Below are 60,948 nucleotides of genomic sequence, written 5' to 3'. Positions count from 1 at the left end.
ATATCCAGATGCAAGTATCACTGTTTGTTAAGTGAGCTGTAAATGCATTTCATAGTTCATTCCAAAGCTTCCACACAGGAGCAGAGTAAAGCTAAAAGCCCCAGCTGGAGTTTTCTCTGCTGTAGAAAGATGAACAGAGCAGGATCACTCAGCCATCTTATCTGCAGTGACAGCAGCCTCCTCCTTTGCCAGAGACCAAAAGTGAGGTGTCAGACCGGACTTCAGGGTGAAGGGCGAAGCCTGTCACATACAGACAGAAGGCATCTGGGCTGCTTCCTGAGGAAAGTTTAGCAACTAGGCAGATGAATGGCAAGCCCTTCTTGCCCTCCAGGGCTTGACATGGCAATTGAATAACAGACTGCCGAAAAAGGAAACAAAGTGGAGAGACACGATGAAGCTCGGACACAAAAGATCATATCCCTTTAAACCCTGGAAGCTGCAAACCAGAATTTCTCAAGACTTGTATCTCTACATCTGCTTCTATAAATGTGGTAACAGTTTTCCAAGTGGTACACAGGACCTTTTAGAGATATATGTAGGACTTAAGAAAATGAAATAGACATAAAGTATCACCGTTTCTAGATTCTACACCAAACTCTCTTAACAGAGATTGTTAAAACACTCTGTGGCGTGCAAGAGATTTGGCATGGTTCAACACATAATACTTTAAAATGTCTAAATATACTCTATTGTACCTTTTGTGACCTCCCAGAATCAAGTTGCCTAATTACAACAACAACAACAACAAAAAAAAAAAAAAAGGGAAAGGACATGATTGATTTCTACTTAGTTTACCTAGAGCTCTGATAGAGGGTATTTATTTATTTATATCAGCTGTCCTTTGCCTGTCTTGGCTCAAGAAGAGCTTATGAACCCGTGGCATGAAAAGGACTTGCATCTCACACAAGAAAGCGAGAAGTGTTCCTGAAAGAGACGGGAAAGTCAAGTTACATTTGAAGTCAATACAAAAGAACAGCTCTTGACCGTCAGTGACTTCATTCTAAGCCTCCGCTCCCCCTCAGCGGCGGCGCAGGGCCCCACGCCGGCAGCCCTGGCGGGCGGCGCCCCCTGCCGCCCGCGCAGCCCCGCCGCTCCCGAGCCGGCCCGACCAGCGCCGCCGGGCCGGGCGGGCCAAGGCCTCCGGCGGCCGGGACGGGCAGCTGCGCGCGGGCGGGCTCCGCCCCGCAGAGGAGGCGCCGCCCGCGCGGGAAGCGGGCGGGGCGGTGCCCACGCCCCAGTGCCCGCCCGGCCCCCGGGCGGAGGGACGCGACCTCCAGCTCCCTGCCCCGGCACGCAGGTGCCGGCTGTCGTCAGCCCTCCCCAGCGGACAGCGTCAAAGGCAACTGGCAAAAGGAAACACTCGTGACCACCGCGCACCGCGTCAGCGGGTCCGGGCTGGTGTCAGAGCGGTCTGTGTGGTGAGCGCACACGCCCTGGTGCAGTGACTCAAGGACCCACAGCACAAGAAGAGGGGACCCCAAATGACCACTGCGAAGTGTCATTCTTCCCAGTGGAAAACCAGTCAAGACCTTTTAAGCCCTTACACCCGGGACAGCGTTTTGGCTGGAGCTGACGGGTACCTACGGAGCAGGTGTGCCCGCCCCCAGCACAGCGCCTCTGGAGCCAGAGACCAGCACGGAATTCGTTTGTACAGCAGCTCCTGCTGACATGAACTATACCCGCTTTTTATACGTTTTTTTTTTAACTAATGAAGGTTGAGAAGGAAAATAATCCTTTTCTCTGCTTTGCTCCTTCCCTCCATTTCATACGGAACTTAGTGAAGAGAGCAGTTCCCTGGCCAGATCCCAGATCCAATCTCAGTCACCCAGAGCCCTCATGAGATGGACACAACAAATTTAGTTTAGCTACGTGTTAAATGGGTGTAATGATTACGAGGTTAAAACTACTGCAAGGTCCAATTGCCTACAGAAAGAAATACTGAATATAAATAAGTATGTTATTTGTATAAATACTTCTTCAAAAGGCTGAAGTTAGAGATACCAGATGGAGATCCGGTGCAATACTCCAGAAAGGCAGTAACATTTTCCTGTGCATGCTGCATTAAAATGGTAAACACGACTGAATCGATGACTCAGGTTACTTGAAACACTTCTAGGAAGGGTCGCAATTATGTTTTGTCTGAATATCACCGAATATGTTATCTATGGTTAAATGCATTTATTACAACTAAACCATGAACTTTGTTCCTGCATTAAAGCATATTTAATAGCATTGACATCATTATCTGGTATTTAGCGCTCCACCTCCAGCTGGAGAGAGCACATGAGAGAAAACGCTACTGTACCAAATCTCTTGCTGCTTCCATTAGGCACCATCCTCTTCCTCTTATCTAACGTATTTCTAGTTCCACATTACCTCAAGAACTTCCACAGAGGGACGGGTGCTGACAAAACCACCATTGGCTTTGCAGTGTTGAATGGTTTTGTCTCCTCAGTTCTACAGAGCCAAACGTCACAGAAATCCCCATTAGTCACACTTGCACCAAAGTTCAAAGAATTAAAATCACTAACAATGATGTGTGAAATTGCATAATGATATAAACTAATCGGCTCTACGACTTCTACCACAGTCAGTCAGTAACCTGTCACTTGCTAGGCTGGCGACACTGCAACTCTAAAAAAGCAGGAAGGACAGCGCAGGCCATAGTTGACTGTACGGCCCACCTGAAGGGGCGTGGGTGCAGCCACAGCTGTGGACACACGCAGACGCTGTTCCACAGCACGGCACGTTAGCCTTTAAGGGGTCTCCCATCCCCACAGAGCACATCACTAACAGCAAACAAGCCAGGTAGCTGGATACTAACTGGGCATTTTTGTACCTGTATACTGGACTTGCAGCAAATTCTGGATATACACAAGAAACATCTATGGATACTGTGGGAACCAGCCCAGTTTTCTATATACAATAAAAGAAAAAAAAAAAAGAAGAGTATTCAGGGGCAAAGAGCAACAGCATGTACTGACTGTACGGAAAATCTGCATTCATGAGTGAGTTGCAACCAGCCTGAAAGCTCACTGCTTGAGTCAGATGGATCCTGTACTGACACAGCTATAACTAAGCAATTACATGTCCCTTTTCCCGCCTGTCTTAAGGGAAAACTCAGCTTTCAGCCAGTTAGAATGTGCAGATTTATGTTAAAGAGAGTGGAACCAACAATTAGCAACTTATTTTTCATATTACAGAGTCAAATACACTATTATAATGTATCTAATGGTACAAAATGCTTTAGAACATATCTTCCGTTTCCAAGGTGCTAAACGTGGGCTGTTTTCTTTCCCAAAAAATGTTTTTAATGAACTCTAGAAACTATCACAGATCACCAACTTTGCTGCTTTTTTCCTGCTCTTGGCCTTCTTTGCAACAGCTGTAGAGTAATTCTCTCCCTTTGAAAAATCCACACAAAATACCAAAGATTGTGCTCAACAGGTTTACTCAGACTGGACTCGTAAATGCTCAAGAAAAAGGCACAGATTAAAAGAGACTCCGATGACTCTTTCAAACACAGCAAATGGGATTTTGTTTATAAGAAAAAAAACACTGCTATGAATTGTATGAGCTGAAAAATTCAAATATTTTCCCTGTTCCTAATTCTTGGCCTTCATTAAAATGGAATTTAAATTAAATTGTATAAACATATGAAATAAAGTCTCATTATTAGGAAGTTTTTCTTTTGTTTCCTCTATGTACAAATCTTAGTATACAATTTTTACTTTTCATTATACATTTATTACATACTCTTTTCCAAACTGTGTGAGAGCAACTGCAAAGTACGTGTTTCAAGAAAACGCTTTGCATTTGGAAAGAATCCACCTGCTTTCTCGGCCAGCAGTGCCAATCAAATTTAGGAAGAGATGACAGGTTAGGGAGAGTATCCACTCAAATGTAATCATCCTCTACCGGTTCACCGTTGACATCGCAGTAGTGGATGAAGATAGCCACCACACGCTGGAATACACCCTTTTTCATCTGGCGCAGTTCAGAGATCTCTTCTCCTATTGTTTCCATACAGATGTCTGCAGACAACTGTCCTTTCCGTCGGGGCGCATAAATAGTAGCTGTGGAAGGCACATAAGAATAAAAACTAGAACCTTTCCTATAAAATTCACAAGCGAATCTATTTTCACATTAAGTGAAGTAAGTCTTGCTCAATCTTCCACTGATCAACCACGTTTAGGGCATATTATTCAGGCAGAAACAGTATTCTGCCTTCCCCATATTTAAACCTTTCGATAGCTCCAACACTCATTTAATGTACTCAAAGTCCCCATGTCTGCGAGTGAAGGGAACCCCAGTGCATAACAAAGCCTTCCCCTTGAGACTTATCTGACATGCTTTCAGGTTATCCGTTTCAGCGATCACTTAAATGTTTTGTAAACAAGAGCAATTAAGGATAAAGCAGCAGTCTTGTCTATTTTTTATAGCTTTAACACCATGTTTCATCTAATTACTCTTTTAAATCAAATATGTATCAATCTTTTGTATTTCAGACTTCATCCTGCACTACAAGCACTAACTCTATGAATCAGTTTCAAAGAAAATTAAAAAAATAAAAAGCAGAGAAGATTTCTTCCTCAACCTCTTGAGCTTCATCTCCTTGAACTAGAGCTAGGTAAGAATATCCAAAACTATGTCAATTAAAAACACCTCTAACGAAGCAGATTCCGAGATTTTCCTAATTAGGTAGTGGAAGTACATATTTTTCTCTGTTACTAAGCAAGGTTCTTAATTGAGCCCTAGGAACTGCCTACTGTAAGACAAGCTCCTAAACAGAAAGAGGCGTATCTACCTAAACTCTAACCCACATGATCTCTGTTCCAGAGTTTCCAAGTCCAGTTCTTTCCTCTTTTCTGCCAAGTCTGAGTGAGCCTTACCTCTCTTCGCTGGACTCTCTTCAGCCTACCTCAACAACCCTTCAGAAAGCAAAGCCAGAGACAGCAGCCCAGCTGAGCTTTCAGCAGTAATGCCAGCAAACTCCACAGACCATGAATTGCTGGGACTACACATTAGTTTTGTGTGTGTTTTAAATGCACTCATTACTCTGGATACATCAAACCCATCACATTTTTAGGCTAAGCACTGGATTGGCTCTCTGATTGTGTATTATGGGTCTCCAGCTGGTCAGCACACTGTTGTAGTACTACGGCCCTCTCCTCTGCTGACCGCCTCCTTGTCCAGCTCCCAACACTGTACAAGTAGCTATTTATAGTCCAGCAAAAATAGCACAAGAATTAGAAAACGGCAATATAAAGGAATGCATTGTCAGCTTGAGACCAAGACACAAGTTCAAGTTCTTGGAACACATCAAAAAAGATACTCACTTCTCTCATCATCCTCAAAGTCATATCTAGCGTAGCTGTTTGGCTCTGCTGTTCTCAGCGATCTCAACCATGGGAAGTCAGTAATCATGGAGTAAGGGGCACCATCCACAATGCCTAGAAGACAGACAGAATGAGGATACAAAGAGGACCACGTCGTTCCTGCAGCATCAGCACTCTTCATCAAGTAAACTTCACTGATATCACATAGATTGGTCACTAATGCAGGAAAAGCACCTCCTCACTTCAACTCCCCCACTTGGTGCCAAAAGTCCTCCACTTTCCTCACAAGACTCCCTGCTCGTGTCTCTTGTAACTTCATGCAAAGTTACTTATCTTAGCAAAAGACTGATGATGGCATTTCAGCTCTCTATAAACACTCACCCTCTAGAGTGTAAATATCTCGTCCCCAAGGGTACTTAGTGTATTTCTTCAGGTCTTCATCAGTTCGTGTAGCTTCAGGGAAGAACTCATATTTAATAAGCTCTCTAGAGAGAAAGAGGAAGAGCTTACAGCCAGTAGTGACAGGAAATGCGAAGGCAGGAGGGATAAAAACCAAATGGGAAAACCTATACACAACCTTTCTTTTAATGAGCCTGACTCCATAGAAACACTCCTTTAAGACCCTCACACAAACTCAGTATGCAATCCCTTTGCTTTTGAGAGTGATCACAGAGAATATGTACCGTTTAGATGGGAAACACATTAACCTAACTTTTAAGCATAGTTTTCTATCTCTTTTCTATCCAACATAGCTGCAAGTAAACAAAACTTCAAAAGTAAAATTTGTTCTTTTAGTCATTTTAGAGAAAAAACAGGACAACAAAAACACTGGTTTAAAACAGTTGGATGAGAGCCACTGTATACAGTTCCCTGCTGCTGGGAATTTTTACTCCTCAGTAAGGATCTGATATTGATTACACATAATCTTCCCCAGAAACTAACATTACTTCTTGGAGTAAATCAGTATCTCTTTTTTTCGATAAAAGAAACTTGTTTTCAGATTTTAAGATATTCCTCAGCCATCCTGACTATTTCAATGTTCAACTGTATTACTGCTGAATAGAATAGAATTGAAGAATTCTACAGCTTTTTCATACGCTTAGGTTCATTTAATCTATGTTTTGTATTAGATACACCTTGACATTGCAATTCGACATTGCACCATCTAGAATCCAACCTCTGCTAGTCAACAAGCCATTTTTTTTTAATTTGGCTAAGAAACTACAGCAAACCTACAGCTTGATTGAAGCTACAGCTGATGAATCAGAACCTTTTCTGTAAAGTTACTGAAGGGCAAGTACTCACTGGTTGATATTTGCTATTGTGTCCATCCAGCTCCGAACCCGCACCTTATTGCGGACATTAGGTGGGTTACTGAATTCATGAATTATGCAGATGTGGTATGGGTAAGGGCCACTAAATATCTTTTGCTCGAGCGTCAATGTGTCAACCTGTGAGAGGCAGTAAAAAAGACTTGTAACCAAGAGAAACAAACAGGGATGCGATTTTAGAGTCAAGAGCAGGCATCTACCACAGCCCCCAAATTCTGGGGGAACATGTCCAGTGAACGGAAATTTTAACAGCATACGTAATAAAATTACATGATTAAGTGGAGTAAGACTTTCCTAGGGCAGCTTTGTCAATGAATCTTCTCAAGTAGTGGAATTTGATGGGAAATGTCTATTTGCTGATGTAAGTGAACTTCAACATGTAAGTCAACTTTCATAAAATTACATAATAGTCTAAACTACATTCACTTTCTCAAAATTTGTCTCTGGCTTAGGGGGAGTGGTTGTTTTTTGGTTGTTGGCTGTTGTGTGTCGTGTCCATCGTCCCTCGTTCACCCCCCCCCCCCCGTTTTTTTTTTAACCTTAGTAGTCTTACTGCTGTCCTCTAAGAACTAAAGCAAGAAATCTGGTTTGAAAGAAAAGGTGGCTTTTATATCAAATCAGCCTTCCCTCACTGGTCTGGCAAACACAGCCACAAAAAGCATTACTCTGCATGAGATAAGCAGTGTCACAGTATAATACAGAATGCTCTGGTTAGAGTAATAAAGTCAAAAAACCCATCCCAGATCTTAAATTAAGCTCTCTCAATTACTTGTCAAATGACCTCAACAATTCACTAAATGTCAGTGCTTACAACTCCGACACATAATCTGGGTGAGGAAAGGGTGGCTCCCAGTGTCACAACTGTCTTGCAACACTGTTTAGCATCAAAAGAGGATGCAGCTTTCCGCAAAGTAGTATTCAAAACACTAACTGCTGTTACTAAATCTAACAGGACATAGGTTAAAAATTTCAGATACCTATGGCTCTATGTTGTGCTGCTTATACATAACGACAAGCTGACTTAGTAGCATCTGGGTTCTTACAGTTACTTTTAGTCAGTTTGGAATTAATTAAATGTATCATGATTTTTTACAGTATCTTCTAATCCAATGAATATTGACATGCTAGCATTAAATCTTAAAATTCAGTATCATCCAAGTTCCAGATTCTACAATAAAAGCCTTGATGGGCTAAAGTTTTAATAAACAAGTTTTTCAGAGCTGTGTTGTTGTAACATTTACATTCCTTGTGTAACTGAGAAACCACCAAAAGTGGTAAAAGAATACAGGCAGAACTTCAGATCTGTTCATGATTAAATGAAATTTCGTTGTGTACCTGCTGCATTGGACGAAGATAAATGATCCGGTTTCTTTCTGGTGGCATCCTGAGAATCTGATCCAGAACCTGGTCCATGTTTAACTTCTTGCACTGCGCATAGTCAAACCGATTGACAACTGGGGCATTTTCTACTTTTAAGTGTTTCAATACCCGGCACCTTGTAGCTATAAATCAGCAAACAAAATTATCAAAAGAAAAGAATTATAATACTGAAAAGACCTCAGGAGCGTCCTGTCAGAGATTTTCAAAGCTTACTGTTTCAAAAGAAGGCAAACAAGTAATGCAAGTAAGAAACAATTACTGAAGTAGTTTGGATAGCTGGCACCTTAAGTGTATTGAAGAAATAGACCAGCTGTTCATTTCTTCCACATTATGATCAAACTTTTAATTTGTGAACTTGTAAGAAGGTCCTTTTAAAAGGCCATGTCAAATTCGATCTAACAATAACCTTTTTCTCCCTTTGTTTCCTTTCACAAAGCCCCCCAAAATGGTCTGTGCACTACCACAATTGAAACCCACCAACTTCAAAATCAGATCAGAGTATTGTGAAGACACACAATGTAAAATAAAGCTATTTCCCTTCTAGCAACACTGCTCATGTAATGAAAATTTAGTTCAAAAGTATTCTGGAATAAAGAAATAATTTCTTCATTCTCTGCTAAGTAGAGACACCTAATTTCAGAAGACAGACTGTTCTTCAGTGAGATGTTGCAGAAAACCATAAATCATAGAGTCATAAGGCTGGAATACACCTCTGAGATCATCAAGTACAACCGTTGACCTAACACCACCATGCCCACTAAACTATGTCCCGAAGTGCCATATCTACATGTTCTACATGTTTTTTGAACACCTCCAGGGGTGGTGACTCCACCACTTCCCTGGGCAGCCTGTGCCAATGCTCGACAATGTTTTTGGTGAAGAAATTTTTCCTAATGTCCAATCTAAACCTCCCCTGGCATAACTTGAGGCCATTTCCTCTCATCCTATCCCTTGTTACCTGGGAAAAGAGACCAACACCCACCTCGCTACAACCTCCTTTCAGGTAGTGGTAGGGAGCAGGAAGGTCTCCCCTGAGTCTCCTTATCACCAGACTAAACAGCCCCTGTTCCCTCAGCCGCTCCTCTTAAGGCTTGTGCTCCAGATCCTTCACCAGCTTCGCTGCCCTTCTCTGGACACACTCCAGCACCTCAAGGTCTGTCTCGTAGTGAGGGGCCCAAGACTGCACCCAGCATTTGAGGTGTGGCCTCACCAGAGCCAAGCACAGGGGGACGATCACTCCCCTACTCCTGCTGGCCACACGATTTCTGCTACAGGCCAGGATGCTGTTGGCCTGCTTGGCCACCTGGGCACACTGCTGGCTCACGTTCAGACGGCTGTCAACCAGCACCCCCAGGTCCTTTTCCGCCAGGCAGCTTTTCCAGCCACTCCTCCCCAAGCCTGTAGCACTGCAGGGGGTTGTCGTGACCCAAGTGCAGGACCTGGCACTTGGTCTTGTTAAACCTCATAGCATTGGCCTCAGCCTGTCGATCCAATGCTTCAACACGGGACTAGTCACACACCCTGGCAGGCAAATCTAATGCAGCCTAAGCACCATAATTTAAAACAGATTTTTATCATGTTAAGGAGGAAAGTATCATCATGTCAACTACATAATCTATGGAACCAGGAAGAAATGAGAGAAAAAACAAGGTACTCCGAAACTCATTTCATCAACTTCCAATTATTGTATTATCACTCTTCAATAAACATCTCCTCTTCCTAACCGTCATATAATTTCATCTGTTGATTTTCAGACATTAATCTTTATTAAACCTGTTATGACTTACAAGCAAAGAGGCATTCCAACTGAGAAGCAGTAATATTTAGTGTTACAAGCATCAGTCTGACATGTAGTAAAGCGGACGATGAATACAAAATAAGCAGTGGACTGACTTTTAATTCTTTCAGAAATTTCTAATAATACCAGATGGAGGAGATATGCATGATATTAACTACATACCATGTATGAACATCATTTTGGGACAGTCTTTCAGTACCAAATCTGTTATTCCACAATTGGTCAAGGTGATTCCAACAAGGTTTTTGGATTTCAAAGTCAGCACCTGGTGAAAATTAAAACAAAACAAAACAAAACAATCTCTGAATTTTAAAAGATACTGCCAGACAGAGAAGGATATTAACTGGATACTAATCAATACAATATAGCTTCTGTTCGCAACAGGTATTTAAGATGACTAGGCTGCTGATGGCAATGAGAAAAAAAAACCAACTTCCTGCTCATCAGCAACATGACAAAACACAGAACAACTTCACAAGGTTAAAAGAGGAGTCATACCAGAAAGCACCATTTCTGTCAGAAAACCTGAGTGTTATCTGTCAGGAACTTCAAATTCTCTACCATTCAATTTCTATTTTTCAACTGTGATGACAAAAGTGGCAATTCTGGACAGTAACGCTTGTTTAAACACAGAAAAAAGGTATGGCGGAGAATCACAGTTTGAACTTCCCATACCAATGTATTTTACCAGTGCTATCTCAGAGGAAAACCTCACATGGAGAGCTGAAAATTATAACTTATTTAACCCTCTATGTCCACTATCTGTTAGAAAAATAAAGCACGCATCAAGCTGAAGCAGAATCATTTCCAACAGCATGAGCACATGGAGAATGTAATAAGAAAGTATCTTTTGGGAGTTTTATCTGAATTTTTCAAAGTTCTATCACTAAAAGGTCTAGCAAAATTTAGTAGCCCAAGGATGAAGCTGACCAATTATACAAAGACGACTAAACAGAGTTCTATTAAAGCTAAGTAAACACGTGTAAAGAGAAAAAGAAGCATTCTGCAATGGGTTCTTTCAGTTCGAGCAATTTAAGCTCTTGTAACCACGGATAATTTAAAAAAAATTTAAAACTCACAATACTGTTCTTTCAAAATAGCGTATTTTAAGAAGAAAAATCATGTACCCAAAAATATCTTCTATGCTAATTACAAAAGCTGTAAAGCATCCTAGTAACCAGAAAAATATTATGGAACACATTCACAAAAGTGATCTTAAATCAGTGAGGCTAAGTTCTTCACTGGACAGAGAGGGGAAAATAAACACAGGCAGGTTCCTCTACAGCAGAAGTCAGAAGAGAAGCTTAGGTTAGATGTTCAGAGTCACCCTCTGAAGCAATCTCACGCTTGGCTAGAATATGAGCCTTGGGTAAACAGCTTCAATACAGTGAAGCCAGATCTTGCAATTTCTCCTCCCATGACTGATTTTCACTGCAGAAGAATTAACTCGTGTTACTTACAGACTAAGAGAACTTCTAGCCTGCAAACTAACAGCTGAGTTGCTATGTCCAGAGGTAATTACATATCCCACGTTTCTTTAACAGCAGTAGCCCACGCTGTCATTTAAAAAATAAATGCCAGAAAATATTTTTTTCCCCTGCAGATCAAGAAGGACCTTGTGGGAAGGCAGGACTTCATGCAACACTATAGCCACGAGCATCTGACAAACTTCAAGTGTAGTTTTAGCTTATACTTTGCTCTTCTCAGGCCATTCAGAGCATCACTGCACCTAACAGAGGAACTTCCTGCATATTGTTGAGACCAAAGAGAGCAGCAACATCAGTTATAACTCATCAGGCTCTACAGGGAAGACAAGTTGTATAATTACATCATTGTTCTTGAGTATCCCCAGCTGATAAACCTGTAGCAAGTGAAGGAAAAAAACCTTACTTGAACATGATCATCTTCAATAACCGGATCACTTGTACTTGTGGACTTGTCAGCTGTCCTTTTCCGCTTTGTGGTTTGCCTTGGCTTTGGCTTAGCCACCTCTGGAAACAGAAAACCAGAAAAATCTTTCTTCCATTTACATTACGGGATAACAAAAGAGGCATTTGTTAGCTGAAAACGTCGAATAAGAACACACATTTCTTACATAAGCAAATCAAAATACCTGTCTGGCTTAGAAACAACTATATCTCTTTTCCTTGCACAAAAACCACTTTCAGGTTTGTTGCTCAGAATCATTCATGCCAAATAACTTGGGGCAGGGGGGTGGACTGTTTATAGGTGAAAACACAGCAATGCTGAACCTACAAGTTCAACATTCCAGAAAGATGCAGAGCCAAGAAAAGAACAGAAGATGAATTGTTAGGTTACACTTGGTTCTCTGCAGCAAACAGAACATTCTTGACAAATACAAGAACCAAAATAGCTTTAATGTTTTAAATAGTAGAGATTATCTCAAAGTCTGCTTCTCTGTAACTGCACAAAGTTTTTCCTAATATTGCAAAGGAAGTCCAGGTATAAAATACTTTGATGTTCCCAATCTGCTTCTTACTGCATTTCATGCACCAATGACATAAATTCCTGCTTGATTTAAAAGATGAGGCTTTGAAAAGAAACTATGATAGATGACCACCCTTACTTCCTACAGTAAGAGAAAATATATGCCCTAAAATTAATTTTCTGTGATTAACAGGTCAAAATGAGAAATTATTTTACTAAAATTAAGCTTCCTTTGACTTTTTTGTTATGGCATGTTCACAAAGATTCACAATCAAGATAGAAGTGCAAAGTATTAGAGACTATATATGAACTACTCCATGCTATACTACCATTAACATTTAAAAAAAATATCTTTTTTTGTACTTAACATCATCAAATTCCACCAATATATGTAAACTATTAATTACCATGTGATATTCAGTGGACCTGTGAGCTCCAGAATTCCAGCTACCACTTTAGGGGATCCACAGGTTGAAAGATGTAATATTAGCACTCGACTTGTGACAGCCATGCATCATCATCCCCAGTGAATTTTTTTGACAGTTCCTAGAGTATCTACAGAGAGTGAAATACTTCCTAGCTACATTATAGGAAAAACTTTCCAATTTTGTGTTGAATTGTTCCAGGTGCAGCCCAAGGACAAGAAAGCTCTACAGAAGGTTTAATGTAACGATGCATTTTAAAATGTGAAAAGCTTGCTTCACTACAAATGCAAACTAAAACAAGCCTAAAAAAAAAAATATTAAAAGAATGTGTGGCTTACATTTTTATTAAAGTAAAATTCAAAATTACACACTTGAGTTGTCCTTAGCCAGCTAGTTTGTGGTGATACTGCTTTTAAAATTTCACTATCTTTAATATTTGACTTGTTCTACACTTTAGTATGAATAAATAATCTAAAAGAAAACATGTACTTCTACTATCAAACACAGGTTTGTTACAGAAGCCAAAACCCACAATGTCATTTATGCTAGAATAATAGAAAGTAGTCATATTCATGGCACATTTTTAGACTATTTATGGAAAAACATTTCAAACCCAGTAACAGGTTATTTTTCAGGTTATACTTTAATGAGCTGTATACCCTATCCTAGTGAAGAAAAACACTACACCAGCCAGGCAGAAAAAGCCTCACTATCCTATGTATTAAACACAGACTTAAAGGATTAAAATGACACATCAAGTCTCAATATCTGATGCTTCAAAGAGGAAAATAAGTGCATGAAGATATACACAGAACTGTATGGAGCTGAGAAAACAGTTCTGACTTGTGCAGGCTAAACATAGGAAATACTGAGACATTTTTCTCCACGAGCAGAACAGATCTTTTTCCTGACTAACAACATGGAAACAGATATTTTCAGAAAGATATCCTAATTTAATGCTTAGATCTGACTGACTTCATTTCATGTTTTGGTAACGGATGAGGATAGAGAGGAAATACTTTCTTTTGATTTTTGCAGACTAATTACATAATGGACCAAGGTGGAAACCAGACATTTTAAATTTCATAGCAATTTGAGATGCCTCTAGCTACAGAACAATATCCTAGGTGATTCAGATTTCATTAACACTTGGGAACATTAAGATAAACTGGAAAGACACTAGGACATACTGTGTTTGAATCAGAGAGATGAATTTGCTATCAATCTTTTCTACCTCCAACGCACACAGTTCTGTAACTATCACGGTTTGTTTTTCAGTTTCATTTTAATTGCCAGATATTCTCAGCAAAGAATCCTGGATATACGAGGTAATTACAAGTGTGCTATGCCAGACTAAGATGATTATTTTGGGAAGCAAGTATATTTGGAAGAAACAGCAAGTTCCCCTCTCACATCTATTCTTTCCACCCAACATCTCTGGCTTCATTCCAGCCCTTCAGGATTTTGGTTTTATTTTACTGTTTTGTTTGTTCTACATGATGTGAAGCATGAACCTATTTAATAAAGAGACCATTTTCAACAAGTTTGATCACCACGCCTTATACACTTGGAAGTAGAATCCAATATGCAGGTGCACAAGCTTGGCTCAATTATAATTATGTCTTGCTTTATTGGCTGATAAAGTATTAGTTACTAACTTTTGCCTTCTTGCTAAGATCTGAGCGTACCTGCTGTCTTCTTCCTTTTAAAGGGAGAATTTTAATGGGGGAGACAGTCTTATGTTTCAATGAATAACAGCCTTCACAGGAAGAGAGAAGCTGTCAAAAGAAGTTGGATTTGGTTTTCAAACGAGTAAATCAAACACTGTTTAGTATGTATGGATAACACATACAGAAATACTTGCACGGAGAAAAAAGTCACTGGCAGTCTGTCAGAGAGATCTGTTATTTTACTTAGCTACGGCACTGAGGTTGGCCATTTCTGTTCCATCAATACTCTGATCCTTTGACAAACCACTTAGTTTTAAATTTTTAACCAATAAACTTTATGTTTAACTTCAGTCTAATCTGTGGGTGTTGTGATTATTCAGTACTGTCTCATACCAGCACAGTAGTTTACTCAGAAATTAACATATGCATATAGGTCGTACCTGACTCCGACACCAGAGGGACGTGGGACAGCTTGCTTCTAGCTCTTGTTAGTGGTCGTCGAGGATACTCTTCTTGATACTCCCTCTCACAACTCCTTCGCTGTGAGCTCATGCTCTCCTCCTCACCGGCAGGCCCACTGGTACTCCCACTAGTCCTCTCGTCACGTGTCTCTCCTGAAGACCCACTGTTTGGCAGAGTCCTAAGTGCAAAATCTGACCCGGAGCTGTTTGGTCCATTCCTGCAGGCTCCACTCGTGGATGGGCATTCCCCATCGCAACACCCACTAGTCCTCTGCTGTGCATCCTGGGGCTTGTAGTAGGAACACCTGGAACAAACCGAGCTCTCCTCAGTCTCTCTCTCGCTGGAACCTTCACTCTTACAAGGCGAGCAGACACACTGCCTGGATTCATCTCCAGTTGCTGGACTGGTGCCAGCAGAGTGGCTATTAGCTGTCTGTGTGCAGTCAGGGCCAGGAGAAACAGCATTGCAGGAGCCGGACGTTCCCGCTGATCCTGCAGCACTACTGCAACTCGGGTAAGAATCTTTGCTTTTGTTCCTTTCAGGCATGTCACTTGCTGCTTTCATGTCTGCTTTAATTTGCTCACTTGTTACTTGACAACCTTTCTCACAGCTGCTTTCCTCGGTATGGAACTGCTTTGTCTGGCCCACTTGGCTGGCACTACATCTCTTCCGCAGTGGTGTCTTGCCTTTACCGCTCACTGTAACAGTTAAGCGAGAGAGAACAATGAGACAACCCAACACACAGTTTAAATAAATGCCGAGTGCTACTCTGTTAGAGACTACTTAAAACAGAAGGCAGCCCAGAGGCCAATGACAATCTTGTCAGGACCATGCTGCTACTCACACGTTGTGGGAATTAATAATATTTCTAGCAGTTGCTGAATGTCTGTAATGTCTTGAAGCTATTTTTGTACTGATATGCTGGGGCGTCTGTCAGTAAATGACATAAGTTATCTGCCAGAGAGGCTAATACTTTCACAAAGCAGATAACTGGTTAAAAAGGCCAAAGCACAAAAATATGAAAAACACACTGATAATAGGCTTCTGTTTTCTTAAATATGAGGAGTAAATCTGAGGAATTAAATGGTAACACAGATAGGACTAAAGTTTATACTTTCAATAGCAATCCTTAGCTCCCCCTCCTGGGTGTGGAAAGTGGTGTCAATAGGTAACAGTAGTCTCAGTTTAGGGATGAATAAAAAGCCATAGCAAAGAGTGTACAAATCACAATTAGAACTTAATGTTTACTATCTTAATCCTCTCAGTCAATTACACTAAACCAAGCCTGAAAAAACCATTATCGGCATTACAAAAGTTTACGCAAATTGTCTCCAAACACAGGTTATTTCAACCCTCAAACCAGAACTGACAACTACGCTATAAGCACAGCACTCTACAGATTTCCAAGTTGAAACTACCAGTCTTGTTGAAATGTGTAGGGAGTATGCTAGTTACAACAGGAAGATACTTGATCCATTACAGCTTTGATACGTCCTAGGCTTTGCAGAAATTAAACCAGTACTAGACCAGTACATCTCTCAGTCCTTCACAATGTAGGATTTTTATGTTAACTGCTTAGCTAAATATTTGTTAAGGCTTAATACTATATGTACTTCATCTGTCAATTACTTATAGCTCACAATTCAACTTCAACTTCTCTGTTCTTGCATACATATGAAACTACTTCTCCTAGAACACAAACTACAGGAAACAGCATGTCATTTCTGTTGCTGGAAAGGCTGTACATCATGTGGTATCAGATCCAGGACTCAGACTTAATGCCACAAACGTGCAGCTTATAGATGTAAACTCAAAAGACAGGGAACACCCTTTTCTACGTCTCTCTGTATTTGTCATACTACCATGAACTTCTAGGCCTCTGACTCTAAATGTGTCATAATAATATATATACTATTACTAATATATATATATATATACACACATACGCTATAACAGTAAGTGGTGCTCAAAAGTGAAGACGACAGTACTGAACATCACCCTGAGAATTCTCCAACCTCCAAAACTCCCATCAAAGTAAAGCTGATCTTAAAATATCCCTTTCAGGACACTACTGCAGGGCCCCCATGAACCAAAAACTGGCTACAATTCTCATGCACGTGACCAACAGTCACATTTTGTTTCAGCAGAAATGCTTTGACATTCTTCCAGCCTTTTAGGAAGCTAGAAATAAAACTGAACAAGATGGAAAGACTGAAGCTTAAGAATAAATTTTGCTTAACAGTGCCCAGGAACCCATCTGTTCCACACCTGAGGGTTCTCTAGTTTCCACTGGATCCCTGCTTTTCTCTTCTCCGTCTGAGTAATTCTGTGCAATGCTGTTAGAGATGCAGGCTCTTGAAGTCCCCATGTTTTCTTCCTCATCCTCACTGTCTGAATCATGGACAGTAATAGGTGCTGCTTTTACAACAGACTGAATGCCACTTGGTCCTGAAAGCAGTAGAAGAATGACAACAGTTTATGTAAAAAAAAAAAAAAAAAAAAAAAAAAAAAGCTGAGCATGGATTAAAGTTTGGCTGAAGAACTTTTACAACTGCTTGAAAAAATGACGAGAGATTAATTTGATTCAATCTAGCCACCCATTCTGTGGCTGCCTCATTAAAATTCAAATACAAGAAGAGCAAAACACTGCATTTCAGCATTAAAGCATTCTAGTTTGGAAGGGGAGGAGTGTCACAATGTAAGACAAAACACAGGTTTTCTGTAGTGTTTCTCTGCTTTAGAACAGCTTAAAGGTTATTCCACAATAGTATGAGTAACTGCACAACTGCATATTACAAGCAGTCTCTGAAACCTCCACCACAAAGACAGAAATGTCGGTCAGAACATCTGCAATTATCCTTCTAAATCCCACCACTAGAAGTAGGAAGGAGAAGCATGAATTATCAAGCTTCAGTATAAATGTGCTTCGTTAGTTACCTCTCTTGGCTACTAACTGAAGGCATTAGCCAATCACAAGGACATATCTGCCTGTGAATAACACAAGAAATGAAGTTAAATAACCTTTTCAGGAGTTATCTTGAAAAAGTGAACACATCCAGCAATTGTTACTTCATGTGGTTGGCATATTTAGCAGAAAATTATGTTGTCCAGCAAATAGTGGCTATAAAAGAAATCAAGATTGCCTTATGTCACTAATGTGTGTCACTAATGATGTCACTAATACAAATTAAATTAACACTGGAACAAGTTGTTCTGGCTTGAAAAAAAAAAGCAAAAAAGAATCCACATGCTGCAGTGAAAGAAGTAAAGCCATTAAAACCAACATAGGAACATGACAAGCTCATTCAGACCTTCTGAGTCTTTTATTATACTGGGCACAAAAATAAGGCTTTAAGATCAAGATATTTTACTTCATATACAAAAGAAAACAGGAGTCTGCAAAGCAGACTTCAAACCAGAATAAATTTCTTCACAGCAGAAAGCTGTGCAAGCATCATTATTCCAACACGAGACAACCTAGCTGAAGAAAACCATCCAAAACCAGACTCATACTGAAAAAATTAACCCCTCAAGAGGGGGATACCAAAAGGTAATTTCTTTCCAAAACCGGAGTTACCTGCTTGTTCTTCATCAACCTCCATAGGAACAACAGCCTGGCTGTGTGCTGGGAGCTCATTCTGGCCCTGCCCAACAGCCATCCCTTCTTCCTGTGCCACCTCCTCCATCTCATTCAGTGCTGAAAAGATTAAGATGAGGTCAAGAAGAGGAAACAGAAGGAACAAAGCCCATAAGCATAGGAGGAATTCAACTGGCACCCACAGAGAGTCAGAGAATCATCAAGAAACAAGTAATAGCTGCCTTGATTCCTTCAGTGAGTCTCTAGGTTGCACAAAGTCTCTCACAGATTTGTTCTACATCTCTTTAGCCAAGGCCCCAGCCTTGCTTTCAGGGTTTCCTTCTCCTAAATTTTCCAGTCGTCCTCAAAAGTCTTATTCTACTACAGTGAGCAGCATAACCAGGATTCAGAGATTCATTCCCTCCAATGACTTCTGCTTTTTCTGGGAAAGTTTAAAAATATACCATCTTACACTGCGAGGTACTCCCAGCTCTGACCAGACAAGCCTAGAAAACACTTCACACTTCCAGCAACGAGTATCCCACTGAAACTCTACATTGCTAACATCTGTACTGACATACATCATTGAAGTGTAATGTGCCTGTAACAGCTATTAGATACAATACAAAGATCGTTTTTTATCACACAGGTAGCAGAGACGTGCAGACCGTCCTCAGAAAAGATTAAAGTTATGTATCAGGAATTGAAAGAGCAACAAGCTTTCAATGTATATTCCTATCTTCTCTAGGACCCTACATAAGTGGCAAGGCAAATAAAATCACTCCCTTACAAAGGTTCACAAAGATCAGAGATTACCCTCAGCTGCAATCTGCTGCTCTTCAGCTTGACCATCTTGCCGCAGCTCATTCTCCTCATTCTGGTCATTCGGGTGTTGGGGATTGTTGTGGTGGATGTTTGCATTATTGTTATTCTGGTGGTTATTGTTGTTGTCATTGTCGTTGTTAGAGTTCTGATTGCTGACTAGGGCAGACGAGACACCAATTCCTGTGCCTGCACTTAGGCCCACACGAGCACAACCCTGAAAACAAAGAGCAGCTATTAAGATCTGAAAACACAGATGCATTATTTCCACAACATATCCTAATGCCCACAGAAAAAGCACTCTGTCAGTAGCACCCAGAATAGCAGAACGATACGCACATGAAGAACGGGGAAGCTGTCCCTAAAACTTCCTTATGTTACACATCGCATGTCCATCTTAAGTTTGGCCACCCAGAAAATACATAGTTTTCCCAGAACACAGGAGCCTCAAGACAGAATTAATGATCAAAGAAAGCCATTTCTTATGGCAGGCAGTTCTCATTACGTTACAATAGCTGTTACAGAGATTTGCGTTACAGGGTGGGAGAAGGGTGAACACGAAGAAATAAAATTCCTAAGCTTTGAAAGCACTCCAACAGGGGAATGGTACCCCCATTTCACCCACTACAAAATCATAAACCCCCCCTTAGCATTGTACACAGATCCTTCAGTGTGAAAAAACAACATATAAAAAGCAGCAGCAAAATGAAGTAGCAGCAGAGACTTCAACAAAAACAAAGAATTAATGCGAGTTATTTCCTGGTCACATAGTCACCCAAGATCATACCTTGCCACTGATGCCATTTGCAGAAGAAGCATCTTTCTCCCTACCATATCATGATAATAGCAACTGCAAATCAAAGTAATTTATTTACCAAGGTATTTAATTAATTACAACTTTTAAAAGGATGCATAACAGCTGAAGCTCACCGTATTTCCAATCAGCTGGCAACATAAGAAGCGAAACCATTCCCTGAAAGACTCACCTTAGGAGGTTCACGAAACATCTGGTCCAGAGAAATAAACTCTAAGCTTGGCAATAACTCAATGAACTGACTAAAAGAATCTAGCTTTATCGCATGGCATCGCACCAGGGTGAGGTCAACCAGTCGGGTCCACCTTGAATGATCTGCGGAAGAGAAGACATGCATTTCCTGAAGGATTCTTATCTCACTTACTTTTCATCATACCCTTTTCAGATTTGACAGTAGGCATCTTCTGTATCTCCAATTCTGACTGTTACCAGCATCATTATGGTTCCAAACCAAGCATCATCTACTGCACTTACTAAGAAATAGAACAAGCAGTACTATGAGCAGAAAAATTTTGCACAGCAGAAAAATTCAATCACAGCAATTCATATAATATCTCTAGAATTTCAAAGTTGTGCAATACCTGTGATCCAATTATTTGGGTTATGTAGATGTGGGCAGTTGTAAATGACCAGATACTTGATGCAAGAAAAAACTTCATTTACAGCTTTCATACCAATATCTGTAATAATGCCCGGATTTTCAACCACATCAGCCAAGCCATACTTCACCAAGTCTCCATTTGTCATTTTACCTATGAAATAAATAGTGGCAAACACAGCAGTAAATTTCAGAAACTTGCCTTTTATAATATGATTTTCTAACTCCCTATTTTAGTCCAATTTCACAAAATGGATCAGATTACTACTTCAGTTCAATAAAGCCGAGACTTGCCCAATTTCAGTAAGTTTAAGGATCAAGAAAAACATATTTGGCTGTATGACATCAGCAGCCTCAATATGGATACATTAATATTCTTTTTAATAGCTCTTAAAAAATGCTTGAAAACCCCCCAATTTATTTGATCACTGTATTTGTCAAATAATTCATGTATATAAAAAATGTCATACACTGTAGTAAAAATTCATCAACATATCCTAGATGAAGAGTTTCAAACTGTGGAAATTCCAGTTCAGCCATCTTCAAAGCAGAAAAAACACCGTCTTTGGTCAGGGAAGGCTGGATCCGCACTTCATGCAACCTGAATGCAATTAAGAGTTGTTCCTATTAAAGGCATGCCAAAACACAATTGCCATAGAAACCGGTCAAGAAGATGCCCCCTCATAATAAAATGAAAATATTCTTTCAACAGCGGCAGGATTAAGAGGATATTTGTTGTATCTTTACGGCAGTATTTGGCAGTTACACAGCAATATCATTGTGAGACTAGCAGCACCACACTTTTCAGACATAGGTCTAAGAAGCTAGCTTATGACACAAAGTGGTTCAGAAACAGACACAACTCCAGTTATTTTAACCACAGAATACTCCTGTGTTTATTCCTTAAACTTTTGAAGGTTGTTCTGCTTCTTCATGTTCTTGGGCTTCATTAATACGATACTTATTTTGAAAAAGGAGAAGAGGGAAAAGAAAGCTCTAAAGGCCCATACCTTCGTGCAGCAGTTATGATGAGGTAGCCAAGATCCACTTCAAGTGCATTCTTGCAAGCTCCCAGAACTATAGTGTGCAAATTCCTAAAACCACCTGATAAATAAAAAACCCCAAACCATTCTTTCACTTCAGTCACAGATCACAACCTTAAGCCTTATACATTTCCACCAGTGTTGTCTTGACAAGTGAATTAACAAAACACACCTTTTCTAGCAAATCAATAAAACATATATTTGCACCCAACTCCCCTCCAATCCTGCTAGTTCTACTCAGCAACAAATGCAACTGGAAGGCTAGCTTATTAGTCAAGAGTCAACTGCAGTTAAAAGATCAAAACAATACTCAATACAGAGCTATATTTAGCACCATAAAAATAGTTCCAAACTTGGTACCTTTAAATAATGATCAGGAAAGGATATGCTACATACAAAAAAAAGCTAAGCTTCGCATGCCTCCAGCATTTGCTAATACTTTTATTTATTTGTTTGCTTGTTTTAAGTATAAGGGATAAGAAGTGTCACACCTGATCTCCAGCTATCTTCTACCACGTGCTGGATAAGTCCTCCAAGAAACGGAACACGAACCAGTTCTAAATGCTCCAAGTTTCGAGCAGAAGCCAGGCCCGTCACTAGAGGAACATACTTCAAGGAATTTGTGGGTCCTACGTAGAACAAACCAATAAAGAAGGTTGTTCACTTCACTACATTGAACATATCATGTTAAAGAATTAAATAATGTCCACATAGATCCATCTAAATCAGGAAATCAACAGAACTACATAGCATCAAATAATGTACAGCAAACAGAGACATTTCTACCCGACACCATGAATAAAACAACGACTGTTTTTAGAACTTTGTATTCTAAGATTTCCATTCACAGTTCGTGCCTATGCAGCTTTAACAGAATTACATTTCCTACAGGCTAAAACATCCCCTCCATATATGAATCCCTCTTACCAGCACAGTTCCTCATGACAAAAGCACGTAAGCTGATACACAGGAAATCTTTAAAAGGCTGGGGTTTGGTGAGTCTCACCCACTTCAAATAAAGGTGCCTCAGCATTGGGATACAAGGAATCTCAGGGACATTCACCCCTAATAATACATAAACAAACCAAACATTTTAAACAAGCTTTAAATTATGAACTCTAGGATAAATTTCTTTGGATTAACATTCTGGCTTTAAAAAGAAAGTCTTTTCTTTGCTGTGTGGCATGTGAGAAAAGTTGTAAACATTTTAAACACAAGTCCTCCACCTCAGTTTGTCAACACAGTTTTTTAGAATTTGCCCTTTGGGCTTGCTATCATATATACAGCAAAGGCAAATGATTTAAAAAATGCCACATGCTGAATTCCCCTGCAAGAACTACAATCTTGCAGAGTTTCAAAGCCTTTAAATTCATCTGTGTTGAAGCCAACTACTTCACCATTACCACACTCACCTACTAAGTGCAAAGTCTGAATTTTAGCTCCTATAGGAATTTTCAGCTTGTTCTCAGGAGGAATTGGGAAAGCACCATTACGATTACGAAACTTCCCTAAAATGTGAACTTGTGGCATGTATGTCCAAATGGCTTCCACCAGCTCTAAATGAGAGGTCTCAACACCCTGCATGAAAGGAAGCAAAGAAAATGCTCTAACACCAGTTCAAGCAACAACACCCTCTTAACCATGTAAACCTCTCAATAACACACTATCCATAACGCAATGTGTAATTTCATTTTTACTTTGCACCAAGACTTGTCTTTTTAAAAGCACAGGGATCAGAGATTTAATTAATTTCTGGACTTAAGAGCACCAGTGATTCCCACTGGTGCAAATAAAAATAGTACTCATCTGCAAATAAGTCACAATTAACTGCTACTCTGTACAGCCAGATCTGAACAGAAAGCCCAGGTCTGAACACAAAGCCCTGTAAGCAAAAAGCTGCATTTCTTCTCTGTTAACATGCATCACCTCAGCTGCTGAAGGATGTTCTCTCTTGAGTCTAATCACTCACCAGCAGATTTGGACAGGCCTGCAAAGCCTCTAAAACTCCAGGAATGCTGAAAGCTTCATGGCCACGGACTCTGCGTCTTTCAAGATACCTGGGATGAAGACCATAAAGTTGTTCAATGTCTGGCATCTTCCTCAGCAGCGTTAGGAAACTGGAATCAGTGAAACCTAAGATGACAACAACAGATTTGGTATTTGTGTGACAGCAACACCCAGCAGTAAAAGGAAAGCCAAATACATTGTCATCTTTATATGGTAGTATGAATTCTACAATGTGGAAAGATGTACTCAGTGAAACAATGGCTTGTCTTCTACTTCCAGATTCTAGAAATCATGACCCACATACTCTTCTGCCTTGAATTTTGCAGGCCTGCTATAGGTTTCCTTCAGTGGAGTTGCAGGGCTACAGGGTTAACTATACCTCCTCCCTTCTCAGATGAAGCACCTTTGCAGACTGTCAGGCTTTGTGTCTCTTATCTTTCCTGGAATTCCGTTTATCAACTACGTGGCTCAGAAATGTCCGGCTGCGTCAGTTATACACAGTTCATCACTATTTACCTCAGCTCACAATTCTCAAAGGAATAAGACAGTTTCTTAAGGCAAAGGATTATTTTATTCTAACATAAGACAGCACATAAAAAGGATTTTAAACTAGTAAGTTACTTGTATTTACATCTATCTTAGGTTAGGTCTAACCATCTACCCTGATATCAGCCCTAATAAATCTAACTTTGCAGATCCTCTAACTTTCAGAATTTATTCATTTAAGCTCTCTCCCCCAACAATCCCAGCAGTGTAATTTAAATCCAACAGAAATCCTAATACTCACAGGGTTGACCTAGGTTGCCAAATTTATCTATTGATCTGAAGATGGCTTGAGGTGTGACATCAAAACTTATTTATTCTTACATTGTTAAGTGTTGGCAGATGAGTTGCTCTCTCATTCCATTGTATTTTTTCCTGTATTTCCATTGTATTAACTCCCTTACAATAATCAGACAAACACAGATTGTATTTACAGATTGCTGCAGAGAATCCCTGTTTCTGCTACAGTAATTTCCAATACATATACACACACACAGATACACACAGACACAGGTAAGTTTTTCAAACAATGTATTCAAGGAAGCCACCCAAATCTCACAAAAGTCAAAAGGGATTAACCATCTACCTCCTTTTACTGCTTTTGAAAATTTACTTTTCATATGTCGCTATAAATACCAGGACGGCACAGACAGTTTTGCTCAACACCACTTCAGTGCCATAGCTCGAGTGAGTGCAGTACTCACCAGTGGGCATGTATTCCCACCAACGGCCTGCACATAGATCCACCACCTTCACTACTCGTAGATAAAGTGTGACTGCTTCCTTCAGCTTCCGGGACAGGCATTCCATGCACATGATATCCTGCAAGGGAAGGTACCTTTGGGAGAGGAAAAAACACCCCTCTGATTTATCAAAGGTGGATCCTTTTTGTCTTTTTCCAAAGTAAAGAACATCCCAAGCATGACTACACAAATTCATATATTTCTAACACCTAATAACATTAATTCAAACAGAAGTTTCATACCATACTCTATAAAATGTAAAATTTTGCTGAGCAGAATGACTCATCAATTTTTGACACTGAATATAGGACACTTATGGTACAAATATAATATTAAAATGAAGAGATGCTTTAGTTCTCTAACAACTACTGATGAACAAACCACTTGCCACAACATGGTTTAATTAAAGGTACTTTCATTTTCTATTACACACTAGCACGGTCAATTTGCAATCGTTTTGGAGAGTTACTGTTTTCAAAGAACTTGTCAGTAAGGCATTACGGTTTGAATATAACAGGCATGAGTGAACATCTTAGAGAAGAATTGTGCTGTAGGGAAGATTATATACTCATGCAAGTTCCCTTCTGCACACTATGAACCACATGCAACAATTTCAAAAAGTGTATCTCAACTAGGAACTACCAGGGATACATTTCTGCACTGAAATCAATATTTAAACACTTGTTACCACTTATTTATTTCTTCTTCATTCTACCATTCATGGCGTTCAAATAAATTAATTTTCAAAGTATCCAAACGAATTTTGGGACTGAAAAAAACATTTATCACCCCTTTTAATCCAGTTTTTATCCACCAGTTCCCTCGTGGTACATCTACACTTTCTGAATACTGTGTGACTGAATCCTGAATCGCTGATGTGACACAAGCATCAATGCAGGTAAGATTGGGAAAAAACCAGAAAACAATACAGAAATTTAAAAAAAAAAAATATTTCTGACAAGCTGCTCACCTAAAAATGTGGCAAAGCACTTCATGAGAGAGTTGGTTCATGTAATCTTTTGGCTCATCCACTTTGGTAGACTCAGAGCCTTCCCTGTTCACTGAGCACGGTTTCACGCTTTTCCGCCGGGGACCCATATTTGCAATGATTTCTGATGAAAGGAAATGTTCACAATGTTATGCAAATTCAGTGCAACTGAAAAAGAAAAGGGACAGAGTAGAGGAGGACACACCAGTTAAGCTTCGTTTACCAAAAAACCCCAGCAAAATCTGCCAACAGACAGATGAGTTAACTGAGAAATACAAAAATTCTTCCAACAAGTTATAATTTGCACAGCACATGAGGTCTCAGACATAACCTGTCGATTATTAGATAAACTAGAAAGACTCTCTAAGCTAAGGGAAACTGACAAAGAGGAAAATCACCACAGGTTTAATCAGAGATCGATTCTTTTGTGTGAGTACAATGTCTTCAGATATCATCCACACACTAGTTGGTCAAGACAAATCACGGCAAAGCTGTGCAGAGACTACAGACGTTACCAAGCAAATACCAACTAGACATGTCCCAGTGACAAAGAAAGCCCAAAGCCTCTGCCTAGTAGAAAAATGATTTTCCTTTTTAAAAAAAGGGCTCCTAGTATCATTCCCATAAAATGCCCTATTAAAGGTCTTCAAACTAGCTCTTCTTAGTGGTTAGAACACCAAATAAAATATTCAGGTTTCTTAGTTGAAGACCAAAGCCCAGAAAAGCTGAAAGACCTTGCCTCAGCAGCAATGTGCAGGATATCCTCTCCTTTTTGCCTTTACTGAATTATTGTGTTGTGTTTACACTGTTCCTGCAGCACACGCACAGGCACAGAAGGACTGAAATAACAACAATACGTGTTTCATTTTAAAACATACAAATTGATTAAAAGTAACAAATATGTAACTAAAATAAATACAAACTTAACGTTAACATTAGAATAACTGAGTTAACACCTCATGCAGATGAACTGCATGAGAAATGTCTTCCCTACTGCTATTTAGCTGAGGAATGCTTTCTGGTAAGTAGGGTAAAGCATCATTAACTCAGTAAACCTGTTTAGCGGGTTGAATACCAAAATTCAGCGGATGAGGAGAAACAACTTTAAAAAAAAAAGACAGATTTGGAAAACCTAGCAGAGATGTGTCTGTTACGGCATTCGCTGTGATGTAAATATGCCAGTGTTTGCTCCACATCACATGGAAGCAGCAACTGAGAAGAAAAACAAAGGATCTCACGGAAATGAAAAATTTTGCCTTCTCCAACACAAATAATTTATATGCTGGCACAAAATTTGAAATATTGACAGCTTCAGTGTGATCTAATTCTTGAAAAACATGTGCTTTCACACATTTTTGTATGCACTTTAACAAGTGTATGTTGTCACAATTACTATATTTTTTTTAATGGTGGTATTAAAATAACTAAAATTAGCACCTTCTGCCTGTGAATAGCATGAAACATATCTCAACTCCTTCACATTGGCTAGAACTTCTCCAACCAAAGCTAAAGACACAGTTTGTTGCCTGAACATATATTACCCTTATTTTTGGTGCACACTGGAAGAGTTTAGCAAGTTTGTAATACTGCATTGTAATGTTGTTCAGCTTCATGAAGCCCAGAATTTATTTCAATCTAGTTATGAGACCGGATTCCGATGAAAACAAGTGTTACATGGATTCCCTGTGAACATCACCTGATGACTCAATGTGAACAATGGGCAGGATTCAACATAAAAAATTCTAGATTGATGCAGACATATGATGGAGTACAATACAGCAGTATTTAAAAGGCAGCATTAAAAGGACCGTAATATAAGGCAAAAGAAAGAAAGATATTAACAAACAGACCAGCATACAGGGAAAAAGTCTGAAAGAATCCTACAAGATTTAAATGCAATGAGCACTACCTGCTCTCTGAGTTTGGACTGCAGCTTAGTTTGGCTCCTGACATTAATTAAAGGAGGAAAAGAATGACCTAGTCTCTTATGAGGCTGCAGTTTCTGCAAAATACATGCTCCTCTTGATACTATTTTGAGCTAATGTGTGCAGCTTCAACAGCTCATTCCATGTTAGGAAGCTGACCCCATTCAAAAAAGAAAAAACACTCTTAAGATATTTAATAAAGCTGAGAAAACAGAGTTTTGCTCCTCCCAACTCAATTAATTCACGAGAGGTTTTGTGCGAAACGACAACTCGATGTGCTATCTTCTCGATTCGCAACTACTACACCGAACTTAAAAGCTACGGGGAGGCCCGCGCCGCCCCGCAGAAACGACCGCTTTGGGGAAAAACGCCGAGACAGCAGCTAAGGACAGTCTGGCAACCGCTTATTTAAGAGGGGTGGTTCCTTACGGGGAGAAGGGAAAAAAAAAAAACACACCACCACCCGAGTTTATTTTTGCTTAGATAAGCGATACAAAAGCAGGTTTCACCACAGCCTTCTTCGCTGCAGGCAGCCCGAACGCCGCCGTTCCCTCAGCGGGGGGGGGCTGGGGGGGCGGTGCAGGCAGCCGCCCCTAACGCGGCGTTTCAGGGCTGCCCCCTCTCCCCCGCAGCAGCACGAAGGACAGCAGTTTCCCTCACGGCCTGTCACACCGGGGAACGGCCCTCACCGGCCCTCAGGCCGGGCCGCCCCGAGGCCCCGGTGCCGGACAACGACAAGCCCCAGCCGGCGAAGGGAAACAGCGGCACCGCTCCGCCGCACCAGGCCTACCCCGAGGATGGGGGGGGGGGGGGGGGGGGCGGCAGCCTTCAGCTCCCCGAGCCCCGCCGCCTCAGCTCCCCGCCGCCGGCCCGCAGCTCCTTACCTGCCCCTCAGCGCCGCCCTGTTATTGTGGCCGCGGGGGGACGGTTAACCCCGGCAACCGCTTCCTGCGCGTCCCCTTCCGCCAGCGCCGCCCCGCTTCCGGCCCCACTTCCGGCGCCGGCCTGGGGCGGGAGCCGGGACGCCCCGCCCCGCCGCCATCTTGAGGGCAGCGAGGGGCGGGGCTTTACTGCCGACATCTTGAGTGCGGCGTCGCGTCCGCCATCTTCAACGCGTCGCCAGGCGGGCCGCCATGTCGGTGGTGTCTGCAGGGCCCCGCGGCATCGCCCGCCCCGGCCTCCGCCGCCCTCCGGCGGCTGGCGGGACGTGTGTCCGCAGGGCGGAGAGCCCCAGGTCAGACCCCTGAGAGCGTTACCTACCAGCTGGGGTACAGGGATATAGATTGGGTATATGGAAAGAGAAGGAGCTGAGGAAAGCTTGGAAGATTGGTGAGGAGTTCTGTCACAACGACAGCAACCGCGCTTGTGTGGCAGCGTGCCCCTGAGGTGCTGCGAATTAAAACAGATCACAGGCCACAGTGAGACTCTGAGATCATATGTACAGAGAGGAATGGAATTTATAAAAATTGCACCCATCCCCCTGGTCTGTATGACCCGACGGGTGACAGGGGTACGTTACCTGCGGAGGCTGTGGCCTGGCCCCAAGAGTCTTTCTATTGTCTGTGCCAAAGTGTATTTGGAGCCATTCGTGGGCCATCTTTTAATCAGTGCATTTGGACTGATCCCAGTAGAAATAGCAATTTACTAAATGGCTTGGAGGCACATTTCACGCCAACCCCAAGGAACTGAGTAAAAAAAGCCAATTTATTACTAAGCAGACTATTTGTGGTTTATTTTTTGTGAAGGCCAACATACAGAGTCAGTTACTGGTTTAATGATCATCCCAGAATAATCCACAATGCTCTCTGGTGAAATATGAAGTAACAAATTTTCAGTTTGTCTTTGCAGAACGAGCAGTGAGTCACAAAGACGCTGTTAGAGAAACCCACATGTACAAGGAAGCACAGAGACCATCTCTTTTGAAGGATCTTACAACAGATGCAGGCAGTGGCATTCACATTTAGTCTGATGTTACTCTCATTTACCACAACTTGGCTTCAGGAAATGTTCCTGTTTAGCTTTTCCTCTTGCCTCTTAGAAGCCATTCTCATGACTACAAAAATCAAATAACTGCTCTGCCCAAGTCTTGTTTCTCTTCATCCCTCAGCTAACTTTTCACACCATCACTGCTACCTACAGCAAAGATAGCAGAAACCTCTGTTGGCTAATACCTCATACACTCTTCCCACATCTTGGCACATTATGTTCTTGGAAGATTCTTTCAGTACAGGAAAAAGAGCAAGAGAAGGCAGCATACAGCAGGAAAAAAATGCCCCAGTGACAGGAGCACTCTCAGGATAGACTGAATTTAAGCTGAGTTGCTGAAGGAGAGGAACTGGTGTCACTGATGCTATTGCTGAACACAGAACAGTTCATTCTACATATGAGAAAATTTAGACTTTGAGGCATTCAAGGATATCTAAACTAAAATCCAAAGCAAAACAATTAGAAGCTAGAGATGCTGAACAGCCATCAAGAAAAATACTGTTCTGGTCTTGATCAATTTTGAAATGAAATAGCACACTGCATTACATATAGCACTCCACTGAGAAGCCCACAATGTTAAGAGGTTTCTTAAACTAGTATTAGAGCATTGTCTCAATGCCCTGGATAAAAGGAAGAAAAGACCTTCCATTTAGAGCTGGTGGAAGCTATTTGCACATACAAATTTATATTTTAGGGAGGTTTCATAATCTTATTTCTGTAACACAAGTATTATTGAATCAAAAATAAAAGACCTGAGGGAATTAATACATTCCTTTATGCTTTAGAGAAAAAGAGTCTGCAACCCACAGACTCTCAATACTTACCAGTCTGCCAAAGAGATGTTTCTAAGCTTTAATCATCTGAGACAATGAATGTTCTCCATCCTAACTGATGACAAAATTAGGCACTAACTACATATGAAGTGGCTGGCAAAATCCCATCAACATTTCAAAACTTAAAGTTTCTAAGGGAACAACTTATTAAATAGCCATCTAGCTCCAAACAGAAACTTCAAGCTGAGAAAATCTTCCAAACCACATTTACTATTAACTCCTCATTAACAATTTACATATCACTTTTCTTGCATCTGCTCCTACCCTATCAACACAGTTCTTATAAAAATACCTTAGCATACCCAAAACCCCAACATGTTGCTATTTTCTTCCAAAAAGAGTCTTTCTCTCTGTCTGTGTAAGAAATTGGTACCTAATGTCTCACCTGCACCACTGCGTCAGCAGTTAGTATGTTGCTTCTCTCTCCACAGCTGATACCTGACAAAAATGAATCAAAGGGATTCTGACATACAGTGTTCCCGTATGCATGGCAGCAGTATTTTCACCAAATTTGCATTTAAATATCTAGCCTCCCGTTTTTGTGTCTTCGTAGAAATATTATCTTTTAACAAGAGAAGAGAGTTTAGACAAACTTTGAAAGAATGAGTTCTATTTTCTGATATGCATATGCCCCTCTTCACAATGAAAAAGCTCAAGAACGTTTTATAAAAACTTTGGGGTTAGCATAGCACTGATGCTGTGAAAATATTTACTTCTTACTGTTGATACTTGCTGTTTCATTGAAATGCCACCATAGTATCTGTATCCATACCTGAATGTGACAACTCATGTCTGCACTGGCAATGTGTTTGGCCATGAGACATAATTTAAATATGGAGGATTCTGGGACTACATGACTCTTCTGGGACTACATGACTCTTCCCTTTAGTGGTCTCAGCTTGGACAATTACAGACCTGTTTGCAATAGTATAAAGGTCCATAGTGCTCTTGGCAGTCATGGAAGTTTACAAAGTCATGAAATCACTTCTCAGTAGTTCTTTAATTATGGAAGGATTTATGGGAAAAATTATGCATGCATTTGTAAAAAAAAAAAATTGTTGCTATGAACTTGAAGTAATTTCATTTGCAGGAGAAAGTACCTCTCTAGTGGCACTTGGACCCTTCTGAATTATATTTGCAGTTTCATAAATGGGAAATCTGTCTGTTGCCGAGGTGTTTTGGTTGCACTAAGTGGAACTGCCTCATCTTCCCTGACTCTCAGTCACCCAAGGCTCTCTTCTGTTCACATGGCTGATAGAAGCTGAAATGCATCTCTCCTCTCCTTTAAGAGGGTGCGGAGTGTGTTAAAACAACAGGCCTATGAGGCTGTGCTGCAAGACAGAACTCAAAAATAAAAACAGCTTGCAGAAGTACAAAAAATCGAATAGTATAGCATCTCAGTGTCTGTACTTTTCCCTCAGGCAGGCATGGGGTGAAAGGCAGTAGGTACAGGGGTGATATTCTGTGATTTTACAGATTTACAAAGGGAGTAAAGGGAACTGTGTCCTCCCTTAAGGTTCTGATTTTTTTTTCCTGCTCAGACAGGAAAGCTGTGATAAGCATTGGACTCAGAAGGGAGCTCTAGTTAAATATATATTTGGAGTTGGGAGGTGGAAAGAAATTTGCAGCCCCCTGCTTCAAGTTGGGTAGGGTTGGGGTTGGGGTAGGGAACTGAGGGCCTTCAGAACTGGAATTAAACTGGGGTCCTACTCATTGTGGGGGACGGGTGAGAACTGGGGCCACGATGAACTATAATGCAAGGCGTGTTGGGAACTCCCTTGATCTGTCACTCCCCTCTTCGGAAGGGTGTGAGTCCTTCCCTATCGGAATCCTCAAGCCCTCTTGTAGAGTTGCACTGAAGTGTAGTCTGTGGAAGTAAATGCAGCTTTGGGCCTTGCAGTGACGGGCTTGTTCACTGGAAACCAGCTGTGAGAGTGGATAGGGCAGCAGAAACAAACCTGTCCTCCCTTTGGTATGCTCTGTGTCGTGTAAAATCATCTTCCTTCCAGCTGTGCGCAGGAGGGGTAGAGGTGTGCCCGTGGGATGTGCCGTGCTTCTCCCAGGAGGTGGCACCTCAGCGGCGTGGATGGAAAACCAGCCTTCCCCACGCCCACGTTCCTCTACCTTCAGGTGCTGCTTCTGGGAGGTCTGAAGGAACAGCTCAGCCAAATTAGTGTAAACATACTTCTCTGTCGAGGAGGGCTGCTGTTCTTCGGGGAATCATTAACCCTTGGGAATGAGATGCTAGAGCTGTCAAGCTTGTAGCTGATGCATTCTGATTTCCTGCTGTATCTGAGAATATCTAGGCCTAACAGGGGGAAAGCTTCATAACTAGTGATCCCTATGACCATCTTGTGCTGGAATTTTGAAGTCCAGTTAAGAAGGGAAAGAAAGTTTTTTAGATCTTTTCAGTTTTTCAGATTTTAGATGAGTATCACTATGTGGTCTCAATAGTTTAACATACCTCATGTCTCACAGAGTTGGAAAAATGTGCCTTTATGGACAGTTGATAAGTTAATTCATGTAATTTACAAAGCTTTGTATTACCAGAAATTGTCCAAACTGTGAAAGCATTTGTATTCTGTTGAAAATCTTGTTACATGCTTATGAATTGTCCAAGGACATATAGACGCACAGTTTGGCTTACTATTTGAATTTGATACACCTCCTTCTGAGTGATTCCCGAGAAAGATTGCTACTGCCTCAGTTTCCCAGTTCCTCAAGGAGCTGAATCCCAGAACCTGACTGTTATCAGACTTTAATTTTTTTCATTATGGTCTATTTGTCTTCTGCAAAACAGAGAGGAAATTTTGCTTCTTTAATGATTTTTGCAATGAAATCTGTAATATTTGAAACTGAGGAAAGGGGAAAAAAATCAACCAAAAATCTATCTATGGAATTTGTTCAGACATTAGTCCAAAAAACCCCAAAGTCATCATTAGCACAAGTAACGATGGTAAATTTGAATAATATTCTCTGAAGAATATCAGCGTTCATTTCATTTAATTTCACTTTAGTATTTGTCTATTTTGTTTTACATTTATGGCTGCCTCAGTTGAATTGAAGAAAAAAAAGTGAGACAGTGATTAGGGTTGTCATAGTGATACGAGGTATGAAAGCCTAAACAGACCAGAAGAAAACGTGAGCTCCATGCCACAGAGAGTGCTTGGAATAGCCTTTTTGGGAAAGATTCCTAGGCAAGTCTGTCTCACATTTCTTGACAATCATCATGAAGTTTTGTTTTGTTTTTCATGACAGATACATAATTGTCTTCGTGTGGCTTCTTAGACTCAGAAGAGGACCCTCTCTTGTAAGTGAATATGTAGAATCCTATAACCATTTTTTTCTTTAAAAAAAAATCTGTATTACCTCAGTCACCAGTTTCTCTTCCTGCTCCTTGGTTAATACGCCGTATGTGTGTCAGTTGTTACTCGTTACTGAAATACATAGCTTTGGTACTCTGATGTTCTGCGTTGTAGTTGTTGAAGCTTTGGGGAGAGAGGGCAACGTATCTGTTTAAACAGAGCACGTGGGAGTCTGCATGTTGTGTGCAAAAGTAATGGGATAACATTCCAGTCTACTGTTAAAAGTGTCAAATCTGCTAGGAAAAAGTCTTTTTTCTGTCTTTTTCTAAGCTTACATACTAATGCAATCAGAGTTAATTTAGCACCCTATCCTGGTTCTTTACCCATTCCCTTTGCTCAGGACTTGCTTTTAATCCTCTCCCATCTATTTTTTACATTTGAGCCAGCTGAAGAAACTTCCAAAGCAAGAGATTGATATCAAAATGCAAATTCAATAAAAACCTAAACTTCTAAGATGTCTCATTCTTGACACATGGCTGAAATGAAGAATTCTGAGTGTTGAGAACTTCACTGGTATATTGGTGGTGACTTTTTTTTTTTTTTACCAGTTCTCTTTGCAGCTGCAAGTTACAGAAACTTATGGAGTAAGATCTTAGAATCTTAAGACCAAATAGTTGAAAATGTCTTCTGAGTACATTCTCTAAGTTGTGACACTAAGGGCCTGTTTTTTTTTCTCCAAATACTTAGTATTATTGAAAGATTAACAAACACCGAATAACTGTAGTAACTAGAAACACTCAACAAGTATGAAATAACCTTTGAGCTATTTAGTGTAAACAGCCTGAGCAGTATCACGCTGGTTTTAGAGCAGCGTTAGAATGCAGCTCTCCAGGCTGACCAGACGCTGATACACCATAATGAAGCCAGCTGAATGTGAATTATGTTCCATTATAGTTCACCAATCAGTCACCTGGTATTATCTTCAATCCAGAGATGTGGCATTCTGGTCAGATTTAAAGAATGATTTATGCAATGGCAACTGTAGAGCACAGCTGGCAATTTTTCTCTTGCCCTTGATGCCTTTATGAAAGTAATTGCTAGTGTAGGAGTCAGGAGACCTGGATGTTGGTTCTGGCTCACCCATACATCTCTGATATATAAGAGACTTTGATCAAAGTGGCTACATTCTCCCTCAAGAGTTTGCTTTCCAGGTCAATTTCTGAGGTCTTAGAGGCAGGGTCCATCTCTTACATTGAGCATGTGGAGCACGAGTGCTCTTCATCTGCGGTGCTTACATGCTAGAACAATGACAGTAACAACAGTATCGGAAAATACAGTATGGGCTTTATGGACAAGTGAAGTAGCTTTATTATAGCACTGGAATTTTCTTTGTTGTGAATCCAACCCATCTGATTTTCAGGCCTGTGTTTCATTACCTTTTGTCATAGAAGTGAAAAAGAAAATGTCCCAAGACGTTACTGTGAAAGCCCTTCCTTCTCTTCCATGTATAAATGGATACATCAGCGATACATGGGTACCTTAGTGCAGAGTTTTGAAAACTCTAGTCCTCAATGAGTGCAAAATCTGTTCTATTTTTCCATTCAGTGCCAATATCTGGCTACCTCTATTTTATTTTCTGGCAAACAGGATCTGAGCGTGTTTCATCAGCTCACTCAAGCTATGTGCATTTTTCCTTCCCCATAGTTCTATGTCATTGCTCCATCACACAAACTTGACTGTCCAGATTGTCCGGCCGCTTCAGCATTTTATTCAGAAGTCATTTAGAGCAATTTGCAAATCACGATCTTTGCTCTGGTGTGTGGCAAAAGCTGGTATGCCTCTCAGCATTATCTGCAGCTATGGGCCAGCACATGATGCTAGCAGAAGCTGATAAAAAGCACAAGCATTCTATGCTGGAAAGTATTGCTCTCCAGCTGCTCTCATCTACTGTTTTGTGTTAGAAATTATCAGGAACAAATTAGAGTCCCAGGAGTCTGTGGTTGATGCAGAGGTCTGTGGTGGACTATTTTAGACTTCTGACTTACAGGGCTCTGAATCACCCTTGTGGATGTCCATTGACTGCATAGGAAACTTAGTACCTTAGGTTTGGTCGACAAACAGAGTCCGTTAAATATATCAATATACTAAAGCAGAAGGTGTGAATATCCACTTAGACTATAACAAGCCAAGACAGAAGGCAGAAAATATCCTGAATTGTCTGCTGTATTTTCTGACATCATGATGAAACATCAGGGTTTGGCTTTATTTTCTTGATTTGATCTTTGTTTTCTCATTTTGATCTTTCTCAGTCAAGACACATTCAGGGCAAGATGACCTGTTGTAAGATTTTTTTTTAGGTTGACTGTTCAGAACCATAAGACTTTGAGCTGCGAGAAAGTTTTACAATATTACCTTGCTCACTTGTATTCCCACTGCCTAGTTGCTGTGACCTGGTTCCCACATAAACAGAATTCATGGTAGCAGTGGCTTTAGTCTGTGTCCTAGGATAGACAGAAGAATTTTCTGCCAACATCCTCCATTAATTCCTCTCATTCAATACTAAGAGAATTAGGTTCCTTACCTTCTCAGCTTGTCTCTTTTAACAGGAGCTGATGAGCAGTAACGTTCATACTAGCAGATTTTTTTGCTGCCACTGATTTATCTTTAGTTCCAATACCAGCCTACATCCTCATGGTTTATATGTGTCCTAACCCAAAAGATAATAGTCAGAGCCATCTGACTAGACTCTTTCACCAGTCCATGCACACAGCCCTTGATTCTTCCTGTTCTTGTCCCAGAGCTCCTGTGGCTCTAACCAACAGTTTCTTGTTACTGTAGTACAGATTTGCAATTTATCTCTTTACCAGCAACATAACTAATTAGCGTTGGAGGTACTAAAGGGGCAGTCTAGCTAAAGAAGAAAGAAAAAAATGTATTGAAAATACCTGAATAGTCTGGTGTCCCAATGGAGGATTTTTATTGCAATGCTTTTCTAGTCACATGTCTTACCTGCAACTTCAAGGCATGACGACTTCCCTAGACTCTGGAAGATTTTTAGAAATGTCAGTGGTATGTAATGTCCCTTGTTGTGTAATGTTTCTTGGCCGGAGAAAAGTAGAAAAACCTCTGATGTCAGTTTACATCAGTGTTTTCATAATATATGCCACCATTCTAGTGTTCTCCGTCATTTATTCACAGAAGATCGTGCGGGGTTGAGAGTGGGGCGATAACCATATAAACCACTAAAAAAGTCCATATGACATTGTTTGTCTTAGAGTTACAAGGATATCCAGCCTCTTTATTTCATAGAGAAGACAAAAAGATGCCATCTGCACCTAACACTTTGTTGGTGTTTCAGTCAGCCTGCGGGATTCTTGAGTACATGGCTTAGCTAAATACATAGTCTCCTCCACCAAGCAACCATGGGAAAAGAAAGAAGGCAGTATGATCAATGTATGTTTCACTACAGATTTTTTCAGCCAACAGATGTGTTCTTAGAAATCTGCAAAGATTATATTGCTCTGGCTTGTGCGCTAAAGTAAGCCTGAGAAGATCATGAGGAGGAGGAATGGACAAGTGCTCTCCAGCTTCCTTGTTTAAAACCTTCCCTGAGCTTTTTTCTCCTGAAGGTTTCCTCTAATTTTTCCTCAGATTTGTAGTATTGGTCACATTTCACCTTTAGCTTGTGCTAATGTATTTTACTTTCCATAAAAGATAATCCCCTTTGACTTGAATTCCTTTGCTTCTCAGCATCTGATGTCTTCATCTCCAGTATCATCTATCTACTTTCTGTCTTCCCTTTCTCTTTTAGGTGTCAAGGTTGGGGCTAATGGAGAGGAAGAGATGAACAAAATTCAGGAAATATTATGGGATGTGAAACTCTAGTCTATACATGTTGACCTCTGTTTGGTAGATTCCTGTATCACATTGAAACATTGTCCCTTGGTTCTGCTTGATATTTGCTGACCTGCCCATGGTGCTGTCACTGCCACCATCTGAAATGCTTGAACATGCCACGTTTCATCATCTGTGATTTGTTGCATCCATTCTTCACCAATGTAAAAGGAAGGTCTGCTTTCCAAAGCAATCATGACTGTAAATTACATTTGATAATGTGTAACTGCTTCAGCAGTTGGGACAGTCTAATGAAAAAATTGTTTTAAACATATCCATCAGAACATAGTTCAGAGCAGCGTAAACTTTCCACAATCAGAAAATATTAATGATGGAGGGACTAAATAGAGAAATATATGTGATGATAGAAACCTTCTGCCTGTTGAGGCTCTCTTTTTTTTAACTATGAAATGAACATTTGGTTTCACGGAAATGGCCTTTATTAACTAAGCCTTTGTTGACAAAGTGCAAAGATGAAGAATGTAAATGTGTTTTGTTCTGCCAGCTTTTCTGGAATAACATTGATATGTTGGCATTGTAGGGAACTATAGCTTGCTCTTAATGGACTGTGCTTTCTCATGAAGAATGTGACCCCTGAAGATGAGCCCCTCCACCACTTCTCCCCAGACACCCCACACGTAAAGCCTGATTTTATTGATAGAAATACTCCAAGCAGAAGCACAGCCTGGGAGGTACTATGAGGTACTCCTTGCTCCAGGAGCTCTATGTTCCTCACATACTTCTGTCATCTGGCATTCAGAGCAGTGCTCCGTCCTTTGACACATGAAGATGCTAATTAATCCTGACTTCAGTTACAAAGAGAAGGGAGCTGTGGTCTGTGCAGAAACTCTTCATCCATCTTCATTAGTCTCGATGTTTAAGCTTCCAGTTTTATCCTGGCACTTCGCTAAGACTGTTGTTCTAAACTGATAACCTCAGTAGAACATTGAAGTGAGTATCTTCTGCTTATGCGTCACCTAGAAAACAACACGCCCATTTTCTCTTTTCTGAACGATGAGAGTTAAAGCCAAGGTCACAGGTAGCCTCCCACCAGTTTCAGTGGCCTTTGAATGATCTTGAGCGTTGAGTAGGTTTTTAATGTACTAAAAGCACCACTGTCCCTTGGAAAGGAGTCTGCAGCCTCCTACAGTGGGCAGTAAACCCCACTCCATCCCCAAAGCAGACTCCTGTTCTGCTACCTATTGTTTGATGGGACACACAGCAGTGACTCGAACAGCATACATTAATGTTAAGAAATCCATCTGGCCAAGATTTACGTAGCATTTGGTAGCTATTGCTACTTTGCCCAGAAATACAGAAACACAGAACGTTAGGGGTTGGAAGGGACCTCGAAAGATCATCTAGTCCAACCCCCCTGCCAGAGCAAGACCACTTAGAGTAGATCACACAGGAATACGTCCAGGCAGGTTTTGAATGTCTCCAGAGAAGGAGATGCAATGCGTTAGGGAACTGTACAGTCATGAAAGAGAAGTCCCTTGTTAAATACACTCATTATTTAATATTATTTGACATAGAAATGCAGAGTATTTACTTTTTATGATGTTTGCTTGGTTGGAAAACAGCACTCCATTTACATACTTAATTTAGCATTTCATCAATCCTCAATTTTTCCTTTCATTTTTTGCTGTTCTCAGCTTTATCATTCCTCCAGATGTTCCAGATGTACTGAGTGTAATAGGCAATTAGCGTAAAAATAGTTCAATCAGTTCATGTTATAAATCAGAGTAGAGACTAGGGTTACATCAGTGTGTACTAGCAGATTAAACAGAGCCTCTCTCAACCAGAGTAGTTGAGTCTAGTCACCTCTCTGCCATGAAATTATTTTAACTTCCAAGACAAGGCACTTTCACCCAGTTTTCTGTTTGGGAATGGTCCCTAACGTCCCAAGATGTGCCTGAGAACTGTTGGGAAGAATTTTGTTCCAAGACAGGATCATGCTAGGGCCATGCTAACAATTTCAAAGTAAAGATGATGGAGTTCCAGTGCTTACAGCTGGCACAGTTTAATTCCTTGGTAAAGGAGTAGCCTGTGAAAGACTATTTCTTTGGTGGTTAATCAGCATCACAAAGTCCAACAGTCTCTTCTCTACAGGGAATAAGGGTGATGTTCTCAGCTCTGCCAGGAGAAAGAGCACGTACTAACACTGTGGACCACCAAAGCCTCTCGGTCCTTCCATTGGAGAGGGCAGTCTGCCTGATGCTACAGTGACGTTCAGCCAGCAGTGGAATGGCTTGGCTTTTTGGGGTCCTGCCCTCAAAGGCAAGGACATGAGCTGCTTTCCTCATTTTCCATTCTTTTGAAGTAAGAGTCTTACTCCAGCCCAACAAGAGTACCAGACAGAAATGACCAAAAGTTATACCAAATTTCCAGTTCCAAAATTTTCTTTATATGTAAGCCCAGTAAAGTCAGTCATTCACAAGCTTTAATTCTGGGAAAATGTGTTTGCTGACTGACTATTCAAGTGTAAAAGGCATAAAACTGTCTTAATAATGACGGTAACAAGGATGTAAGAGCAGAACAGAAATTTCTTCAGGTCTGAAAGCAACCAGTTTATCAGATGTGAACAGAATCATTAGTGATCACATTTAAATGACAGGATTTAACAGCGACACTGCTATGAAGCTTATACAGTCTTACAGTTTACCAGATTTGCTTCATTTGAAGGAAAAAAAAGAGCCAGATTGTAGGGTAAAATCCAGTAATATGAGGCCATCTAGTTCGTATTATCACTGTTACAACTTTTGTCTTCTAGGCTTTGTTTTTTTGCCTCTGGCCTCAGATTCTGCTCTATGCTTATTTTCTGTGACTTGTGAAATATCTCATCCAATTGTGGATGCAATAAACTTGTTCTCTAGAAAGGTCACCATGGACAAAAAGAAAAGTCAATATTTGTTTTAATAAACATGCAAACTGGGTAGCTAAACACCATATATCAATCAGAATTGTACAAAGTTAGAAGAAAAATGAGAATTTAAAATTTAACTACAAAACTGGAAGAGTCAAAGCACTGCCTAGGAAAGCTGAAGCCTTTGAAAAGAAGTAGCTGCAAAAGTTTCTGGGTAAATGAAAGGAAACACTTCACCAACAAGGAGAGCAGAGGCAATGCCTACACTGACATGTGTCTGCTAAAATCAGGTGGCATTGTCAGAAGATTTGAACTTTAACTGTGGAGACAAATATACAGTGAAGGGCTCATGTGAAAACTAGCTTGCTACAGATGCTCCTGAGAATCCTGAGGAAGTAAGTGCTTTGCAGGGAGGACAGACATACCAATCCCAACACTCTGGAGCAGAGAGAAGCAGCAAATGACAGAGCACAGCTGAAAAGCCTACTTTGTGCTTTGTTTACCATCATCAGAACAGGCAGGGTGGATGAAGCTAAATACGAGATTGTGATAAGGCAGTGTGAAACTGTTCTCAGCACTTGGAATCCTCTGTCACACAGAATTCATTCAGCATACCCCTGCTTGCTTCATATGTAAGGCACCTCTGCTTCTCCTGCAAAGGAAAGGAAGGACAGAGACATTGCAGACAGTAAACTTCACATTATGAACTAAAAACTCTCTGAAGTCCTCAGCCAACAACTTGCTAACAGAGAAAACACTATAAACATTTGTAGCGGACAAGAAGGCACTGATCTGTAAACAATTTTCTTTTAAAAATTATATATTTTATCCATAAAAAGCAAGATATTTCCAGTACCAGTTTTGAATTCTTGTATGACCTGATTTGGGTCCAGGTGCCTTGTTAGTCCTGTGTTGCTCACTGGACTCTTCTCTTTGCTGTCCAACTTCTACAGTTTCTGCTAGAGTAGGAAGTTGCTCACACAAATACCAAGGTAATTTGTTTAGATCATTGGACCTTATTTCTGGGAGAAGTAATTAGTCTATAATTAAGCAAAGCACTAGCGACCCTGAAAAGAATGGTAGCACTTAGGTGGAATGGAAATATCTGATAATTCAGCTAATCTCAGATTTTGGCTTAATCAGGAGTAATTACATAGTATTGTACTTACAGAATTGCTTTGCAGAAAGAGCATTTGTTGTTATATGTTTTTCCGTCAGAGCCACAAAAAGGTTGATACAATCTTTCACAGTAAATAGGTCTTCCCCTCTCTAATGTCTTGTACTCGCTGCAGTCTACCTGCAAATACATTGTCATTTTTCTTTGAACCCATCTTTCTAATGTTCTCCATTCACCTACAGAAATAATGACTCTATGAAATTTTGGACAAGTTTGTCAGCTGCTCTAGAGCAGCACAGTCAGTGGGGCTCCGCCATCTATCGTAGCTGAGCCTAAGCCTCAAAAGAGAAACATCCCTTCTGACAGAGATGTGTGTGATTCTACCCACGTCAGGTACTGAGCACCTTCCGGGACTTTGCTGTCTCTCTGAATAAGAATATATTCACTGGAAAAAACACAACCCCTTTTCCATCTACAGAAAAGTCTTAATATTTTTTTTCCTACCTGATTGCAATTGTCATTAAATGCAGGTGAGACTAGGCTGGAAGGGTTTCTGTCTCTTTATTGCACAAGTATCAGCTCTTGGTGCTTTTTACAGTGGTGAAAGGATCTGCCTGGTCAGAATTAAGTAGAGTCCTATTTAAGTGTCAGCATGAAAAGAAATTGTTGAAAGGCCCTCATCCAGTCCTGGGACTGTATTCATTACAGACTCATATATGAGAGTGGGAGTGCAAACTAATAAAAGAAATAACTGAAATGCTCCTGTCCTGGTTTTGGAACTCAGTCTCCTCTTGTCAAATGAATGTCATTCCTGGTATTTGACAAGTAAGGAGTTCTCTTTGCAGTGCATGTATTCTATTTAACGTGCTGTTTGTCATCCTCAAAAGCTTGCCCAGGAGCTCACCTGTCCTTATCGGTGCTGTTGTAACTGAAATTGGTTCAGCTTTTTTTGCTGCTAGTCTAGTGACGATTTAAAGCAGATTAGTCTTTGGAGGATCGCTATGACTGGAGCTGTTCCTTTCTGAAGATCCAGCCAAAGTACGTGTTATAAATGTACATATTTAAAACAAAACGCAGCCTTGCTATTCTCTTGTTATGGCCTGATTTTTTCCCCTTCATTCCAACTCTTAGTGAAGAGCAGGAATATTTCTTCAGCCAAATCCCAGAATTTATCATAGATTTTATGACTGTTTTTTTGCCCAGGGTCTGTAGGTGGGTGAAGTGAGGAGCTGAGTGCAGTCAGCCCCTTCAGCAGCTCAGCCCCTGTGTCATGGCTCAGCACAGACTGAGAGGTCTCCACTGACAAAAAGATGTTAGTTTACCTAGGTTTTTCCTTCATTTGGTACTTTCCCTCTCCTCCAGAGCCCTGGCTGCTCACACAATTCACACTCTGTGGCTGGAAAGCAGGAGGCAGCACACCTAGCCCCAACTGCAAAAGCAGGTCAGAGACCTGACATAGCTGACAGGTTTCCACAACAGACCCCAGCAGAGGCAGTGGCATGGAAGGGAATCTCTGTAGCTTGTAACTTACAAATTAAAACTGGTCAGCCACCAACTTGTGAGAGGCAAGGGCCAGCTAGCAAAAAAAGCTAGGAACTAGATGAATTTGCCCCATATATGTATGTGTAACAGCTGGTAAAATGTGGAAGATAGTTTGGTGTGGAGAGTGGAACAGGCTCCTCCTGGAAAAGGATGTATGTCTTGGTGTAGTTTTAGGCATCAGAGGCTGTATATGTTGTGCTAGTAAAGGACCAGCTCTGTGTGTGAATTTCCACTCCCTGCTATGTCCACTGGACTCCCAAAGGGCTTGTCTCTGCCATCTGCATAAGGAATTTTATTGCTTAGTGCCTCATTTCTTGCAGAGGTTGACCCCAGGATGGACACTCCAGCACAGTCAGAGAGAAATTAAAATCTCTAGGTACATGATTTAGGATCTGAAAATCATCAAGAAAGCCTTACAGTATCATCACCAGATAAACATTAAAAAAATCTTCATATCTCTGACTTAACATTTGGCCTTGCCCAGTTTTTTGCCCAGACTGCATTACGTGTAAAAACATCGGAAGTTGTCAGGACAACTGTGTGGAAACCACGTATCTCAAACTCTGGGATTTCTCTCTGAAATACTTTATCAGCATTTAATTTATGTTTAGTATGGTCTTTTAACCTCATGGACCTCATGTTGGCATAAACTACATATTTTTATCCAGAAATAAAGCAGAAAATGACTCACCTCATTCTCTTTGGCAGCATCTGCAACATAAACAGAATCACAACAGGTAAAATAAAAAATATTGTTGAGCATTCAGTATGCAGCTGGGCTGGTTTCATTAGTATCAGCCCTTCCAGCAATACCAGGTCACTTAACTCCTTGAAATTAAATACTGACATAGTTTTTCTGTGCTTAATAAGATACAGGTGTCAGGACCTATTAAACAAGTGAGCTTGATTGTTTACCTGAGAAATCTGTATCAGCAACTAGAACAGCCTTTATTGTCAGAGGCAACGGAGGTTTTTGCTCCCCTTTTTCACCAGAGAAAGACGGAAGGCGCAAGAGTCAATATTACGTTCAATGGCTCGTCTGTTTAGGATGAACTAGTTGTTGAGCATGACTGTGTTTTACTTCCCATGTTTATTAAAAAAAAAAAAGTCATATGCGGCTGTAAGCAAATTACACGGTCCTTTTATACTTTGACTTTCTGTCAATAATGAGCATATCTTCATTAAAATATCATAGTAAATATATATAATGATGATAATGCAATTTGGATCATAATACCACTTTAAAAAGTGGTTTCCCTTGCCAGTCGTTATGGATTCTAAACTATTTGGGAGAAGGATTGGTTCCTATTTTGTATACACATGGCATCTAACATAATGAAGCCCTGTTCTCAGGTGGGGCTTCAAAAAGCTCCTTCCAAACAATGATAATTATGCCTCCCAGAAAGTAATGAAGTAACATTGGCGTGTCTCCATTATGATGACACATTTGTTACTTTCTTTAGGAATGTATTTAGTTCTTCTCTTGTCCTGTAATTGTCATTCTGTGGCTTCCAAGGGATAAAGTTATCAGGCAGAGTCTTCTATACAGAAGGAGCAGGAAGAAAATGCATAATGATCTGAAAGGCAATACAGCTCTAGCACTTGTCTTTCTGACTCAATGTAGCTTTTTTGGATCTTTTTAAAGGGATTAAGCTTTCTACTTAAACTTCCTTTCAAGGGGCTGCTTACATCTCCTCATCAAATAAAGTTGTCCAAGGTAAAGAAAACTAGCATAAATAATGCCCTGTGTCAAGTTTTAGTCTATGTCACCAGAACTTTGACTGAATTTTCATTATTTTGGAATTGGATCAGATTTAACCCATTTCCACAGAAACATTAAGGTGTTATTTTTTTCCTCTGGTAACCTTTTAGTATCCACTATGTGTTGGGGAGCAAGTGCAAAAAAGATGTGGCTCAAAAAGCATTGATCCATGAAGTTTTAATGCAGACAAGATAAACTAGAAGGTTCAGAGAAGGGATTTGCTGAAATTCTTATGAAAGCAATATTTGTTTCTTTTTCCACAGTTAATAAAACACTGTTTGAAAGAACAGTTTCCATCAAAAGCATGCCATATCATTGAAATTGACATTTTTCATAAGAATTTTGAGACCATATTCAAAGCAAACTTTTCAGAGGTATTCAAAATGGAAAAAGATTATTTTGTTTCATAATTTTGTTTTTGTTTTAACATTTTCATTGTTTTGCTTCTTTAACATCCATAATGCTGTACCACTAGCAGAGAGGTATGGACTCTCCTCTTTCGGTTATTCTAAATGTACTTATTTTTCTGTATCTTTCTTTTTTTTTTTTTTTATTGCAAGATTTTGTTAAAGAAAAAAAAAAAAAACAAGTGAAGGTTCAAGAAATTCTTCCCCGCTCCCTATTTTACTGTAGAGCCACCTCCACCTGTACCTCAAAGCCCTCTCCAGCCTGGCAAACTAACATCATAAAGAGGTTATTCACAGCCACATTATGTGGCCTGTGCATAATCAACTGTCTCCTGCTTGCTCAGTTTGGCAAGAAAAGGACCTCATCAGCTCCAAGCTCCCTGCTCAGATGGAAAAAGACCCCAAGCAGGTAAAAACCTGCTTTAATTCTGAGGCTTTACACTTCACTTTAGTTACACTGCAGAATGAGCTCTGGTTCACACCGCCATCAAAGAATAGCTTTTATCTGCTCCACTTGGCACCTGTAAAGCTGGTGTGATATTGCTTGCTAAATAGCACACAGGCATAAAATTTCCCTTGCTCTCTCCTGCCTAAGTCTAGCAACCATTGCTTACTGTCCGAGCAGACTGAGAATCTTACCTTAGAACTATAATATATAAGGAAGTAACAAAAGGTCACTCACTTGCTAAGCAAAGAACTGCCAGGGTGAGGAGTACAAAGGCGCCTGTTATCTTCATGGTGGACATGGGTTCTTGACCAGTTTCACAGCCAATTTGTGCTCTAAGTATTTCAGTACGCTTAGCTTGAGTGTGTATCCGTGTACCTGTGAGAGCAGGTATATATGTATGTGTGTGTATACAGAGAGCGGGAACCCTGATGATGAAATCCCCCTTGTAGAGAAGGTAATTAGAAGAAGGTGTTGCCCATGGGTAGTATCAATAAGAATGTCTTCTGTACAACATGAAGGTCATAAGTACAGGGCGAAGATGAGCGTCACGGCATGGATTGTGTTGATAAAGGAGATGTACTGTACTTTGCCTAATCCCCTTGCCTAATTAACTGTTTCCATTAGCGAGCTCAAGGAGTGACTCAGTAAGGTGGTTCTGTTATTGTCATATTGACCCTTGGAGATGAAAAAAATTCCCAGGGAAAAAAAATAATTCTTACTGGGTGCATGCCAAAAGGTTCATACCAGTAGAGCTGAAATGCTTAATTCCTGTTCTCTTGAAATTTTGGAGACCTTTGTCGCTAGCTGTGGATAGAGATGATGCTGGTTATTATGGCCATGCACTGATCCCTTTCAGACTGCTCTGTGATACTAGTTGCTGCTTGGAAAAGTTTATGTTCCACGTGAATACCCTCATCTTCACGTACAGCCCAGAAGATCCCCAGTCTTTCAGAACCCTTCTGCCTTTAAAGTTCTACCAGTTTAAAGAACAGAAACAATGCTTTGAGACAGAAGGAGCAAAGGTACCGCATTGCACTGCCTAGCAAAGAGAAGTGATGAGTTTACAGCCATTGTGAATCCTAGCTCGGTGTCATGGAGCTATGGAGAAGATCCTTTTACCCGCCCATCTTCTCCTTTGTTGCTATTTCCAGCACAATAGGTGTCATATCTATTGTGAGATTCTTTAAATGAATCCAGCATACCAGTGTGTTAGTGACTTAATCAAGAGGCATAATTTTCTGGCTTTTATGATACAGACTGAGGGTAGAGTCACAATGGGAAACTCAGTCTTAATTTTCATGAAGTTCAAGTGATGTGGAGTTTTGAGCCTATAGTTTTGTTCAAACCCATCCTTCCACAATGGTCTTCTCTTCGATTTGCAATGTAGATGTGCAAATTGTCTCACTATGAAAGATCCCTGCATACCATTACAATTCACAGTATTTCAGTGATGACCTTCCCTACATTGCAAGATAGCCTGGGGCTTTTTCCCCACGCAGGAGGTAGGGTCATATGTGCTTATTTCTCTGAGACAAAGAGACTGAAAGTTCTTACAGAAAAGATTGTAATAGGTCAAGTAGACCTTGGGCCCCACTAACTCATCCCAGGAGGGATACGGATCATCTTGTCTTTAAGGAATGGTGATGAATAAATGGTTAATTTCTCATCACTTAATGGGACAAAAAAACTAGATGACATCAAATTCCAGTTCTGGGATAGGTAAAGATCTGGTTTGAGGTTGAGGCTTGTAGTTTTTTTTTTTTTTAAAATGCCCTTACTTCAGTAACTTCATTTAAATTTTTCTTTGTTCTTAACTTGGACATCTGTGCATATTCCTGTGAGGTGGAGATCACAAAAGCCAGGCTGTGATTTAAACTGGGATAGGTCTGGATTCTGCTACTTCGGGATGTCAGTGAAATTTTCATTCTGGAAATGAAAAACTTTGCTGAAGAGCCTGGCATAGAGCATGTATAAACTCATGGAGAATATTCAGGACATGTTCACTGACTGATGGGCAATTACCAGCATTAGGCAACAAAAGCAAAACCCAAAACAACCAGAAGGTACTCCTAGTCTGAATAGTTTTGAGCAAACAAGACTCTTGATACCTTGAAACTGTAAAACTACAGCCTGACAGAACATGCAGGTTCCTTGACATTGGTATGAGGAAATCTGCCACTTTGGTTACACTCTCTTGCCTAATATGGTGCTACAGAGTGTACTGTTTGATGCAACCTCAGTATCCATCCCATCTCTCTCGTGGAAGAATATAAACATCTGTTTGCGGTTTCCTGAGGACTAGTGTAGAAAGGAAGAGAGCATTTTTGGAGGTTGGAGGGGGGCTAGTGAGGGAGGCAGATTTTGCATTAGATTTTCCTTAGCGTTTGAAAGTTGCCTTGCTATTGGAGAGATTCCTTATGCTTATTCTATGTCCCAGAGCAGGAAAGTCATGGTGAGAATGTTTTCTTTCTGGTAAAGTTTAGGTGTTTTGATTAGGCATTTTGAATCAAATTAAGATTAATTTTTTGAGCAGTGGACCTTAAGCTTTGTAGTGCTTGCCCAGACCACTCAAATAGGAGTGATACAGTTCTGATAAGAAGCTGTGACATATTGAGGGTGTTCAAATAGCAACTCACTACAAGCGGGGCACAGCAGGGGGTCAGCCCAAGTTCTGAAGACTTTTGCATTTTGAAATATCAAATCTGTCTTGAAGCTTTGAGAAGAAAACTGCCATACACAGAAAGCAACAGTCTGTTTCACTTTCTGCTGTGAGGTAATACTTATATGCAAAATCCCCAAATTAATTTCGATAAAAAGCAATGCCACAAAGGATTTTTTGCAACTCCAGTTTAAAAGGATGTAGAAATATTTCTGTACCTCTATGCCTCGCTTTAAGAATGGGCAGAATTCACGTTAGCTGACTGGAGAACATAGTCACTGTTTGACTGAAAAAATGCTTCATCTGAGATGCCTTTCTGTCAAGGCTTGCAGAGGCTTGTTGTTTGCCCTGGTAGTCTTCATACGGAGCTGGTCTGACAACCTGAGACTTGACATCCTCAGGTAGGCCAAAGGTTCATCTGGGTCAGAGTGCTGTCTTTGAGAACATTCAGCAGCAGATTGAGAGGAGAAGAGAGTGGTTCTTCTCTGGGTGGACAAGTTGGACCTGAGGCGGTGGTTTGCCCCTATAATGAACAAGTCCAGCTCTGCATACTGGTCTGTGTTAGTAAGAATGTAATTATCAAGTCAAAACCAGCAATATTTCCCCCTGTTCAGCACTTACAAGGCTGCATCTGGAGTCCGTGTACAGTTCTGGGCTTCCCAGCACAAGAAAGACACTGAAATACTGGATCAAATCCAGCCAAGGACTGACAAGATGTTTAGAGGGAGGAAGCACATGTCATACTAGGAAAGGCTCAGTTTGAAGAAAGAAGGTAAAGCCTCACTGTTGTCTTCAGCTACTTTATCGGGAGTACAGAGAAGACAGGAGCCAAACTCTTCTCGGAGGTACACAGCAGAAGGGAGAGAGAGAATAGTGCAGCAAGAGAAATTCCAATTAGGTGTGAGGAAAACAGATTTCACAACGAGAGTAGTCAAGCATCGGAACGAGTTGCCCAGAGAGATTACTGGAGATATTAAAAAGGGGATCTGTTCTAAACTGGCCATGGTCTGGTGGTGGGGCAGGGATGGGGAGAACCGGGTGACCTCCAGTGGTCCGCTCCAACCTGAACCAATTCTGTCATTCTCATTGGCGAATGTCAACTGCTGCTGGCAGCCAGATGCTTAGGGACTTTGTGGCATGTTGTATTTGTCCTTGTGAGTCCTAGCATTCCTAGATTTGGCAAAGCAGACACAGACAATAGAGTAGCACATTGGACTGATTTTAGCTACTTGAAAAAAAAACGTTATTTGTTGGAAAACAGGTGTTTGGGTCTGTTTAGTAATAGCTGCTTCCCAGAGTTGGATAAATAACGACCTAAAACTAATTCTGAAATTTATTGTAAATACTCTGTTTGGATTGGAAAATTATGAGTGAAAGTTTGGCCTCATCAGCAAACTCGTGCTGGTTTCCATTGAGCTGGGAGGTACCATTTGAATATGTATGTATGTTAATTGTGGGCCTCTGATAGTTTTCTACTTTTATCAGTGTATCTTGTCTTTTCCCAACTTCTTACCTCCCCAAGTCGTTATTTTGAAGCAGAAAAAGCAATGACTTGGAGAACAAATGTTTATTCACTTTAATCGACCTGTTACTTCTGATAAAATGTTAGTGCATATTTTTCTGAGAGTGAGAACATTTGTCACGTTTATTGATATATTGCTTTTATTTTTGGAGCCCCGAATGGAGTACAACTGTGATGCCAAATATGCTGCTGCAGCAGGTCATTAGTTAAGTGCCTGCGTTATTCCGCAGGGGAGGATGTTATCTGCCTGCACTCCAGGAAGCATTGGTGCGCAGTAGCTCATATGATGGAGTGCCCCACACTGAGGACGTCAGCAGTGCTGGAAAAACGGCCCGTGGAACAGCTAAACCCCATTCTCACACACCGTGTGTACCTGGGAAGAACGTACAAGCCAAGTCAGATACCGGTATGGTCATGAGCGGGAATTCAGACCTCTTGGTGCTTCCAGTGAATGTTTATACGCAACCCGGGACAGGCTCCTTCAGTTTGATGGTGTGTGGGTGGTTAGGGTTGTCCACCCACCTGCAATTAATGTATCAGACTTTTAAAGTCTTGCTCAATGGAAGATCTGAGAGCCAAGTGGTGTGTTTCTTCAGGCATCAAACTGTGCCAAAACATTTGGGTATTTGCCTGAAGGAAGGTGAGTTTCCCATTTTCAACACCTTAAGAAAGATCAAAGGAGCCTTTCTTTAAAATTGCAGGTATCGAGCTGGGACAGATTCCAGCTGAAGGTTTCATGTGTTATTTTAGAAAGTAAAAAAAGCCCAACATCATGGCTCTCTGAAAGGCTGATCTTTATTCTTTTTCTTTGTATCTTTTGAGCTCTTTAGGAGAAATTAAAAGCCTGTGATACCTACTGTTGTGCAATTAGCTTGTGAATCCTTTGAGTTACTTACTGTCATACCATTGATGTTTCTGACTGACTTGATTCTTCACAGATATATGTAAAGCAGGCATTAACAGCTTAACGCTTAGCACTGAATGACTTGGACAATCAGCAATGAATAGGACTTCTTTTAAATTGCCTTCTGTTTTGTGTTTTAAGATGTAATTTCCAGGTGTTTAGTACTTTGAAGCTCTGTCACACTGGAGTCAGTCAAACTGAAATATTTGAGCACAGGTTTCTTGGGTCTTTTCATGTCTCAGAACAAGGTTAGAGGACATGCATTTGTTTTGCCTCTATTAAGAACATTATAGCTTTTATAAAAGAGAAGCTACAACTTATGAAGAATTGGGAAAAGATGAAGGCCGACACGGGAGGAGGGGTGGATAGGAAGGATTTGGACTGGAAATCTGTGTTCTCTCACAGAAGCCCTTGTTAGACATAAGTCTTTTTTTTCCCCTTTTGCTGTTAGCAGGTGCCTGCTTACCCAGCTCTAATGGCTGAAGCACTTAGAGGGTAGCAAGCTCCTACTGCAATCTGTTAGTGCCTCATTAAGTAAAACAAGTATTTGTAAAGCATTCTTTAACATGAGGAGCACCCACAAAAAGCCCTGGAGGAAAATAGTCAGTCTCTGTTCAGTGCAGATTTAGGGAGGTGTGGCAGGCAAAACCTAAAGCACATGTTGAGTGATGAGTATGAGTAGAAAGCTGGAGGAGCTGCCCCTTCCCGGAGAATGGTGCCTCACCGAGTGAGACCGGGGTTCAGCAGAAGACCTATTAAGTGTCTATATGATTAATGACTCTCGTACTATTGGGGCCTCAGGAATAAATGTAGTTCTATCATTGTGTTATTTCAGAAGCCTTGATTTTGCAATCTAAAGTTGGGGGGGGGGGAAATTTGTACAGTGTGCAGCCTGATTGAGTCTTTGTATTGTGACATTTATAAGAAGGTTTCCAGATTATTTGCAGTGCAACAAGGAGAGGAATAAAAAGCAAAGTACAAGGATTAACTGACTCATCAACTATTATTTTCTTGACTGGATGGAATATGCTAGAAAATGATCTCCAGTGTACGGAGCCACTGTACTGAATATTTGTGCCGTGATATTCACAGCTTTTTATACAAACTAGAGAGTTCCTCGGAGATGGGAGCCTGTCTGACAATTTCTAGAGCAGATGTTCAGAGGCACTTGGATCCGTATAAGGCCCAGGAAGTGGATAATCAAGGACTGAAGCCAACTTTATGTCTTAGAGAGCAGCCATCTTCCTATTAACTTGATTTCTGCAGAAAAAGGGACAGTTTAAAGCTGTGCTTTGTTATTTTTCTGAAGAATCTTAGACAATGACTTTCCTCACTTCCAGCTCCTCCTTACCTCATGATCTATGCCAGAAAAAGTTCCTGTAGGGACGCTTCACTCACCTTATGGGATCATGGCACAGAAAGGCATATTCCTCCAAACGTAATAGATCAATATAGTCTTTGTCAGGATAACTGTAAATTTAGCCTGAGTATTTCTGAGAGTGAAAACTAGTCTGAATCAAAGTTAATGAGAGGTTTCAACGATAGATTTCAATGGTGCCAGGGTTTCAACCAGATATCTGAAGAAGAGGCAGGTCCTACTAATTCTGAACACTGTACCAAGACTGTTAGAGAGAAACCTCAAAGACCTCAATATACATGTCAGCCTGGTTTCAGTTGCAAACCTCCTGACCACAAAGCCCAGTGAACTTCAGTGTACCCTTAGACTGCAAAAGAAACAATCACTTCTTAGCCTGCAGAACAGGGTTTGGAAGAGACTGCTGACTAACAGCAGTTGTCCTGTACAGTTTCACAGGCAATGAGTTTGGTAGCATTAATCAGTAATATTACTTCCCACTACAGACATTGCCTCAGAAGTAGTGTACAGTGTGCTGGTAGGAAAGTGAAGAGTGATATTAACCATTCTTCTTAAAAGATCACAAGTAAACCATATTTTCTTGGTTTTAGATGTCTTTATTATTAGCTCCTTTGTAAAACAAGCACTGTAGACTTCATTTATAGCAGATATAAGATGCATACAGCTAATAGTAATAAATACGAACAGCACTTGTAGCTAGATTATCAACAGTTTTCTGAAATATCAGATACTTCCCACATTTCAATGTTTAAATATCTTAAATTACCACCCATTGCTAAGTCTGGAAACAAAGGAAGCATGGTCACAATGGAAGTCTTCAATTTCAGTGATTCTATATCGGGGATTAAGTCCTAAATCCTCAAAGATATTATAATGTATTTCGCCCTCCTGAAAGTCAGGACTTAGGTGGTTCAACACAAATGTACAGGCTTCAACACATGCTTCTGCTTCTTTCCAGACCTGGGGACTTACACGGTAAGCAGTTCAGAACCAGGACTTGAGGGTTTTTTTGTAAGGTTCTGTGAAGACACCTAGCACATGTTGCAGTAGTAGGGAAATTCTTTCGAGATTAACTATAAAAATCTGTATTCTAAAACTCTAACTTTAATTAGATGCTTAACATCTACATATAGAACCAGTTACCAACTGCTCTCTGAAATATCAGATACGCTGCAGTTAAACTTTTAAATACTCTAAGCTGCCTTGGTTTCAGTTGCAGATTCCTGACTACTTGTGCCCTGTGGTTTTGCCTGTGGCACAGCAGGTCGGAATTAATTTTATTGTCAGAAAACGCCGCTGCAGGAGCTGCAGTGGGTACCCAGGGGTCACTGAATAAAGGGCCTTTAATGATCATGGGCATGAAAGGAAGGGAGGTTTGTTTAGGAGGTGCTTTATCCAGCTACTGGCTCCCATTGCCTTTCATGTTGATGAGAGGTGGCAACAGGACTGTCTCAACCACGGCACCTCCAAGCTGCCTCCACGCCAGCCCTCCCGCGGCTCCCCCTGCAGCTGGGGGTGGGCCACAAGCGCAGGGCGCTGGGAGGGGTTGGCCTCTCAGCAACAGCCCTTGGCAGAGTTCACCCGCCGGGCATCACCCTGATGTAGGCGCAGGCAGCTGACAACATGCAGCAGCCAGCGCTGCCCGGGCTCTGAACTGGCAGTTCCGTGCTTCGCTAAACCCTCTGCCACCCGACTGGACGGTGAGGATGGCCCTGGTGTGTGACACGCAGCTGCCTCACGCAGCCGAGGCTTTCTGTGCTGGTGCATGGCAACAAAATAAATAAAAATAAATAAATAAATAATCAATAGTTAAATAATGGAACATTGAAGCAGTTCTTTCAGTAAGTTGCTTTCGAAATAAATTAACACGTGAAACAGTTTGAATAGCAACTGCCATCATCTGGCATTGCAAGTCATGTCAAGTAAATAAATAATAATAATAAAAAATAAATAAATAAATAAATGCAATACAGTAATAGGCAGAACTTACAATAATAGCTGTCAGCAATGTACCTAAATACTAAACATGTTAATATAACATGATGTATGCTAAAGGTGTTGCTCAAATACAGGGAATTTAAAAGAGCTGCCAAAATCAGGACTGTATTAATCTATTACAAATAAGGTATGGTACGGCTTCTTAACAATGTCAAACGCAGATTTTTCTTCTCATTATGCTCACATTCTTGTGGTAATTCATTCTTTGCATTCTTAAGGAGCATTGTGGCAATATCCTAGAATCTCTAACTGGTTATCTGTAAAATAAGAGAAAGGATATTTACATAAGAATTAGCTTTATTTTCCTCGGTCCTGGATCTTTAGTCCATTTCTCCATAAAGCTGTGCTGGTCTGAGCCATCTAGTGAAATACCGCCACCCAACTTCTCTAAAGGACCAGGACCACATGATGCAAGGCTTGGAAGTTCCTGTGTCTGATGGGGATTAGGGATTCAGCTTCAACTGATGAGTTTGGCACCTGTCCAGCTGTGGCCCTTTTGAAAATTTCCTTCGGTTCCCACTGGTATCTGTAAATGCCCCCGTACCGCATCCACGGCACAGTGGGACCTCATTTCAAGGGTTTCAACAGGGCTACAAGTTGACAGCTTTCAACAGTGTGACTCAGGAAACTCAGAGGTCAGAGAGATTTGCATCTACGTCTAATTGAAAAAACCAACCCGAAAATTACAAAAAGAAGAGAGGAAGAAGATTAAAAAATCTTCATAATTCTTTCTGGTGTTGATCTGAAGGAGGTTATTTCCATATTTAAAAACATGTTCTGACCTGGAAAGCGAGGCTGGGTGTCATTTAGAGCTGTCACAGAACACTAATCAATTCACAGAGTAAGAGAACAGCCATTCCTATGACTAGCAGAAGCTGCTAATAGCTTTTCTTTCTGACAGCAAATGCCTCCTCTCTCTCTCCCTCTCTCTTATTTTACTGGTAAAACTCGGCTGTATATGGATTATCTGCTGTATTCGGACGCTCAAAGTTGATTCATAAGCTATCAATGAACAGAAAGGATAAAAATCAGCATGGGTTACACTGGCAATGGACAAATGCACATGTATTTCTTAAAGACTATTTTATAATTGCCTATCCCACATCCATGAACATTGTTTCCTCTCTGATTTAAATGGATTCTAATTGTTTCCCCATTGATTTATTTTTTTAAGAGAATAATTTTTTAGATAGCCCTAACATTCACGTGTTTATTCTCTTACAGATGTTTCATGAAAAAATGTTCAGGAGACAAAAATGGTTATGAGGAAATGTTAAATAAAAGAGTGTTTAAGAAGCAGCAGTTCATAGACTCCTTCCTCTCCTAGGTAAGGAATCATCCCTGCTCCTCCAGTTCTTCAAGTCTTACCTGCAACGTGAAGACCACTCACTCCAGGACGAGTTGTAATAGCGATCCCTGGCCTGCACAGAGATCTTGTCTTTTGGCCCAGTCGTTGGAATCTGAATAGACTGCTCATCAGCATCATAGACCTACCAACAGGGCACAGCTCCATCAGCAGGTTGGAAAGGTCACAGACAATAAAGTGCCAGAGCGACTGCAGCAAGCACATCTGACTCACAAACCCCACTGGTAGTCTGTTGTTTCAAAGGCACCACCGATACCAAAGTCATGAAGACTTGTGAGAACTTGAGCCTCAGTAGAATCAAACTAAAAAGCCCGCTTTTCTCTGAAGTTAGTGTTGTAAAGCGATCCAAACCCCAAACTGAAACAGTCATTCAAACGAAGGGTATATTTGTTTATCTGGGTTTTTTCCTTTTTCTTCACCCAGAGTGGGAACCCTAAAAGACAGAAGTTGCTGCTTTTCAGTATCGTTGCAATTTGCACTGAGAACTCGTGGCTGATACAAGACGGGCTCTGTAGACTCTCCGGTTTCTCTACCGAAGGGATTGTGCAAGACAACGCTGCTAAAATCAAGGAGTCAGCACTAGGGGAAGGGCCCCATCTGCTGGTACAGGCTTGCTTAGTTTTTTCACACAGAAAAGGACATTCTCTAGTGTCTTTGGTTGAATGAGTTGACAAACTGGAGCGATCATTACATTTGTTTACTTTTCTGACTGCTGCACCAAAGAAGAGCAGCACTGCAGTTAAGGACCTGCACTGCGGTCAGCTGGTTTGTGTCTCTCTTTCCAGTACTGCTGTTGATTTCTTTGCCAGCCTAAACAAATGGCCATACTGCTGTCGTGTGCCCTTTGGTGTATCCATGAGCATTAGCAAAGGAAGCAAAACCATGTTGTGATTTAAAGCTAATACAGAGTAGCAATGTTTAGTTAACAATTAACTAATAACTGGAAAGTGAGTGGCAGACTGTGGTCTGCGCCATTGTCCCCAGAAATGCTACCAAATGAGTCACTGATTCCTTATTTGCCAATTCACCTCCAAAGAAAGTCTGAGCTACCCAGGTACAAACAACATACAAGGAAATAAGTGCAACAGATCCTAGACGTCTTGATTTGGAAATTGGGATTTTCCCATTAGGACCCACACAGCCTACTAATCAATTAGTAAATATTTTTCTCACAGCACAGCTATGCAATGCTGGGCACGGTTTTACCTCACCAGTTACACCAGGGTTGCATCCACCTCAGAGTGTGTCATTTGGATCTTACTGCTCATAGAACTGGGAAGGAGGTCTTTGTCTGCCAAGGCAGAATCTTGCCACTTTGGGTCTCAGCACCCTTTTTTTTTATTATTTTAGTCCATGATTCTTGCATACTAAGCTTACATTATTTATACCACCTGTTCAAGCAAGAAAACTATGTTTCAGATGTTGTATCTCTACCTGGCTTTTGCGTTTGTTTGTACTTTCAACTTTGATCCTGAAAGTCAAAGGGAAGTACGACTTTGGTGTGCTCCATGTTCTGGGATATGTCCAGGTCACCGTTCCATTTGTGGCTGCATACTGACATTGGGGTGGGTCGGGTTTTACTGCAAGAGAAAATACAGAAGGAATGAATTCACATTAGCATAATCATATCAGATGTTGGTGTACTAGTGTTGATAGTTTTATAGGGACCTGCTTTGAAAGCCTCCATGAGGTTAAGAGAGGAGTAGGCATGATGTGTAAGAACTGCCTTGTACGCTTCTTAAGGAAAATTAAGCACACTCCCAGAGTCTCTCTGGGTAAGGTCCTTCTTTTTTTTTTTTTTTTCTTGGAGGGTTGCAGAGGGCTCTGTTGGACACATTCCACCTCCATTGGAAGAGGAATATCTTCAACCCCTACTGACCATTAGGGCATTTAGCAAAACTTCTGTTTCTTTAGGATGCTGCTTCATATTCCTGTGCCCTGTGGCATCATGGTCACAGCTGGTCCTCTTATTTCCTGTCAGTTTCTACTAACCTGCCCTCTGCAAGAACAGATCAGGAGGGAAGCGTAAAATAGCGTCAACCATTATCTGAGTAAACCTGCAGTTCTCAGAGAAGAGCCTGCTGGGTTACTAGTTATTCTCTGACTTCTCCCACATACCCCAACCCGTGTTCATCTGATAGAGGAGGCTACAGAAACTTCTGGGACATGTGGGGGTGAGAGTGTTGGCAGTCACAAGCTAGGGAGATGTTGCTTCTTCACTTCCTCATCCTCCTCCAGACTGCTGCTATGATTTGTTTTCCCCTGTTCCTGTAACTGGGGGCTTCATACAGATTTACAGTAGAATAGGGCAGGGATTCCCAAGCTTGGTTTGATCAGCTACCGTTGTTAGTTCCACTATCAGCAGCAAGAATAAAGCTAAGAATTCATCATGATTCCTGGTCTACTCACTGATATCTCTGATGAAGAAGCTGCTAGTGTAGTTCTCATATTCCACATCGTCAATGACTTCCAGGAACATCTCAATTGGCTGGTGCTCTTCAGCAAATGGACAGTAGTTTTCTTTCTGGCACTGGGCTGCGTATTCAGTCACTGATTTATCAGTGTGAGCTACAGGGCTGCTGCAGGTGACGTCTCCTTGAGAGCTGGATACAGAACAGTACGGGAAATGGTGGTTTGTTCTGAGAATTTGTTTCCACAACGGTAACATGTAGTTGGTAAGGTAATGTTTTGGTGTTGCCTGTATCATTTTATGGCTGCTCTTCGACAGCTGCAGAAACAGTTCAGTGGGAGTTCTTACATTTTCAGTGCTGTGTTATACAGTACTGTAAAATCACGAAAGCCCCGCTGCCTTGGCAGAAGGAATTAGTGTTTAAAGCTAGAACAGGACATCTCATTTCTTGTTACCACTGTCCTATGACAAGATCTAGTATCTTACTTTGCTTCTTAGCCCTTTCTGAAACCTTGCTGGAAGAAACAAGGGAAGGTTAAAATGCATCCGTTGGGAAATAAATAACAAAAGCCACCTACTACCTGAGTCTGTTTCTATTTTTGCATTCAGCAAAATAAAACACTTTGCAGTTGTTTCTTTAACAAACTGAAGTGATCTTTGCTCAAACACTCCATGTTTTGGAGAAACCCCCAAGAGTAGTGGGAGGTAGGAAATCCCCATAAGGTTCCCCTCGTATTTCCCTCACAGGTTTCTGCAGTTTTCTTCAACAGAGACTTGTCAGTGGACATGTGGCTTTTGCAGTGGGTGCAGCCTCCCACTCCCTTAATTCCACTGGATCTGCTGTGAGCGGACTCAGTGCTCAGTATCATTGTTTCTGCTTTTGGCTCAACTTCCTCTCTCTCCTCTACATGAACCGTTTTGCTATTGCTTAAGTTGTTCTGTGGCTGTACTGTAGCAGCTGTAACAGTCCAGTGGGAGTTGTTGCATTTTCAAGCCTTTATTAATTTCTGAGCAACTTCCATGCCCTTATTAGTTAAGTTAGTCCTAGTGGTGGCTCAAAACATTTTACAGATGCTTAGACTCTGGAAGTGGGATTCCTCGCTTTCTGCGTGTCCTCAATAACCCAAAATCCAGGATCTCCTACAGAGAGTAACACAAAGGGCTGTTCCAGCCTTACTATAGGGTTGTTAAGGAAAGTACAAGCTTTTACCCTTTTAGACTTCTGATTGTGAACTTCACATTTGGACTCTCATTTTCTGTCATCCATGAACATGTGAAAATTCCAGAGTAGTTCTTTGCCTCGCACTTTAAGTATGTCCTGTTTGGGTCTAGATGGAAAAAGAAAGAAAACATGATTTATTTACTCTTTTTGCCAAAATAGTCAAAGCAGAGAGAAAACAGTAATTCAATAGACTCCCGTCTGCTTTGGCAGGCGGTGGGTACACAGGCAGACACAGCCTCATACTGCCCCTTGGCAGCCACTCCCGGTAAAAAGCCGTTTAACCACGGTTAGTGGCTGAAGGCTGGTTCACGTGGCACCACATTAACCACATCTACATGGTTAGTGACAGGAGCTGGAGCATAGCTAAGCTGTTGCAGATAGCTGTCAGTAGGAGATTTATATAGACAGATCCATTGTTCCTTTCACACAGAAACATTGCAGCTCTTCAGCTGGCAAGCCTCTGTACTTGTTACCCTGCGCAAGACAGCGCACGCTGTGAGCAGTGTCACGTCTTCACACACTGGGGCACTGGATGGGGAATGTCTCCAGCGTGAGAAGTGAACGAGGCCTCGGTATAGGCGCGTGGCTCTTTTCCTGCTGCCCAGCACTGCAGACTCTCAACAACTCTGTATGGTACCCTGGATGCAGCTGACTGGCAGACCTTGGAAAATCCTAAGTTCCTGGCACTAGAGTGAGGGACTGCAATGTGAGACATAGATGAGTGAGGCTCATGCAGAAAATGCAAAACATCACAGGCTTGTCCCAGTGAGTTAGTCGTGAATGGAGAAGCCCAAATGACAGCACTTAAAATCTAGGTCAGTCCCTGGTTCTGTCATATCATGTAGCCCTGGTTTTGCAAACCCTCTCCTGAGTGCTGGGTCTGTGAGAAGGAAGCAAAGCACCTCAATTGCTCTCCAACAGAAAAGCAGTGGTGTGGGATTGGTGTTATCCCGTATGTAATCATTCCTACCATCACTCCATCCAACAGGTCTAGAGACTCCTAAATTAACCCCATGACAACCAATTGCTATGCTGCTCATCAGCTGCACCACGCACAGACCCACAGAAGTAACCGTTCGCCTTTCACTGTCAGCAAGCATTTGAAGAGGACACATTTTACAGTCGGTATTTCTTATGCATTTCTCCAGAGAGCTCCCTGTGTTCCTCACAAAGCTCCAATGCACAAAGCTGAGCAAGACATAACACATCATCTTATGACCGTACCTTGAAAGCTTTTCAGAATTGACCTTATCATTTGCCCATTGGAGTCTATTTTAGTGATGAGGAAGAAATCATAGCTGACAATTTCATGGGTATCAGCTGTCAGACAGGTGTAGTTGCCAGCATCTGGGAACTCTTTTACTTCAGCAATCAGAGTCTTTCCAGTTCCTTTCAGTTCAGTGCCCTTTGTCCAGTACA

General features: G+C 41.0%; 3 protein-coding genes across 6 annotated transcripts in view; all 3 read right to left on the bottom strand.

Moving 5' to 3' along the window:
• Positions 1–3,554: 3,554 nt before the first annotated feature.
• FBXO38 (F-box protein 38) lies at positions 3,555–26,106 on the bottom strand. 3 transcript variants are annotated; one of them, XM_086471269.1, is made up of 21 exons: positions 25,971–26,106; positions 24,962–25,095; positions 23,677–23,840; positions 23,120–23,285; positions 22,635–22,772; positions 22,199–22,336; positions 21,675–21,768; positions 21,135–21,265; positions 20,648–20,818; positions 20,239–20,381; positions 19,247–19,469; positions 18,431–18,550; positions 17,122–17,301; positions 14,832–15,551; positions 11,739–11,839; positions 10,011–10,113; positions 8,006–8,172; positions 6,645–6,790; positions 5,721–5,824; positions 5,340–5,453; positions 3,555–4,076 (listed from the first exon to the last, which is right to left on the bottom strand). In XM_086471269.1, exons 1-21 carry the CDS (start codon positions 26,096–26,098, stop codon positions 3,898–3,900), a joined length of 3,564 nt encoding a protein of 1,187 aa, XP_086327395.1. In that variant the 5' UTR covers positions 26,099–26,106; the 3' UTR covers positions 3,555–3,897. The 3 variants fall into 3 exon arrangements, with proteins under 3 accessions (XP_086327395.1, XP_086327396.1, XP_086327397.1); XM_086471270.1 differs by having other exon boundaries at positions 15,057–15,551; XM_086471271.1 differs by lacking the exon at positions 14,832–15,551.
• Positions 26,107–41,403: 15,297 nt separating this feature from the next.
• SPINK9 (serine peptidase inhibitor Kazal type 9) lies at positions 41,404–46,371 on the bottom strand. Of its 2 annotated transcripts, none has more exons than XM_009957162.2 (4): positions 46,308–46,371; positions 44,148–44,167; positions 41,967–42,094; positions 41,404–41,449 (listed from the first exon to the last, which is right to left on the bottom strand). In XM_009957162.2, the coding sequence occupies exons 1-4, from the start codon at positions 46,369–46,371 to the stop codon at positions 41,404–41,406; spliced, it is 258 nt and encodes an 85-aa protein (XP_009955464.1). The 2 variants fall into 2 exon arrangements, with proteins under 2 accessions (XP_009955464.1, XP_086327306.1); XM_086471180.1 differs by having other exon boundaries at positions 44,148–44,179; positions 46,308–46,362.
• Positions 46,372–55,895: 9,524 nt separating this feature from the next.
• The window catches only part of IL12B (interleukin 12B), a 7,007-nt gene continuing 1,954 nt past the window's right edge, over positions 55,896–60,948 (bottom strand). The window contains exons 2-6 of the mRNA XM_009957163.2: positions 60,754–60,948; positions 59,518–59,635; positions 58,307–58,500; positions 57,332–57,477; positions 55,896–56,021 (exon numbers count right to left, since the gene is read on the bottom strand). The exon at positions 60,754–60,948 is cut by the window's right edge and continues 87 nt beyond it. Of these exons, the coding sequence (XP_009955465.1) occupies positions 55,896–56,021; positions 57,332–57,477; positions 58,307–58,500; positions 59,518–59,635; positions 60,754–60,948 (779 nt within the window). The remainder of the gene's footprint in view (positions 56,022–57,331; positions 57,478–58,306; positions 58,501–59,517; positions 59,636–60,753) is intronic.

This window comes from Leptosomus discolor, chromosome 10 (assembly GCF_034619465.1).
Source record: "Leptosomus discolor isolate bLepDis1 chromosome 10, bLepDis1.hap2, whole genome shotgun sequence".
NCBI lineage: Eukaryota > Metazoa > Chordata > Aves > Leptosomiformes > Leptosomidae > Leptosomus > Leptosomus discolor.
This window is presented reverse-complemented; position numbering and strand designations above follow the sequence as displayed.

Bases quoted from the DNA above. Each gene is read 5' to 3' on its own strand.
- FBXO38 (XM_086471269.1), bottom strand. From the start codon at position 26,098: ATGGGTCCCCGGCGGAAAAGCGTGAAACCGTGCTCAGTGAACAGGGAA. The intron at 23,286-23,676 runs GTGAGTGATTAG...CCTTTCATGCAG, and splicing joins AGGCCTGTCCAAATCTGCTG to GGTGTTGAGACCTCTCATTT. The intron at 8,173-10,010 runs GTATGTAGTTAA...GCTGATTTATAG, and splicing joins CAAAATGATGTTCATACATG to CTACAAGGTGCCGGGTATTG.
- SPINK9 (XM_086471180.1), bottom strand. From the start codon at position 46,362: ATGAAGATAACAGGCGCCTTTGTACTCCTCACCCTGGCAGTTCTTTGC. The intron at 44,180-46,307 runs GTGAGTGACCTT...GTTGTGATTCTG, and splicing joins GGCAGTTCTTTGCTTAGCAA to TTTATGTTGCAGATGCTGCC. The intron at 41,450-41,966 runs GTAAGTACAATA...TTTCCTTTGCAG, and splicing joins TCTTTCTGCAAAGCAATTCT to GAGAAGCAGAGGTGCCTTAC.